General features: G+C 44.3%; 1 protein-coding gene across 3 annotated transcripts; it reads left to right on the forward strand.

The window, feature by feature from the left end:
• Positions 1 to 23,016: 23,016 nt before the first annotated feature.
• Positions 23,017 to 56,557, forward strand: LOC126529324 (putative sodium-dependent multivitamin transporter). 3 transcript variants are annotated; one of them, XM_055069772.1, is made up of 14 exons: positions 23,017 to 23,273; positions 26,552 to 26,617; positions 26,803 to 26,854; positions 28,244 to 28,311; positions 33,638 to 36,158; positions 36,249 to 36,378; positions 36,988 to 37,076; positions 38,155 to 38,264; positions 38,713 to 38,780; positions 38,881 to 38,967; positions 39,884 to 40,059; positions 43,800 to 43,900; positions 44,859 to 44,953; positions 50,318 to 56,557. In XM_055069772.1, the coding sequence occupies exons 5-14, from the start codon at positions 36,109 to 36,111 to the stop codon at positions 50,471 to 50,473; spliced, it is 1,062 nt and encodes a 353-aa protein (XP_054925747.1). In that variant the 5' UTR covers positions 23,017 to 23,273; positions 26,552 to 26,617; positions 26,803 to 26,854; positions 28,244 to 28,311; positions 33,638 to 36,108; the 3' UTR covers positions 50,474 to 56,557. The 3 variants fall into 3 exon arrangements, with proteins under 3 accessions (XP_054925747.1, XP_072145921.1, XP_054925748.1); XM_072289820.1 differs by lacking the exon at positions 26,803 to 26,854; XM_055069773.1 differs by lacking the exons at positions 23,017 to 23,273; positions 26,552 to 26,617; positions 26,803 to 26,854; positions 28,244 to 28,311 and having other exon boundaries at positions 36,079 to 36,158; positions 36,296 to 36,378.
• Positions 56,558 to 72,089: the final 15,532 nt, after the last annotated feature.

Genomic DNA, 72,089 nt, shown 5'->3' on the forward strand with positions numbered 1-72,089 from the left:
AATCATTTTAGTGTTTTTACACGTAATCTTTTTCGCCCTGTCTTTTGTGCGCAAATGTAAATGCTAGCTTCCTATCACAACCTCGTTAACTGGAAGTCGGCGCTTGCCCCACGTCATTTTCGTCCCCGTGTTGCCTCTCACGCTGTGCGAGCTGATCACGGTGGGAAGGAACACTTCATGCTAGAAGTACCACGTCGCGCTAAGGCGAAATCATCCGGAATTGCTACGTTCGCTGTTGTGCTACGCACGCCACTGTTTGTAAGTAAACCATGGTCACAATTCGTGTTTGCCGATGTCTAATGCTGGTGTTGATCTGCCATTGAGAGAGTCTGGTAATCTTATATGCGATGCGTAATCAGCTTCTCAGGAAATCGAAGTAATAAACGTTGCGCTACTGGGACTATTCCCGTGCGTTTTCGATTTAGTTTGCACGGACAAATTATTTAAGTAATAGAGCAGTCTGTATGATTTTTTAAAACAATACGGAAAGCTGCCTAATTGTGATATCTGACGCGTATCGTTTTGAGTTCGGGAGGAATTGGTGAAGAAAAGCAAAAAAAAAAAAATGTTTCATCTAACATCTTCAGACTTCCAGCCTTAAGAATAATGCTTTTATTAGCCGAGCTAAATTTTTCATATGAGTGAGAGATAGCGTGATAACATGTGGTCGTTTTGTCTTCTCTTCCGCTGTCTTCGTCTTTATTAGCGGGCAGTAGGATATGCAGTAGACTCCACCTCGGCCAAACTCAGGTTCTTATGAAGGGCAATGACTTTCGCACGTATAACACTCATATAGTTCGGGGGCCCCTTGCACGAACATTTAATAACGAAAATAATAACCAATTTAAGAACGCGTTCCCAAATATTCCATAGGCAACGCGTAGTCTGAACAAGAAGGCGTTCTTAAATTTGTTATTATTTTCGTTATTAAATGTTCGTGCAAGCCGCCCCAGGTCATTTTGAGAGAGGTTCGCGGACGGCATTCGATCATAGTCGTGGAAGTTCTACATTATGCATATCTTTTCATGAAACGTGGCGCCAGACAGGCTAGGACCGTACCGAAGATGACTGAAGGCAATTGAAAGGCCCTAAATTGACCGCAGAAGGATGCTCATTATTAACCTGTAATTCGAAATAGAAATCATGCATCTCCGATCTTGTGGCGAAAGTTATGCATGTCTTCTCTGTAAGCGGCTTACCGCACCAACTGCGGTAGAATTCCAAGTACATCATTCGTTATCTTCGCTCCTCTTCTGTGCGCATTACGCGTGCGTCAACTGTGCTTTATACCAAAAGCCATTCGAGCATTGGTAGTCTTTCTTGCCCCCCCCCCTCCCCCCCCCCCCCTTGACACCAGGAGCCTCTGCATGGTATTTGGAAGGGGCAAGCAGATTTTGGTGAAGGATACTGCGAGAAATAGGTTTCAGAGCGTGGGCTTCCGTCCGGAGAGCGCAGGTCGAGGTGGTAGGTCTAGACAGGATTTCAACAGTCTAATGTGGTGCGTGTCACGTTTTGAACCTTGGGAATGCCATAGACGCGCAATATTTTCCCGTCCACTGTCTTTTGTTGTGGTTGTACACATCAGAATTTCCCACAGCGTTTCGAATTTTCCAAGTCCGCTCCCAATTTGTTAACCGACGCCCGACAGTCGCCCCACCTCCCGCAGCGGTACAACCTGCTATTTAACAGGGTTAGCAACTCTGTAACCTTCTCTGCGTTGCATTGCTGTGCACTTGTTGACTAATATTTTTACCTCTCTTTCGCTTCTTTCCGTCGTAAAGAAAAGGGGCAGAAAGCACCCGCATCGGTTCTGCATAATATAGCGGAAAAGTTTACTGGGAAAGTAAAACTAACTCCCTGGCTAGTGGCGGAATGCGAAAATGCCGGCCTCCCGGGGCACCTGCATGAGTGAACCGATGAATGGGCTGAAGCAGAGAACTGCTGACAAAACAGCGTGCGTGGTGTAAGCCTTCAGGCTCTTGTATACGTGGCGTGAGTTGCTGTTCTTTATGTTATAGTTTTAAGAATACTTCGTTAGCTTATCATCAATGAAAAAAAAATTCGAGCGGCCGCAACATTCACATGGTAACGGATTACCAGCTAAGCTGTTTAGGCTGCATACATGAGCTGCATACATGGGCTGCGTACAATACGAAATCATGCATTTTTTTTATACGCCACCACACTGCGCTGTCGCTAGCGCCGCCTCTGTCACCTCACCTCCCATGCATCTGCCGCAACCGCTGCTGCAGCTGCACCGGCGCCTCGGACGCGCGTGACGTCACGATCACAGAAGCGCAGGCCACCGGCACAGGCGCCGGCTCAACACTCTTTCCCCATCTTGTTATTCGTCAAGCAAAATTTGATGCAGATAAAGCGCATGAAGGCCAACTGGCTACGCTTAGCTTACTTTCAAATATATATATATATATATAAGATGGTGCGTCGACGTTAATTCAAGAAAGTCGGCCCGCCGTCTGAAACTGTTGGGTAAATTAACCAACGATAACCGCGAAGTTGTGCTTCGCATCTTTCTACATACGTTTCGCCTATTAAAATTTTTCTTGCTACGATATATATATGTCCTGCGTTGTAAGAGAAACACCATATGTATAAACTATTTTTGGAAGTTGGTAGAGTGCTTGAAGCGTGCTTAACCACCGCTGCAGGTTATTGCACTACTCCGGGATTGGTCGTTTTTATCGCGTTTGTTTACTCGAAATATCTTTTCTCGCACGAGCGGGGAGACCATTGAGGGGAATCGCAAGCGGGGCAGCACCCGCTGCGTGTCTAAGGGTCGGGCCGGGTGACTACGCTGTCGCCCGCCTTTTGAACTGGCGACATAAGCCCGTCTTCTAATTTCGCAAACCTTTCGGTGAATGCTTCCCGACTCTGATCTATATTTTCGCTTTCTAGGCAACGGACACTTTTCCCCTCTATTTCGTCAACATCCCAACGACTGTCTCGCTGGTTTTGTGTCGGTTTCTGTAGGCCATCCTCATCCGCCCTTTTTCATTTTGTCTCTCAGTACTTATGCACAGACATTCCACTTACACTGGGCTCATCGGCGGTGGCTTGAAAGAGAAAGAGGTCAAAAAGATTTGAAAGCTAAGCTAAATCGAGGTCATCCTAATAAGGACTATCCGGGTAAGCAGTCAAGGCCGCATTGCATGCGCTGGTTACTTCTCAAAGAGGTCACAAAAAATTGCTTCCGAGTTCTTCCAAATATTTGTTCAGGATATCACTGAAGCTGTAACTTCTGGTACCCTGAAGTTTAGTATCAACTCCAACCAATCTGCTTTGTCGGTAGCCATTTCACACTTACATCTACTCTTGATTGCGGGAGGGCCAGCAATTCATTCGGCTCCAAGTTGATTCGGCGTCAAGGTCGCAGATCTCGTCGTGGCTGTCTTTTACCACTTAGGCCGATCGCGCCAGCGCGTCTCCAGACGTGTTGCTTCCGTTGCCCTCGTGGAAATGCCGCCTTTGTTGTGTCGCGATTCGGCTGCGAAATGGGTCAGCTGCCGCTGCCGCGCCACGCTGGCGCCTTCCAATTTAGCGCTGATGACGTTAGTGAGGAGCAGACAATGCGTTCGCAGGGCGCTGGGCGAAGAGGGAACATTTCAGTGACGCGCGCCCGAGAAACGCCTTAGAATTTTAAAGCGAGCTTTCTTTGCCTCTTCCTTCGACTTTTCCACTACTGCTGCTGTAACGCCGGCCACGTTAGGACGTAGTTGAGACCCACGCCACTAAGGGCGGTCGCGTCGGGACGGGGTCGAGACGTGGCCATGTCGCTAAAACATAAAAAGCATGCGCTGTCGGTGTTTTGTTTGATGACATTTGTTTATGAGCTGTCTCGAAATTCCAAGGAATAATTTGTGAGGAATCTAAGACAATGTTTGCGCCACGTGACTGCCCCACGTGGTTGTGGTTTAGAATGATTATTGCGACGCCCTCTGGGTGCCGTAACTAGGCGTGACCCTCACAAATGCTGTGCAGGAGCTGCCGCGCTTGTTTCCGTGCTCACCCGCAAGAGCAACGACAGTAGAGGGAGGAGGTGGGGAAAATATTAGCGAGGGAATAGAGAGAGAGAGAGAGAGGAGGCGGTGGTTTTGTGAGCTACAATGCTACAAGCCAGACTGGCGCTGAAGCATGCACTTAGGGCCAACGAGTCGAAGGCTCGCGTAAACCGTCGAGCGGAACAGGCAAGGTAACATTTCACATCCCGTCACGACTGTAGTATGCCGTCAATATAACACCGCCAATGAAGGTTAATGAACGCAAAAAGTAGACAAAGCTTCGCTTACATCGATTACCACAGCGCGTGGGATCTCCATTTTTTTGTTATTTTACGATGTTGGCGCTTATTGGCACGCTGCGTGAAGAAAATTTTATACGATATCAAATATAAAAGCTTTCGAGCATATGTCAGTATAATCACTCGCTAGTGCACCGAGTCATGCTTGCTGCACACTCATTTCACAGGGTAAAGAGGTAGTCACTAGAGAGGACATGAGTGGACGTTAGTATGGACGGTAGTGAGTGCCGCGACTTTGAGTGGGAGTGAGTAGGAAAAGCAGTGAGCGCCGGTTAACGTAAGTAAGAACGAATTTCAGTGACGGTGAGTGTGAGTGGACTATCACTTTAAATGGATGTCATCAAGTGCGAATGGAAACGAATATGGAGCGCGAGTGAACGTTGGTGAAAATGAGTAGGAGCACGAATGTGTGCCGAAGCGTGTCGGCACACATCAGTTTCCCAACTGAGTTTTCTATGATCCTATACAAATATTGTTCGGTGACTATCCGCTCATACTGCTCACCTACACTCTCGAGGTTCCCGCTTACGGTGCGTGCGTGGATCGCGCGCGTAGGGTGAGAAGGTCTCCAGAGACGCGGAGTACGTTTGGCCTTCAAAAAGGGACGAAAAGAAGTGCTACGCTAGCTCGGTTGCCTAAGTGGCGGAGCCAGGACACCTTTCTGGCTTCCTCTGCTGACATGAGCTCTTTGCGCCCGCCCGCTACATCGTAAGCTTTCTAGCATTGTGCGGAGCTGTTGTGTGTGTGCGTGTGCGTGTGTGTTCGCGCGCGCGTGCGTCTGTGTGTGTACTTGTCGGAGCGGAACGAACAGTAAACCTTGTGTCGCAGCCGCTTATAGTTACAACACTATCCGAGGAGTTGAACCTTGCTACTACTGTTATTGGGTATCGGCCTTGGGACGATACTGCCAAATTTTCTGGCGTAGCAATTGCCACCTGCTTTACAGTTTGTGCGCATTGATTCTGATTTGCACTGGTGTTTTGCTGCCTTACATGCGTGCCTTGCTGGTGTCCTGGTCGAACTAAGTGATGCACCAAGTTTAAAACTGGAAACAATCGCGGGAATCTTAGGTCTGGCGCGCGGACAAAGATTTAAAATTGGCACAATTACAAGCTAAACGAAAATGCCTAAACACTCGCTTTCTGTCTGCTTGGGGGCGCTGGATGGAATGTGGCGGAAGTTTTACAGGAATCCTGGCTAGGGAGGGCCGTGAGTAAGAAGCGGGTTTAAGACGGAGATCGCATCTCGGCTGATAGACTCTAAAGGCAAAGAGAGTTCCTGCAACTCTCTTGCAGAGAGGATCTGCTTGTCCCATATTTAAGTCAATTTTCCAGAGTAGGCGACCTGCTTTGGGAGAGAGCAGAATACCTACCCCCGACTGAATTTTATTACTTCACCGCAACGAAGTGCTAGTACTCGTCCGCGGAATGCTAATACTCTCTCCACACAAAGGTAATAGTACTCCCCCAAGGTATTCCTACTCTCCCAGACCGAGTGCTTTTACTGCTCCAAACCGAGTACTTCTACTTCTCCAAAGCGAGTGTTGCTACTCCCTCAAACAGAGTGATTGTACTAGTGTGAAAAGACTCACGATGTAGGGCCGTGGTCACATTAGTAAGAATTCGCAATACTTACGTGTGTGGAATATTTGATTCCTTCATAAGCAGCTCCAGCAATGAATACATTCCTGCCTCCACTAGCATACTTGGCTGGCAAGTAGATTGAGTCACCCTAATCAATATCTCAAATACCTGCCAGAAGCTCACATATGACTATTTCACAGAAGAAGAAACCACAATTTTACATGTGCCAAATTAATCTATTAATTGCAAGCGACTTTGTGGCTTCTAATTAAGACGTAAGGTGCGCACCACAGTGTACACATTTAAAGGCCTTGCTCCTTGCTTCCGCTTCGGGAGCCGCGAGCGGTTCTAATGAAGTGGTTCCGTGAGCATGTACGTAAGCGTTAATGGCTTCCTAAACTTGGGGTACTCTGCCGCCAATGCTTCCCTTTCGGGAACCTAGGAGGAAGCCATACTTCTAAAATTAGGTGTAAAAAATAGATAAAAGGTAAGACATGAAAATCTGTCTGCTTCAAGTCAGCGCCTAAAATGCAGAATGACAGCGGTTTGTAATCGCACCTTTGCACTTACATGTTGTTAAATGATGTCAGAATCTAACCAAGCATGAGCTGTCACTTTTATAGTCAACACAGACATTGTGCTCATTGCAAGTATGTATTATGTCACTAAGCAAGTCTGCAATTTTATTGTACCACTGTTTTTTCTGTCACATGAATATACATATTGAGAGGCAAGACAAAAAGCGGTCACTTGTCACAATACTAATCAGCTTTTCTTTAAAACTTATTTGTAACTTTTCAATGACACTTGCTGCTACGTGGTTGTCTTCAGAGTCATACTTAATCTTGACTTTCCTTTCACAGGCATTACAAAACATACTATGTCGAGATGACTGCCTCGAACATATCAGAATTTTCATCTTGGTGTGATATGCTGTCTTCTGAAAGTTTTGCATTCAGTCAAATGGTGCACACAATATACCTGCATTTTAGTTTTCTAAATTGAATTGCGTTCAAATTGCATGGCAATGTATTTTCATTCTGTGGAGTGCACTCCTCTGCACCATGTGAAGCCGTGCTGGGCTGGCTCTTTGACATCCTTGTGTCCTTGCAGCTGCCTTCTTGCGTTATATAAAGCGGGTGCGAGAAAAATATCGTGTGCAGAAGTCAACAGGGGCACGTCGTGTGTAAAACCACATCCAAAGAGTCAAGAAATAAGGTCATTGCACTAAAAGAAAGTCTTAGCTCTTAGTCTTCCTGCTGAAATGCGTGCGAAACGTCTAATTAATTGCAATATTCAACTGATAAACTAACCTCACTTTTTAGATTTAAAGAAAAAAGAAATAATCGACAATTCATCCTCGTTCAGCACCAATGTTACAATACTCCTACTAATAAATAGCATATTGGTCATTATCAGATGTCATACGTCTGTCATTAGTCTGGTGCGTCAGAAACACCATTTGTGAGACATACTACGCGCCTGCCCAGTGTGCCCCCTGCACCATGTCTGGTTGTGTCACTTCCCAGGCCATAATTTGAGGATCATATCTGGAAACATGAGCTCAGTAGGGATGAAAATATGGTCCTCCAGTTCAACGGATATTACTCGGTGTGCCAATAAGAATGGGCAACATGACTTGTTATGGCAAGCTTACCCACATTTCAAGACTAACAAGCAACAGTTCACTGCGGCCTGCATCTAAGCTTACTAAAAGGCAGGAACTTATTTTCATTGATGAGGTACGCAATGGAGTTCATTTTTGACGACTCTACTTTTGTTGCAGTTTGAAATCTAGCATTTCACATTCTTGAAGCAGTGTAAAAGTTGCTGTGTAAATATAGCTATTTTCCTCGAGTAATTAAGGAAGCAAACATGCTGCCCGATTCACTGGTATCCTCTTCTTCTTGAAGTACATTTCTAAACCAGCTGCAGATTCTTGTATGTTCAGGTCAAGATGTGTTCTGATCCGCTAGATCAATAACACCGCGCTATGGTCGCGATGACTGCAATTGTGCTCCGATTATTACTTCTGTGAGTGTATGTGAAAAAGCAGTGCCTGTCGTTCTGTTATTATCATTATCTTCATTGCCGCGCGTTAGATTCTTCATTGTATTGTAAATATTGACTGTATCGCTCCATTCCTGTAATGACCCTTCGGGGGTAAACTGCATCAATAAACAAACAAAGAAAGTTTCACCACAATTATTAGTTTATTACACCAACTGTCTGTTTTGTGTACGACAGAACATAATTAAGGCAACGTTTTATTTTGATATTTTATTTGTCCAATAAAAATACTAAAGCGATAAACACGTTTTGATCTGCCATGCAACAGCAAAATGAACAGATGACGCTTGTAACCCCCAGAGTAAGGGTAATTTAACCGTTCATATGGCATAGCTCTGGAGCGCCAACTCACATTAGCAAAAGCACAGACATGTCCAAAATAGTGAGCGTATCCGAAACGCTCCTGCAACTGTAATTCCACACGGCATCCGTTGTGTTCGATTCTGATGCACAACTCGCCATTTGACAACTCACCGAGTTTGTACACATGTGCTCGAAAACCTCAACTTTAGAAATACAATCAGACATATAATCGCACCATTTCTATACATGAACAAAAACAACTCAGTCTTATTCAGCCTAAAAAATGAATTCCTCATGCGTTTTCAGTACGTTCAAGATTACGTGCCCAATTGACCTCGTAGAGCATGCAACTGCATGCCTGCGGGAAGGTTCCTAACCAGCACTGGCGCTACACGTAACTTCAGTGCATGATCGCAGATTACCCATGGGCGAAAGACGCCGTCAAGCGCAAGGCTTATTATAACGAAAGCATGCTGCCAGCGAAATGGCGCCTTTTGTTTTGTGACTCCCTATTTCAACAGCGTTTCGTACACAGTTGACTGCCAAACAGAATAAATGGAAACACACAAAACGCACGCTCAGGACGCTCCGCGTAGGCTCGGAATCAGAGGCTGGTAAACCATTTTATGCGTCCCCTCCCCTCAGGTCTTGTTGAATATACCATGGTTCTGGCAGCGCTTGTGATTTTCAAAGCTCGTACGGATAGCGGCAAATGATAAAATCACATGCCGTTACCGCGACGAGTGGCTTTTTGGATTAGCATCGAGTGACGCAGCGCGCTTGCCTAGTCCGTTGTCAATCGCGTCGGCTAACCGTGGCGACGACTTCCTGGCAAAAGCATGCCATATACGCAAAACGTGCATGTAAGTTAGAATTCACTTACCGTGGAGCATTTGTTCTTGTATCCACCGAATGACGAACGACTGTCCTGTTTTCGCGGCGACGCGAGATAGCAGACACACTTGGTCTCTCTTGGATGGCTTTCGTTCCTGCTCGCTGGACGGATCACCTTTCTCCGGTGCTGTGCTGTTCCGCGATGTTGTGCGGGCGCGCGCGGTGGGGCAACTCCGAGTGAAAAAGTAGAGCGCTGGCTCCGCTTTCATTTGCACTGTGGCTGTCTGTTCTCTTAGAAGCAAAACGGTGTGCTCTTTGCTCAGCGTGCGTGAGTGATACATCGCCATGTTCAGGGCGAACCTCCTAGAGTTGAAGCAGGAGCTTACGCTACGTTTTTTTTTCACTGGCTCCTTGCTGGCGGAGTGAACAATGCATTTCACTCCAGTCGACATATTGCGAGAGTAAAGCAACGCTCTGGAGAGTACATAGCCCCCTTTACGCCTGCGATACTATCCCTAGTTTGTAGGGGTTATGCACGCAAAGTGCAAATTTAGGTTCTTGCAGTAAATTGATTGTACAGGGAGCCGAAAGCGTCAGGCAGGCGTTATATGCATATTCCCGTGTAATGGAAGGTCTGAATGTGGCTTCGATTTCACACTTTGACGAAATGCGGAGCATATTATAGCTACTGCACAGTGCAGTATAGTTATATAATATAACACAGTTACTGTATTCTCCTTTTTTATACTTCCTATAGTTTATACAAATTACCTACAATGTTTACTTGGTATGTTTACAATGTTTACTTAGTGGAAGTCGAGGACAGGCTGTGGATAGTGTGCTGGATAAGTTGAACATATGCAAGGTAATGGTGACACTCGCAGTAAGTTAATTATTGAAGCGATCGAAAACGTTTTCCAGCGATTATTCACAATATTTAGCAGTTTCTGTGAACAACAAAGTGGGATCCACGATTAAAAAATGCTAGCGAACGGAGGCTGTATTATGTGCGTCATGCACTGGTAAAGTGTAAAGTGCAGAGAGCTGCAGTTAATAACTTCAGCGAGCGCTGCAAATCATTACAGGCGTATTTTATGGGCAATCTGGGTCGTTTGTCTGCTGAACGAAGAATTGCACTAAATTAATATGCGGTTTGAAGTTATGAGCCAAGCAGCGATCGATGGAACGATAAAGGTTAGGTGTAACCATGGTGGTCAACTAGGGGAGGTAGCCGAACGAGCGTCACACGTGCCATTTCTGCACCTGTCGAATTTCTACAGAAGTCACCAGGTGGCGATGGGGTCTTTTGGGCGTTAAGAAGTGCGCTTCGCAGGCTTTCGCTCCACTGCAAAAGAAGCATGATAATTGCAATTGTTGTTGTGGTGCAACATTCGTTTGGAGTAATAGCATGCAGATATGTTTATGATGACGGTGATGACGATTAATACTACGTGGAAATGGGGACCACGTTATAGCATTGTGTTGATGCATTGTTCGAGTTGTACGAGCTAAAAAAAGTACTCATAGTTCGCACGATAGCGTTCTACAAGCGTTATATTGTTGCGTGTGCTTTGACGGTGTGCTGGGAAAACAAGATATCACACCGATTTTAAGTTTGGCGCAAATGGTTTCATGCTTTTGGTCAAATGGAGGCAAAGTTTGAAAGTGTGCGGTTTACATTAGAAGTTATGGAAATTAACAATATAATTGCACGAAAGAGACGACTTCGCGGGAAATTCTTTGACGTAGCACAAGTCTAGCGTACACTGCAATAATCGTCCGTTGTTGTTGCGGGAATTCAACCGTTACTTTTGGCTTCCAACTTGTTCCCGTAAAATTTACAGAGCTCGGTTATTCTTAGTCGCGGGCCTTGCTTTTGAAAGTCGCACCTTTCCCATGAGAATTCCACAGACCCGTTATTTTTTTTACGGGTACCGTCAGTAAAATGTGCAGTTCCTCGGGAAAATCACTCGACTGTTGTTTTATTTTGTTAATAAATAACACCGTTATTGCATTTTATGAATTTCGCCTGCGAAAATGAAGCTAAATATTGCACAACTGCATCTGTAATTTCAATATTACACATACTGTCCTTTAAGAACCATATATTTGCTGCTGTACATTTATTCGCTTGTTTCACGCGGTCTGAATGTTCCAGATCGCAATGTTCTAGTCAGGGTAATCTGCATGTGGAACACTTCCTTTCCTGCAACAAAATGTATCGCACATTGCTGATCGAAGCTGAAATAGGCCGTGACACACCTACACACCGATGCAGTGGAAATACCGAAACAGCGAAGATATGCAATATAATGAGGCAGCTGCAAGAAAAGCCAGTAACTTGCAAGTAATTAGTGGCACCATAATCCGGGCCGCTATTTTGTAGCGATGCCTTATGCCTTATTCTATGCTATTCTTATCATCCGCCACACACGGCTGCCTGATCCCGTTGATTATGTCGGCAGATTGTCACTCTTACGACTGGCCAAGCGCGAAAAGCACGATAAAGAATCGGAAAAGGCATCGCTACAACATACCGGCCCTGTCAACGAAGCAAATAGACAAAGTGAACGAGCAGCTTACCTTAGTGTAATGGCCTGCTCACTTTTTGACACACCACTCATATAGAATGAAAAGCTAACACTGGAAAAAAGCCAGTGATATGCTTTATAATGAACAACAAATATTTCAGAACACTTTAGTGCACTTTACGTAATTTTAAAATAATTTGTTGTATATATGACTTAACGAAAGGGAACCATTTCTGTACACATTGCAAGGTTCTGGACTGCTTGTCAGATGAAAAAGAACCCGTGTGTTTGATCGACTAGATGATGCTGTGGGAGAAAATATTAAGAATTACTCAGTGGGCTTCCAATTTCTATAAAAAGGTGTATTGAATGTGAATGCTCATGAAAAAAAGACTGGTTTGCATTTTATATAGGTATAATGACTTTTGACGTATTTTCAAAGTTAGCACATAAAACAGATGGGAAGGCATGTATATGCGGCAGATGGTGGTGGTGGTGGTGGTGGTGATGTTGAAGCAGGCGGGGTTAGCCTGGCATACATAGCCGGCAATTGTTCCGCCTGATCCTCCTTCGAGTTGAGATCAGGGGGTGTGTCACCAGGTGTCGATGAGGCAGACTTACGTAGATGTTCCATTCGCATTCAGTAATATGCTGCACCAAGGCAAGAACTTTCTTGCTGACCGCCACCTTCCTTTTTTCCCCTTCCTTCTATGGTCTGTGTTTATGGCACAACATGCCCTAAATGCCCCCCCCCCCCCCAAAAAAAAAAAAAAAAAAAAGAAAAGGCAGGCTTAATTTTGCTCTGTGACCGGCAATATAAAATATGGTGTTCCTCCGGGACCAATTCTTGGTCCTTTGCTATTTATTATCTAGATAAATGATATTCTAAATAGACATTTAACCCCAGATGTCATTATTTACGCAGACGATACAAAAATTTTTTTCCGGACCTGATCTTGCCAGGCTGGAATCACAAGCTAATACCTGGCTTAGCTAGTTATATATATGGCTGAATAATAATGAAATAGCACTTTATGTGAACAAAACAAAATATATGATTTTAGCTCTGAAAAATAAACCCATACACCATAATCTCAAATCACGCATCAATGATTCTTAAATCATCTTAACAAATGGCTGTCGATTCCTTGGGGTTTGCTTCAAATCATATTTAAGCTGGTCCGACCATGTCAACCAAGTACATTTGAAGGTATCTAGGTCCATAGGCTTGATGTACTGGCTGAACCATCTTATACCGATGCGTTTGAAGAAACAATTATATTTTTCACTCATTCATTCCCATCTTGGGTACTGTCATTTAGTTTGGCGATTAGGCAACAAGACCGACTCGGACCGGCTCTTCGCACTCCAAAAAGAGCTTTGCGTTTTGTATATTCTTCAATATCTGTACCAGACAACTGTATATTCCAGATTCTAAAAATATTACCTTACGCCGACTTTTACAGTTTCTCCCTAGGAATTTTTGTTTATTGTCATATCAAGTAACTACACACTTTTCTTCGAGATATATCTAAAGCGGGATGTAGCATATAATTTACGTACGAATATTTTAGTTGGACATAGACCCCGACCAACTATGGTACCCAAACAATACATAATCAAATAGTATCCCTTTGTAACAGACATCCTTCTGTAATTGATCATGCTCTCAACAGTTAAACTATTTGGCATTGCAAAATAAAAATAAAATACTATTATTAAAAATACCCGATCCTATCTTATTTTATTTGGCTCTTTACCTATGTGTATTAGGTAATGAAATTCCTCTTTGTATGTAGTGCGTATATGTAATGCATTCATCACTTTAGATTCCTATTTATATACTGACACAATCATATTGCAATACCTTGTAAGACTTGGTACTCTTTGTGTGTTATTCATTTTATTATAAACTATGTCAAGTGCACATTTGCTTGTGTTTCCTATGTATTATAATATCTCTGTTTTGTTCTACTTAATTGGTATTATATGACTGCACACTCTATTTTATTTAGTGCAAATGCTGTCTGATGTGTACTCCCGAGGCGAAGGCCTTGTCAGGAAGCATACGTGTTTCCTTTTGCCACGCCTCGTGGACATACCTACAACATTGTATTTATGTCTGAAATAAAGATTGATTGATTGAGTGATTGATTGACTGAGGATGATTATGAGCGAGGTTCACTGGTAAATACCTCAACAACCTTGGGTCAGCAGACGACATTGTCCTCTTAAGCAACGCTAAGGATGAATTGCAAGAATTCATTGCGAACTCCAACCGAGCAATTGTGAGAATAGGTTTTAAGGTTAATATGCAGAAGGCAAAGCTAATGTTGAATGCCCTGGCAAGGGAACAATGATTCATAGCCGGCACCCAGCCGCTAGGCTCTGTACAGAAGTACGTTTATCTATTTCAATCATTGCATTTGATCGGTACTAACACATGGGACAGTAACTTGCAGGTTAGCGAAGAACCTTCAGAACTAAGAACCGCGCAAAAAGTGATGGAACGGAAAATATTAGACGTAATGTTGAGAGAGAGGAAGAGAGCTGTGCAGATAAAAGAGCAAACGGGGGTAGTACGCGATGTTCTGGTTCACATTAGGAGGGAAAATAAGACTGGAGCTTAGCAGACCATATTAGGATAACACACCCTAAAGACACCTATTCTCAAATTTTCTGCAGGTAAAGTAAAAAAAAAAAGATCCAATGAGGGGCAACGCATTTTCTGGTCTCCAGACATCTTCAGATGATAGCGACATTATTTTAGCTTGTCCCTGTCAGCGCATTTAGCAGACCCGATAGTTCTCTGAGTGGCTCTGTGTAATCGTTCATAAGTGTCTCTTCTTGATACGGCGGAAATTCCAACTGCCCTTCGGAGCCATGAATAATGGCGGCTATGTTGTGTCCTGCCGAACGCTGGAGTTCGGGGAAAGAAAACACCCGCCTGCAAATGTCGGCCTTCCGGACAACGCCTGTGCGGCGATATCGTTTTAAACCTTTTATTAATAGGAGGCTCTTGTTCGATAAGAGCGCTGTTGACGTGTCCCTCTCAACGCAAGCTGAGTCACACGCCATACAGAAATACGTCCACGTTTTGTGGGAAACACTCTCTGGCATAGATTATCAGAGTAGGGCCTTTGCAGTGTTCCTGTCGACATTTGAAAACTCAAGGGAAATGATGAGTTGTCCGGAGTGGTAATAGAGTCCTTCACGGTGGCATAACGCTGAAGTAGTCTATTCGAGTGCGCAACATAAAACAGGCTGTGTACTGTGCTCGTGGGACCATCAATCATGTGAGTCTAAAAACAAGCACTTTAATCGAGAACGTAAATCTCCAGGCCTCCTTAGGGATTTACAGGCCAAAAGGTATATGCAATAATGTCTTCCTGAGAGATAAGTGGCGCCGATACTGGCGCACATCAAGATGCTTACGTATTAATATTGATTCAGTTGGGGCTATCGAGAAGATAAGGAATCAAATTCAATGGCAGTGGTTATTCACAACTGATATCAAAACCCTTTTCTTGCGGTTAACACGACAACGGCGTGTTTTTTGAGAAGCACTGGCTCAACTTTGGTGTTCTATTCGAGCTTCTCCCCACAAGCGCGGTGAGCTCTATAATTTTTCTTTAAGTTAAAGAAACAACACTGATCCTAGAATGTTAGAAAGAAAGAACGTTTCAGGCAAATAAGGATTGATTGGCCTCAATACCAATTAATGGCGGGGAAGCTACAGTCAGTGTTGAAAGAAAAATTGTACACTCATTGCGTTCTACCACATATAAGCTAAAGGCAGCGCAACAATTGATAGGAGCAACTAGAAAGGATAAGCATAACGTTAATATACAGGAAAACAGAGGTTCCTTATAGAGTTCCAATGGGTGCAACTGACAATTTACTTGAACTTAGGAGAGTAAATGAAAGTGAGGAGGTGGTGTAATGTGTATAGCAGATAACCGATGGTCTTGCAGAGTGACACGATGTATGCCAATGGAAAAAAAAAAAAAAAACCTTAGTCATGGGTGCCAGTAAATTAGGTATACTGTAATGACATTTGGAAATCGCTTAGTAGTGAATGGAGCTACATGAAGCAAAAATGCAGCAATTGCACGTCGCTTGGAGACGCCTTGGTTCTTCAGTAGACATAAGATAGCCTCATGGGGATCATGATGATGAATATCTGAAAAATGAGTATGCGAGTTTGAAACGTGACGTAACAAACACACAGTCGTGTCTTATTTAGTGACACGTAAACGCAAGTGTCATTTCGTATCACATGTTGTGCCCTTGAAACGTCACTTTGTTATTCTCCTGTGTAAATTACGCTTTAAATGCTTCATACAAAGTGCTTAACGTGGAAGTGTTCACAATAAACTAAATAGGGGGCTTGTAGCGCCGACAGCACCATCTGATTATGAGGGGCACGCCGAGATTGTGTCACCGCCTAGGGTTTTTATTTAAGCGTACCTAATGCACCATTCCCGAACGTTTTTTTTTTTCATTCCGCCCGTATCAGAATGTGGCCGCCATGACAGGGGTTGAACGCTGCCGCGTTGTTGAGCAGCGCAACGCCATGGCCACTAAGCCACCAACGAGGAAGAAAATGTTTGCTTTTTCGTTGTTGCACTAGTCGGTCTGATCTGTCAACGTCGAGAGCATGTTTTGAGCGCTTGAAATGAATATGCCTTGTATGCCTTCCATGCCGTGCTATCTATTTGCAATTGAAGTACATGCGGCTGTGCTCCTGATTTTTACAGGTCAATTATTTTAAGAGCCCCGTGGCGCATAATATGCGGCTTCGGCGTTCCGCGTCCCGCGTCCAGCGTCGACTGCCTTGTGAGCGCAAAATCATTCAGAACCTCACGTGCCCAACCACGCACGTCATTCGCGTAGCGGAGCGACGTTATCGAATTAATTGAATTTGTCAAAGTAAAATGCGTCAGAAAAAAAGAACGTAAATTACGACTTACACAGGCCCTACGGACATAATTGTGCCGGATTGCAATTTCAATATACGAGAAAACATAATTCTGTTTCGCGGAAACCCAAACGCAACCCGCTGTGCCAGCGTTTCTACCATACATAGAGCGGCGCGCCTGGCTCCTTGACACACAATCTAGATGGCTCTCGCGCGTGCGCATCCGCGCACCACGCAAGAGGCTGCGTTTCTCGGTAAACATTGCGTTTACCTAAGCTTCAGTTACCTTGAAGCGCGAGACACGGTCAAGGATCGTTGAATGCTCTCTAGTTCCACTCTTAAATGCTAAGCTTAAGCGCCCTTCAAATTTTCATCGAGGCGTCGTAATCGGACATCGCCTGAACTAATCTAAGTATTCCACATTAAAAGAACTAGCGCTACATGGGACCTCCTCGGGGGCAGCCAAGGCCCACGCCACGAATTTGTCGGGTTTTCAATAAAGTTGTTACCAACACCACATGAGTCAGCGTGGCATCGGTTTCATCAAGCGATAAAGACCTCGCTTTGTGAACCACGTGTCGTATTACCTGCATAGTTTGATAAATATTCTTAAGCATATGTGGAACTTTCTTCTTATTTCTCTTGTTATTGGGCCCTCTATGCCGGTTGTGTTTGTTGATTCGGTGAATAATAATAATAATAATAATAATAATAATAATAATAACAATAACAATAACAACAATAATAATAATAATAATAATAATAATAATAATAATAATAATAATAATAATAATAATAATAATAATAATAATAATAATAATAATAATAATAATAAACTATTTTTGAGTAAGCGCTTATGTTGCCGTCCTCTGTGTGTGTCCATTAGCGGTCTTTTTCCATATGACTTCCTAAATTTCTTGCACACTTTCTCTCTCTCTCTCTCTCACGAACAGCAGATCGATCCTACCGAACATCAAGAAAAACGTCACCACAACACCCAAGAAGCATGTCCTCGCAAAAAACTTTGGACACCGCGGACTGCGTCGTATTCGGCGTGCTGACGGCTGTGGGTTACATCGTAGGCATATACTTCTCGTTTTCCAGGCGGCGGCAGAAGGTAAGCCCTCCAGCTCTATCAAAACAAAGCTTAATAATGAATATTCAGCATGAAGTCTGTCAGCTGGGCAGGTTATCAATAACAAAATAAGTTAATAATAACACAATAATTACCAAAATAACGAAAAGACGAGCACGAAATAGTACGAGTGATCATCATCCTATTGTGTTCCGCATATTCTCCCTATTTTGAGCATATCTTTTTTAATACAAGGGACATGTGACTTCAGTCAACGAATGATTATTGAAATGATAACGTGATCAGAATGATTTATTTCATTATATAGAGTGTGCTTCAATTGTGTAACGTATCCATGCTAGCAAAGCAAGTTGGCTTATGCCTTCGTTTTTATATATTGCGTGCAGTTCTGTGCGTCACAGAGAAAGGCTCGTGGGGAGAGCTGGGCCATTCTTTACTAAGCGAAATCGAAGCGGCGTATTACACGGGATGTTTGGAAAGGCAGGCTGGACTGAGAGTTCTCGTAGCTTCGCCGAGAGAGCGAAGCTGCTGGCTACATAATCTGTTTGTTGGAGTAAAGACGTGAAAAGTATGCTGCAATTAGGCATACGCAAGTTAGGAAACTACCTTCAGTGCTCAGGACGGTGTCGAAGGCAAGTCTGCCCAGTGTTTTTACAAAACTCCACGCCGACGGATTACGCAGCTATGTAGCAACGACGTAATGCGAGATCTCCCAGACGCGAGAGAGGGGATAACGCATTTTCGGCATGGACTAACACGACACGACACTCGCTGGCATCGCGACTCGTTTAATGCGTAAAGAGAGAAACAGAGAGGTAGAGGGAGAGACAGGGAAAACTGTGGTAAGTGACGCGCTTTGCTGCCGATTACCAGGGATGCGTTTGCAGGCACCACATTGTTGAGCGAGCATCGTTGAGTGCACTAAATTAGGTATGGTCATCATACAAAAGCAGCAGGATTAAATTACGCTAAAGATTAATAGGCAGTGTCAAATACTTCGGCTCACGTTTCTTTTCTTGTTTCAGAGTCAGTGCTGTAGTTATGCTGAGGTAGGATAATTGAGATGCAAAGTGAGCGTCACGGAGAACCGCAAAAAAAAAAGAGGCCCGTAAAGTACGTTTATATTAAAGGTAAACCCATGCAGTATGGATTATTGCTGTTGTGGCAGGAACAGCGACTCTGGCGGCGCACGCAGGCCATAGAGCCCAGCTAACTTCTGGCATTCTTTTCATGAATTTTTTCCGCAGCTTACGCTACCGCTATTTCTGGAATAGATACCAAACTTCCCGGCTTTTAGCCCACCGTGGGTGCCCGAGACTTTTGTTTTAAACGCGCACTAAAGGCAAACACTAACTCCACATGGAGTGTTTAAGTGCCATTCTTGAAACCTCGCAACGCTTGTTTTGTGCCAAGAAAATACTTAGTTTACGAGAAAATTGCATCTGTAAGTCCTTTGCAAAAATTGCGAGAACACCTTTCTCGCAATTCAAGTCTGCCGCCACCCACCCGGGGGAGTGGTGACGTTGCATACGCCATCCGCGCCCGTCGCTGCCGTCGGTGAGTAACGGCGCCCGACAGAGGGCGGTACGGTGTTTTGCGCGAAACACCAAACGCCCGGACATGGAGAAACCGAGCCGCGACAGAGCGGCGGATTCGCCGCTAGCGCCGCTTTTGGTCCAGTGGCGTGGACCTTCTGGGCATCCCGCGACGTCACATGCCAGTCGAATTATCTGATACTTGCACTTTGTGTGAAGTGGAACGACAATGCTGAAACTCGAAAGCGCGGGCGGCGCAGAGTCGAGCGAAAACGAAACCTTTCGTCCGTCCGCGTCCTTTTGCAAGCGTAATGTCAATCAGTTTTTCTAAAAATGAAATGGAACTCGACAAGTAGGATCTCTTTTTCGTCGTACATTGCAATACAATGATGTTTTTACAACCAGTGGTTGAGTTCTAGCGACAGAATTTAAATGAGGAGTGTCTTCGTCACCTCTTCGTCACCAGGAAAGTACTTGAATGTCCCGGGGCAGGCTCTAATCGAGGCCTGTATTTAGCCCAATTTTCCTATTACGAAGGCTCTGTTCGCGATAATATTGACGCCTTAGGGATTCTCGAGCACTATTTTAGCACTATAGTTTCACCTAATATTTGTCTTTAGTTTCCCTTTAAGAGGACGCATTAGCTCTGGAGGTGCCAGATGTACTCGAACGAAGAAATAGCGTTTACCGTCATCTGCTGCAATAAATTTGATGAAGTCTGTCGCATTAATAATGTGAAACATTTATCCATGTTATGAACGACATTTTTAATGTAGGCCATGAACTTTAGGAAAGAAATTTTGAACATCACAATAAATTAAAAATAAAAATGCAACACTAGACTAATAAGTTTCGACTTCGTAACGCAATCAGAAGTTGTCAGAAACCGCAGCTGTCTAAAGCGCCCCGATTTACACATCTAAAGCAAACAAACTTGATGTTGTGCACACTATAATTGATATATTGTGTGCACATTACAGGTACACCGCAATATACTAGTGACTTTTGAGTAGCACATTTGAAAAACTCTTGTCGGAATAATAAATGCTTCACAGAAGCTCTAGGTCTATATATCACCTTCATTTGTCTGGTTTAGATGGTTTAAGAGGTGCTCCTTACAGAACTGCACTACCTGGTTCAGCACTGGGTTAGGGATTGGTAACCTTCGGGTTTCAGTTGTTCTAAGTGGCGGATTCTTGAGTCAGTGCCTGACTCAAGATTCCACTGACTGCTTTCTTCAGTCAGTGGAATTATACTGTTTCTATGAACTTCAACGCATTTCATTCAAATTGCTTCTGCGCGCTTGTCTTATGAGATCATTTGGCATGTATTTGAATAGCGAAACTGTTGCTGACGCTGAGGTAAACCTTTTCCTTAATGGGTCTTCCTTGCATAACTTCTATAAAGGACTTGTGCGATGCCGATAACCCTGTGCTGCACTCGGGCGACGTTGTTCTCGGCCGCCAATGTGAGGGGAAGATACGCGCATGCTCCAGTAGCTGTTTACCTGCCCCACCGCGTGCATTCATGGTTTGTGCTCTGTGTCATATATCTTATGTGACGCACTGGACATTCTTTACAAGAGGAACGCTAGTGTAGAAACACAGGCAGATTACATTTGATGGCTCTTGCCAGCCTGCTTCTCGCTTTTTCCCTTTTCTGTCAAATGTATATACGTTTTAACAACAAATAATAATAATGATACAACGTAATTTCACTGAAGTGCGACGTGCGGACCTGCAGCTGCGTGCCTTTATGCGAGTAGTTTGAATGCGAGCGCAGCTCCGGCCGTAAAGTGTACATAAGTGCGCAAAATGTAGTGCTGCGTTCGAGTTGAACTAATTGAAACAGTTATCTGCAGGAGCTTTAATTCAGCAGCCAACAGCCTATGTAAAGAAAGGCGTAGAGCGTTCGTTATTCACACTAATGAGCTACAGTGCACCGACGTAATGAGCTGCTCGCCTAAACTCGTCTAGGCGACACCAGTCACGGTGCTTAAGCTAAGTAAGGATTATACGCCCGCCCATGGTGTCGGTTACAAGCTGATCCGATCACGTGGCCGAATACTCTAGCTTTTGCGAGGCCACTTCGGCAGTGCTAGATCATAATCGCGTGGTAATGCGATATCGCGTAGTACGCAAGATATCGCAGCAGGCTGCGCTTCTTGATTTCCTTCCTCATTCTGCGTGCAGTTTCCTCTGATGGATTTAGGATGACGTGAGACTCAACAGAAGTTGTTACCTCTTGCAGTCAAGGCCCCTATCCCGCCGTCGTTTTCGCTTTGTAGCCGACAACGATGCCACCGTGGGTCACACGCGGGAGCACTCCAACATATATTCCACCTATGCCGCTGTGAGGAAGAATACTTCCCTTCGCAGGACCGTGCCGTCAGTCAGACACGTTATGTGCATGTCAGAACGCCTCAGCGAAGTAAACGGTACACCTGCATCAGAGCGCGCACGGCCTACAAACTTTCTAGGCACGTCCTGCGCCCGTCCGAATGTTTACCCTTAATGATGGTGGCGCAAAACCAATGTGCGCACATGGTTGTCAGCATTATGCGAAAAAACTCTATTACTAAAGCGCTAACTCAAGATGCGAAGCAGACAATTTCGAACCTTAAGCCTTCAACGTAGCTGTGCTAAAGGGAACTGCGCTGGGTGGTATGCACTCGGTAACAAAATTCACGTTCTTGCGAATGTTTGTCCCAATTATACCTTAAGGCTCAGGTCATTTATTTTGTTTGGCTCGCTTCTCGGGGAATTATCAGGAAAATGGCGGTCGTGCCGGTAGCTAATGGCGGCAATTGCAACTATATTCTACTCTGTGTCATATACCTTACGTGGCCCACTGCACTTTCTGCACAATAGGAACGCTAGTGCAAACAATACAGGCAGATAACATTTGGTTATGATGCGCTATTCATCCTGTGATCTCTTCGCATATTTCTCTTCCCTATTTATTACAACGAAAGTGCGAAAGGAGATAGAGTCACAGCATTGTGTTGACGGCAACATTGTTCACTTCAGTATATAGAAAATAGAAAAAAAAGTCACAGCGCTCAAGAGGAATGAACAGTAAGGAACTTGTATCTTCACCCGAATGCCCAAGCATTGACAGAGATGGCAAGGTTTAACGTTGTGCTGGAACTCAACAGGTGGTGTTCTAACTATAGGCTGGGGCAACTATTCGTCGGTGCAGCATACGCGGGTGCGCGCACCATAATTTCTGGGACCTTTAAGGTTTTAGACCGCCGTCCTGTAATGACATCGAGCCAACATCGCGGCGCCACCCGTAAAGAGCGGCAGCAGTTCAATTACATTTTTAATTCAGATGAAAGTTAATCACTTTCGGATTGTCAACACTAACCTTCTATTGCACATTTTGTTTGTTTGATGTGATTTATGATAAAGGGCATGCGCTGTGAATAGAACGTTTCATGACTGTTTCTGTCGTTCGGCACTGTGAAAAAATTCTTACGATTAATTCAGTCAAGGCCATAAATGTGGTCTGAGCAGCTATGTCTTTTCAGTAACGTAGCATCCACTTTGCATTTGCTGTAGAGATAAAAGCACAGCGTACATATACATAAATGTATACAGAACATAACGGCGACGGCACAAATTCCCCTCGTGTGTCCGTATAATTGCTATCGCAATAAAATACCCGCACACTCAATATGCCTTCTGTAGGCTCCCCTAAAGCTCGCAGCACGCATAAGTGAGGCCAGGAGAACATTTTAGACAAAAATGATTATTCGATTTTCAAAATGTTTAAGGGAAGAAAGAAGAGACTACTACAATCAACATTTTTCGCTTCAGCTGGTGTCCAGCGCTTGCAATGTGGCCGGCGCGGAACTTGAAGCGTTCCTGGGAGGCCATAGTCTCCCGGCCGCTGCCCTGGCCGTATCTGTTCTGGCGTCCGTGGCGAATGGCATGAACGTGGTCGGATTTGTGGGTCACTACTACGCTCACGGGTTCCACGCGCTGTGGATCTTGGTGGGGACTCCACTGGCGACAACCTTTGCGGTGGTTGTGATGGTTCCACTGCTTTATCGCCTCGGCGTGGCATCGATCTTTCAGGTGAGTACAACGTCAAAACTGGCGCCTATAACTTGTAAACTGGCTTAATCGCTCGCTTGCCGTAAAGCTGAATTCTCTCGATGGACTTGATCGCGGACGTATCAGTCACTTTACGCGTGTCGCCCGTCGGGTTAGTTCACAGCCAGCGTTAGCACTATACAGAAGATGAAAGTGCGGACGGAGCAACCGTCAAGCGCAAAGGCGGTGGAGGCAAAAATCACAAATGTGATTTGGCTTCCCGTCATATGGCGACGTGTTCTGCGCGGACCGTGGGAGCGCGGTGGGAGAGGGTGATATATCATAATGTGATGCGCAATCCGCAAACTCAAATCACGGTTTGCTCGGTCGCCTGAATGCTGTTTAGTTGTCACGGCTTTGCAGTACATTAGTAAATTGTGGCTATTAATGAATTGAAACTGAGTAGAGCATGTTGGGAGGGACGCTGTAGGGGAGGGCTTCGAAATCGCTTGAACCGCCTGGAGCAATTTAACGTGCACCCCAAGCGCGGTACACGACAATCTTTGCATTCCGCGCCCACCGGAATGCAAACGCCGCAGGGCCGGGAGCAGATCCGCGACCATGCATATCAGCGTAATGGCATAGCCACTGAGCCACTTCGCAGAGTTTGCACTACATTGCGCGGCAGTGAAATGTACACTGTCATGTAAGTGATGGTCGATGCTCTTTACTCGTCGCGTAATTTTTTGCTCGTATGTATTTCTCAGTAAAAGAATCAATTTAATTTCTTCTAATTGGAATGTGCTCAAGTATCAAGGAAGTTCACGTTGGCCAAGAGGATGGTGGAAACTTGCGAGGAAAATGGGAACCATCTCTCGGTTCGTAACTTATTGGAAGTGCGAAAGGACAGACAATCGTCGGCATGCGCAATCAGGGAGGCCCAGAGCCACTTTACGCGTGTATGCACGCATGGGACATTTTTATTGTCGTATTGCTGTTTCGAGCTGCGGTAACGTCGGTGTTGCTCACTCAGAGAAAGCCAATGCGAATAGTATACGGCAGACTATACATTACGTATCGATTGCAGCCTCATCTTTTGTAAATTTGTATCGGCTGCATTGTTACGGAGCGACAGTGTACGAGGACGAAGGAGACGCTTCATAGAACGACGAAAATGCCCAGAATGTAGGTGTCTTCAACCTTCTGCGATATTGCTTTACCCATCTTGCGTTTATCTGTAAGAACCGCGTAAATTTGCTTCTCTTCTGCCTCCTGCTTCGTTCGCAGTATAGTTCTCTATAAAAGTGGAACAGTCTAGCTTCTTGGACTTAGAATGGGCGGTCAAGCTCCCTTGTACAGGAGTTGTCTAATGACACTGAACGAATTGCGTGCGTGCGCGTTTGCGGTATTTTTTTTTTTGCCGGACTGACTTGATAACGCCTACATAAATACCGCCGAGTGAGGCGGCTGGTTTCCAAATTTTTCCCAGTTTTTAGCAGCCGGACCCATGTGTCGCATAGCCACAAGCATTTAGGCCTCTAGAAATGCGCCTGCACACATTCCGTAACGTAAAGCTACCTCAGCGTGCTTTGTCAAGTAAGCCTATCGACCGTAATCAAGACCAAGTGCGAAGGAAACGCAATAAACTGGCTCTCTCTATAAGTATGCTGGGTGAAACTCTACCGAATAATTTTGGTCGTTGAACATTGTATATTAAACGCTGCCCTGTAGTATATATAGCTCCCATATTGCAAGTGGGGACGTAAGCTTCTCACACGTGAGTACAGTATGAGGGCTACTGTTTTCATAATGCCATTGTATACGTGTATTTTAATTCATGCGGGCGAAAAATGACAAAACCACTGAATCACCACTGAACCCCAATCGCAAATTATAAACACTTCCACTATTGAGAAAAATAAAAATATGTAAATGGAGACATCGCAATATCCCTCGAGCTGGACATCTTACCACTCACGTAACTGATACTGAGAACAAAAAACTGTTAGTCGTTGCTTGACGCCTAAGTCATTTGGTGTTACAAGCAGATTAACTGTGGCTCTGTATGGGGGGCGGGGAGGGGAGGAGAGGTCAGATGTTTTTGTAAACTGTCTTGGGATCTGTGGTTCTATTATACTTCTTTTGGGGGGTATACTGCATGCCCGTCCCGGCCCGAGCAGGAGGGGGCACATAGATGGGTCAGTAGTAGAAGGTACATAAAATTAGTAATTTACCTTGTTGAAAATTCAATGCACTACATTAGGTTCATAAAATAGTCAGTGTTATCGGAAAACACAATATCGTTAGTCAAGTTGTTCGAGTGGAAGATAGTGAACGAAAAAAAGAAGTATTTGTGAGCGTTAACATGACCTAATGGCTGGCGGATTGTTTTGGAATGATTTAGTCTCTATGGGTGCTTGTAAGAGTCTCGCAAGTAAACAGAACGTGCTATGTTGAAATGGCCAAGGTATATTTGATTAATGAATTTCAGTGGTTAAATTATTATTCTCCGCGAAAGTGGGTTAAGGTTTGCAATTGCGAGCAAACCTGAATCATTAGAGTGCCTTGAGTAATCCGAGCATATAAATCTGACTGCTAGGTTTTGTATGCGGTGTATTTTATTAATTAGATGTTCTTGATGTGGACCCCAGATTAAATGGACGCACTCTAAGCATGGCCTTATTAGTGTCTTGTAACAATGTAGTTTGACCTGTGGCGATGCAGTACGTAATTTCCTTCTCAAGAACCACACCTTTCGCTCAGATTTCTGATGTAAGGCTAACATACGTGGCTCGCAGTTGTGGAGAAACTCGCGAAGTGAGTTACTGTGGTTTCTGCCTTTTCGCGTTATGTTCACACATATATTTAATAACACGGTGCGCCAAAGCTGGTGAAGCACCGCCAGCAACAGCAGAAACTGTGGAGCGAAAGAACGGGACGAGGCCGTCCAGTACCGCCTGACACTTGTCTTGCCTCGGCGTAGAAGCCCCTTTTCGTACTACGTAGCGAAGCGAAGGGGTGGATGTGCGGAGTGCATAAGCACTGGACGAGAGAACAGCTGCCGCTAAACCTGGTCGTAGTCGTTACCAGGAGGCGCTGCCACGCTCATTAGAACACTTGAGCCGATTGTTTTTATTGTTATTCTCTGAAAACGTACTGATTTCTGCGAAATCAACGTCGTTCTACGTTTCATCGCTGCACCATTTCTGCCGTCTTTGCTTCACCAGCTTTGACACACCGTGTAATACTGCATCAGCATGTAGGTGACGTGCAGTGTGTTTACTAACTTTTTTCGTCGTTTTCTTTTTCATGACTTGAAGTATCTTCGTATGCGTTTCGACAACAAGGTCGGAATCACGGCGAGCATCGTCTATTTCGTCCTAAGCGTAAGACCAATCAATTTAAAGTTGTAGTTTTTTTCTTTTTAGCAGCTAAGCTTGGGTTGAAGTTTTACATTCGTTGTAAGGCGGGAGGAGTAGCAAATGAGGTCGCCGATGCTTGTGAAAGCACTGCATGCAGACTCTGTCAAGATGCAGCAGTGCCGAAATCAGAAACCATGTCATATTTTCAGCAAACACTTGGCGCCGTGGGAATCTATAGTGCTGCGATTGGATTGGCTACAAGTACGTACTAGTTATTCATCACACCCTCTGATTTCTGCTTAAACAAAAGCTTAAACTTCACACCTTTTCTAGCAATTGATAAAGGTCTTTTGAATTAGCTAAATGCATATACACAGAGGCCTGCTTCAGGACACCTGCGGCACATAAATTGAATACACAGTCTTCATCAATGCTTGGCTGTTAGTGTGTAACTTCAAAAACACAATTATATGATTTAAAAATAAATAAAACATTTTTCTAAATTTGGCTATATCATGCTCAATGGAAAAAAGGACACAGTGCAAAAAATACAGCGACACGGGAGAGCAACACGCACAGAGAGCTGACTTACAACGTTTCGCTGTGTGCCTGTCGCTCTGTCCTGTCCTTGTATGTCTTGCGCTGTGTCCTTTTTCCAAAGAATCACGAACAAGCCCAAGCTTCCACGCCAAGTTGCAATATGCTCAAGCGGAGGATTTTTCTTCATTTACCTGGATACTGCCAGTCGGGGGGCCTCATCATACCATCTGAGGATTTCGTACGCCCTCGTATTCTTGAGGAACGTGAATAATGCGACAGCATGAAAGACGAGCCTAATGAAAGAAATTAGTGCTAGTGTTGTGTCTTTTTCTTTCTTTAATGGCCTGGCTTGCCAGGTTGCAAACTGTGGGAAGGAAAATGCATGTCGGGATATTGCCGTTTTACGCAGATCACACCAGTCATTTCTGAAATGTGTTGTTCGCAAGGCACTGTTGATAGCCTTTCTGGTTTGTCAGTCCTCATATCCTTTCAGTTGGTCGTTCGTACTATCTCCTAGACCGTATTCTTGCCTGAAGTCCGAAGAACGAGCTATCTCAACCTGGAACTCGCAGCATTAAATTCTCTCACGAAAAGCGACGGTAGAATATTGCATGTTCTTGTTTGAATCTTTGTTGATATGAGACCTTCATCTTATTTTGATTGTTTTTGTGAATGAATGGTTGAAAGCGAGATATTACTTCAGGATTCTGTTTCCACCAAGGAGGGCTGTGGTGAAAACTGTTATCGCGGCTGACGGGCATGGTGCGGTGAAAATAAAAAAAAGGGAATTTTCGTTTTCGCGTGTTTTGTTATCATTAGTTTGAGCAGAATAAATTGCATTGTGATGGGGAGATGTCGGGTATTTTGCCAACTAAAGATCTTACCATATCAATTGAAAACGTCTAAGTTGGTTTGCTAATTTAAGGCTAAATACAGATGTTTACGTGAGCGCCCAGAGCTCAATCGCGGCTGGTGCTGTATGGGCAAATCAAAATAAGAGCATGTGTAGAATACTTTATCCAATTACAATGTTCATCAAATAAAATGTCGAATCGGCGTACTGTACAAGTGGTGCATGGTCATAATTTACAATTTTTGTACCGTTTTCAGTGCTCTCGGTTCCGCTATTGTATTCCAACATCGTAATTGGCCTCGCGGGAACAATTTACACAGCCTTGGTAAGTATGTATGTGATTTGAAACTGAAAAGAGGCGTATCAGAGCTTAGTGTACAATCATTCCAGCGTCACAACGTGTACCGTTGCATTTTATCGTGCCATTTTAGAATACCTTTAGGTCAGGTGCTTCGCCATCCGTAGTCATCTTGCATTGATGATTTCACGTACTCTGGTAAGGTAAAAGCCGAGTCATTTAGCAATGTTTTGTGCGTCAGAACCATTAGAGCTGTGAGAGACACAGAAGTTTCTCAAATTAATAGTTTGTTTACACATATCGAGCTCTTTGCTAACCCCGGTGAGAACGTTTATTTTGTCCCGTAGTAGTGACGGTGAAGAAAGCAGCCAAAACTGGGAATGACGAAACTAGCGTCTTGTAGAAAGAACTTGTGCCCTCAAAAACAGGCTACACTCAAAGAACGGCGACAGCGGCGAGCACAGTAGGCGATCGTCAAAAATCTGATCAGCGGGTAAAGCATCAGTCGTCCGTCAGTTATACATTAGTCAGTTATACATGAGTCGTTGAATGTTCCAGAGTAATCACTCGAAGCGCGTGTCTTCCACAGAGTTATACACCATTCGCGTCACCCGATGAAATCAGATTTTACAAGGTGCAGTGACAACAGACAGTGGACAGAACGATCGATAACTTTCAAGAAACTTCCATGCATGCAGGGCCGTCCTGCTCTGTGCGATAACATTTGTTAGGCATTGAGAAGTGGTCACCCCATAAAGATAAACAGGTACACGTGTCAATAGAGACTTTTAGCTTGTACGCTATTCCGGTAAACGGGCGCGGTTTGGGCGGATTACCGGATGGTCGGGGCGTAAACGTGAGCGCTGAAGCCGCCTGGTGTTGTAGAGCTCAACCAGACAAACGCATGGCTAAAACTGCAGTAACTCACCATATCCTGCTTCGCCACTCGTGCAAATTTTTGGCAGCGGCGTAATAGTGAACACGATTACGCCACTGTCGAAAATTTACGCCAGCAGCTAAGCAGAATATAGTAATTAGCTCTGTGTTTGTGTGGTTGAGCTTTGCGCCACCAGCTGGCGCCACCAATCTGGCCGCTCACGTTGACGCCCCCGCTAAACCGGAAAACCGCCCGCGCTTGCCCGAATACCGGACACGCTAAAGGTCTCTAATATTAGAGTCTTACGTAGATACGTTACCTAAAATGTTATGCTGTGAAGCTCTGTTCACGTGCCGCCGCTAAGATATATTGACATGCCGGAATATAAGTGTTTGAGCATACTGTCATAGCGTCCGGGCTGGAGCGAAGAATCAAGTTAATGTTGGAGTGAAGAATTAGGCTCTTTGAGATTCCCGCATCGCCAAAGCATCACAAGCGCTAATACTGCGGCCCCATGTGCTAGATGTAAATGGAAACACTTTCGCTGCTGCATTGCCATCTATAGACTTAGCAGCGTTATAACAATATTGCTGACCCCACTAGCAAAGTCACAAGATTCCTAAGGCTTTCACTCAGCGTTATATGGGACTAAACGGTGGCTCGTCTACGATTTATTTCTTGCTGTCACGATGCAGAGGAAGAAGGAAATGCGAATTTTGTCTGGGCGCTACTATTCTGTTTTGAAATCGTAGTATACATGCCGTGGAAGTCAGCGGTACAAGGAGCCCCCTTCAAGGAGATCTCCTTCAGTCACGGCGTACACGTTTGTGGACGCGACTTATTTTTGCCATTACTGTGCCGTGGTTGCAAGGAATAGACAACGAACATTACATTTGCAAGGAATCGAACATTCTGCTTTCCTAACGAGCACCCATTTCTCTTCTGAGTGAAACGTATTGCTTCAGATCACAGCTTTGGCGAAGGCACAGCCGTCTTTGAGGGGACGTTTGTAGTGGGACATTTCGGTAGTTATTTCGAAATATCTTTTCCCCTTTTTGTAATGTTGGCACCCAATCATTAACCTGTGCATGTAATTCGAGTAGGTGATTTAATATATTTAATGAAGAAACGAAGCATGACTGACTGTACAATATGACGTTTTAATTACTATGTAATTATGATGGGTCTCTGTAAAATGCACCCAGTCATTCTCATCCCACCTTGCTAAGGTTTCTGTGGAGTCTCCAGCATCTTGGCATTAAAGTATGTAATTTTCACGAATTTATCGACCGTTCATCGTAATTCGTTGCTGAAGGGGATATGCGCAGTGGACCTAATGTATCACTTATCACTCAGAACTAAATCTTTATATAACGCGGTGGCAGGTTTCGCGTTTGGAGCAGTTCTCGCTTTACCACTAGGGCGGGAACATCCGAATTCTAATGAACACTAAATTGCTTTAAGGTAAAAGACCAGATATGCCTACTTCTATAAAGTGCTCTCGGCTCCGACATATGGACATTGTGTCCAGCGTCAATACCTTGAAAAGAAAGACATGGAAATCTGAGGCAACGTTGCAATCTCAGTGACGTCAAGTAAGCTTGAGTTAGCGAGGTACCAGCAGCAGCGCTTAGCTATCACCGGGATGAGGCCGAGTACGATGTAATATGCTTGTCGGAAGAATAATGCTTGTGAGAGCCGTATTGCACAAAGAAGTACGACACGCATCTAAATACGTTTAAAACTTCATATACCTTGTGTCAAATTGGCACATTCATTCTAGGGTACTGTCCAAGAATGGGCACGTAACCAGTGACCCAAGTTTTCTACTTGGCGAGACTGCGCCCAGGGCATACCCAGTGGCCGACGCTCTCTATATATTCAAAAATATATCCCTGAATATAACGATGACTAAAGAAAAACCGCGCTAAAGGTGGGAGGAGAAAAGCTTTGCTTTCAAATGTTCTGGTGCATTCTGATTCCTGTGACGGTTTGTCGCGTTTTCGTAACAGTCTGTTGCCGCCTATGTGCAGTCTGTGCGTCTGGCTCGCCATCGCCGAATATGAGCTCAACTTTGACAAGTGAGATTTAAGACACACCTACTCGGGCGTTGGTAGATGCAAACGATTCTTTCAACTTGGTTGATCTGAATTATTGGGTTTCGATTCCCAGAGAAATGTGCCTTTCGCATGAGGGTAGGAGATTGTACAATATTTCTTTTATGTTCTACACAACGAAGTCACATTTCATTCTACTTATGTGTAGAGGGGAGTTTGATTTCATTTCATTTTATTACCTTAAAGACCGTTTGCGGGGTATTTCATAAGGGGTGGATGTACAAATATACAGGAGGTTGGCCATTTTGTTATTTTACAGAAAGACCACTTGTTACTTCTTCCATGAAGGTAGATGACGTTGCAATGGCGGCGATGTGGTCGGGGAGGCCGTAAGGGGCAACAGTATGCTCAGTGAGCACAAAAACAGCTCCTCGAGCAACTAACGCCCGACATGCCGTCGAATTCTTATTTGCGCGTGTCGTTGCCGCCAGGGCTCTTGTTACACACATATGCTTGCTCGACGGCGTCAACTGTTTATCTATTTCCCACACCGCAACAGGATTGCCCCCCCCCCCCCCCCACACACCCTCAGCAGGCCCTACATTTGTGTTAGACGCCAGAGCGTGCCCATATGCTTGCGCGCGACCTACGCGCGGTGAGGCGGCTGCTTGGCCTCCCGTTCGATATATGTGTCTATAATCTAAAAAATTAAATTAAATTATGGGGTTTTACGTGCCAAAACCGCTTTCTCATTGTGAGGCACGCCGCAGTGGAGGACTCCGGAAATTTGAACCACCCGCGGTTCTTTAACGTGCATCTAAATCTAAGTACACGGGTGTTTTCGCATTTCGCCTCGATCGAAATGCGGCCGCCTTGGCAGGGATCCGATCCCGCGACCTCGTGCTTAGCAGCCCAACACCATAGCCACTGAGCAACCACGGCGGGTGTCTATAATCTGTCCAGATATCGTAAGCACGGCAACAGAATTTCGTCATCCCCGGCACTCTCTGCCTCAAAGATTACTTCGCGGGCGTGTAGGTGGTTACTGTAAGATTTTCGAGCGCGAAAATTCAGAAGAGAAAAATTAAGTGAAAGGAAAACCAGTGTAACGCTTGTCTTTCTGTTTTCCATTTTTTCTTTCTGTCTCTCTCTCCCTCTATTTTTGCCTCATTTCAACGTATGTCTTTCTGTTTGCTTGCTGTTGTCTTTCTGTTTATCATCATCATCCATCACAGTACTTTCACTCCCCTTCCCTCTTCCTCAGTGCAGAGTAGCAAACTAGAGCACTCTAGCTCAGGTCGATCTCTCTTTCTTTCCTTTCAATAAATTCTATTATATTCTATTTCTGTTTGCTCTTTCCTTTCATTAGTTCTTTTTTCCTTTCCTGAATTTTCGCGCTACGAAATCAGGTCCCTCTCTGGAAGAGCAGTACACTTGAAAGAAAAGGAATGGCTTGCCGTTGGCTGCGAAAGAAAAAAAAAAAGAACAACCTGCGCGTAGGTAATGCATGTGTCCCTTGGGTTTTAACGCAGGTGCATTAGGTGCGTGTAAAGTGGTTTATGTCAATGAACTTAACTAGGGGGTTTGCCTCATATTTAGGCGACACTGATAAGGAACTACGATGTTCTGTCAAAACATACGTTGAATGAAGATGTGGAGTCAGTTGTCTTTAAATACGTAGTATACACCACACAGGATGATCCTGTGAACTTGTGGAAAGAATTCGCTCCAATAAATGGAGACATAAGCACAAAAAGAACAAAACAAGCGCAAGTATTCAATTTGGTTATTAGCTGATGCTTGCGCATGCGCTAGAAATTATTGAATCGTAGTGTTTGAAGCAATATCAGCTCATTTAAGCAATATAGCGCGTGAAGACTGCCACAACGACGGCTGTCGTAAAGGTTTCAGTGATTAATTATGTTTTGTGTACTTCAGCACATGAGTATTCAGGACAATGGGTAATAAGAGCTGCCTGCAAATGAAATCGCAAGGATTTCGTAAAGCTCTCCGTTGCTCTTCTAACCCTGCATGCATCCGACATTTATTTAACGCAGAATATGTGTGCTGCGTAAGTAACCTGTCTAGTGCACCTTTAAACGTCTTACGAGTAATAATCATTTGAAACGCGTGTCTGTCATGACTTGAGCTTTTGGAGAAAGTTTCTTGTTGAAATATTTGCTGTCAGAATTGTCCTTGGTTAAGGGTATACTATTCTCGCATACTTTCGTTTACTGCCACATAACATATAATAATGACAATATCACGGCTGATTAACTGCATGCACTTTAGTAAAGAGGCGATTTTACCGTAAATGGCAGTGCTGTCAATGACATAAGTAAAAAAAGTCGAGAAACCTAGTAAAGTTAAATGGTAGTGCAATATTTATTACTTTCCGGTGCGTTTACTTTTCATTTAGGGTGGACTTCGCGGCGTTGTCTGGGCGGACTGCGTACAAGCACTAGTTATGTTCATAGCGCCGTTGACAATTATTGCGAAGGTCGTTTACGACTCTGGTCACGTGGATCCGCCGCTGAGACCCATGCGTGATCTCAATGTTACGGAGTACATGTTCAGGTGAGATATGTGTAGAACGCTAAGAGTGTTTGACACATCACTAGAATGTGAAAATAGTTGCACCTTTGGATCGGCAATAGGGAAGTTTTCTTTTTTGGTACACGTGACTGGTGTGCTTGCCCAAGGTGACTCTCAATATGCCACTTCGTTTCATTCAATGAAATGGCGAAATGTTTATTCTGAATGAGTGCTTGTTTCTTGCTTATTTATCTTTTAATAACTGAATATTCAGTATTTGATGTCGCATGGCGTCAGATCAATTGTGTTTACACTTAGAGAAATTTGTGTATAAGCAGAAATAATTTCAGTCTTATATGACCATTCAAGCATTGACCTAAAGCAATACTTGAGCGGTCATACGAGGGCGGACCAGAAAGTTCTTGCGCCTATATTTTATTAGCCATAATAAGGTATATACAGGTAATCTCAAATATACGTACTGTTCTACGTACATTGCATTATTTTTCCACATGGTCCTCTCACCGGTTCATACATTTGTCGCATCGCAGCAATAATCTCTAGACGCCCTGTCATGCAAGTCCTTTTACGAACTCACAACACCACCACCTCACATTTCTCAAAGCGAGACACCTTTACCCATACGTGGGCTGCATTTCCCTGTAGATTTCGTTGGGCGTTCGTTTCTTGCTCCATAGAAAGCGGATCACAATTTGTTGCTCGTACGCCGTGGACGTGTAAAGCACAACCGCCATCATCAACAACTGATAGCAGCGCAGTGCTACCAGCAGATAATGCCAGGCCGGTCCAAGAAAGGTCCGCCGCTGGGAATGGTTACGTTGACTTCGCGTTTACAGCCGTAATTTGGCTAAAAAAAACAGGTCCAAGGACATATGGAGTCGCCCTCGTATAAGACCGCTCAAGTAATGCATTCGCAAAATGGTAATGAAAAATTCAAGGTTTTTGCAATTTGTAACTAAAATCCTATAAGCGAATTTTTCAAACTATCTAACCATACATCGTCACAAGTGACAATCAGGATTTGTGTTACTGACGTAGCCCAATAATGGGAACTGTATTGTTGCGAACCATGAATAGTGAAGGAAGTATATATGTCGTCAAAAATTGAAGTAGATCATTTGCGCATAGCAGTTATGTATAGGTGAGTTTGCTACACGACTTCCTATAGTTTGGACATGTCACTTGCTGTGCAAATAACGATGCCATCAGTGCGTACGTACCTACACCGCGTAACACATGCAATGACAGGATGAAGTGTAGAGTTATTATACTTTATTTTTAGCGCATATAGTAGAAGTGCTGAAGAGTCGAAAAATTAGTCAGTTCAAAGTATTTTATCGTTCTATCCTAAAAAAAACGCTTCTGAAGAAAGGACTTCTCTCAGGAAAAGATCCCGTGCTGAAGTTGTAGTAGAAAGTGTTTAGGATTCAGTCTCTGGCCACCATAATAGTGATATTTATCGTATTAGGCTAATTTCTCTGTAATTAAGCAAACTGCGTAGCATTAGCGGCTGTCTCACACGGCTGCCTACAGTGTCTCATGAATAGTAGGGCTCTTTCTTCTTTTCATGCGAAGATGTTGCAAAATCAACGCTTTATCAGTAACAGCCAACAATGGTCTTACTGTTCGCTTAATCAGTGATTGAGCATGCCTATTGCAAATTTACATTAATAGAATGTTAGCCTATGCTAGTGTGACGGCGAGCAAGTTCAATATGTTGTTTAATCACATCTCATGGCTGGATAATATCGAAAATATGGAAACAGCACATAAAGCGTTGAAAGTAGCCTTTTCTGATCAATAAAGTTTTCGTAGTATTGAGGTAAATTGATCTGCGAATGCAACAAACACCAATATATCTCAGCCAACCATTGTCTCATGACATCGTTCGCGCATAAAGAAAGCTACTTGGCACGAGCTATTTGTTTTATATCTGTCCTTAGGAATGTGGCACCAATCTGGTAAAGTAGACGAAAACAGTATTTATAAGGCGGAAACATGAACGGGAGGAAGTTAACAGTTCTGACTGTTTATGACCTTAAAATATGCACTTTCTTCATGATGTACCTAGCTGGGATACCGTATCAAATCAAATGTCCGCGCCGGAAAGCGAGAAATGTGAGTGGCTCACAAATTTGACTATTTATTTTCTCACGTTACCACTTTAACATAGCCCGAAATAACATGACCTTAATGTGGCATTTTTATCTGCTTCATTGAAACTGTATTTTTAATTTCTCCAGAGCAAACTTGGATTTGACGCTCGACGAAAACATATGGAGTTGCTTCATCGGTGGCCTGCCGTACATTTTTGTGCGCGTGGGATTCGACCAAATGGTTGTGCAGAGATTTATGGCAGCGAGAACTGTACAAGATGCCAAGAGGTAGCTGCGTTTGTTTCCTTATTTATTTTACGAAAAGAGATTGTTCTCCAGAGCTTCGCGCAAAAAATAAAATATTTTGCATCTTTCCAGGATCGCGATAGCCAGTTCGGTGTTCGTGGTCTTTTTTTTCTTCCTAGTTGGAGTTGCTGGTGGGACAATAATTTATTGGTACAGAGACTGTGACCCACTCCTGTCTGGCGCTATCAAGAGCTATGATCAGGTAACTCTGGTTGATAACGGTGATAACTTTTAGAACGTGGACACTAAACAAGGAAAACTCTAGGATAGAAGAAAGCTGCTATAAATAATATTCTACCAAGAGTAAACACAAAACGCTGCGCTGAACATAACTTGTAGTATTGAATCATTATGGCTCTGCGCCTTACGTAATTCGGCTGCTTCATCAACAAAGATATGGATTCAGTAAATAGAATAAAGTAATAAATGTGCCCAAACTAAGATAACGCAAGTAGAAGAAACCTTCTCCCATATCTCTAAATATAACGACAGATAAATATTTTGCAAAGATGTCAGTGTAAGCGAGCCATGAGCAATTTTACATCTTTGTAAGCGCCTATCATAAGCAAACAATGCGAAACAAAGAGCTTAGATGTATAACATTAGTGGGGACTGCGTTTCAATATACTCCAAGTTCATGACATTTGGATATTCACGACTGCAAACTATAGAGAGTGCGGCGTTTTCTTTATTAACAATGCTGTGACGTGAGGTGTGTTATAGCTTTATGAGTGGTCGCTGCCGTTTTTCAATATCACCATATGGCTCTGTGTATTGACATAACATAAATTGCCAGTCCTCTGCCTTTCAGGTTGTGCCTTACTACTTAAAAGAAAGCCTTTCGGAGGTCACAGCACTTCGGGGTCTATTTCTCGCAGGACTCTTAGGCGCTACAACAAGGTGAGCGGGTCGACTGAAATTCCGTAGTTTTGAAATCAGGAGCGTTTTAAGAATAATAAACTGTGCATGTATTGCCAGCAACATGTTATTATTTACGCAATCTTCTCTAAACACTATATTCGCTTTTTGCTATTTAAACTGCAGCCTAATGCAGACTTGACGTGAGAATAACAAGCATTACTGAATGGGGTGACAGGGCTCGAATGTTTTCGAGCACCTAGTCCACCTGGAAGGACAACGCTATGATTTCATGCTCCAAGTAAGAGGAAATGTGTTGCCTTACCAGTGTGAATGCACGAGTTTTAGAGAAAGGTGGATACAAGAGCACACGAGGGACAAAAGGATTAACCAAAGAACATCTCCTGTTGGCTGCCTTGTACTGGTTAAAGGGACACCACATTGTGCGACAAACTGTGACTTTGCACTGTGTGGGGTTCTCTCTATCAATGTGGACATTGACATTGTCCATGACTATGTTGCGCCTTCACAGACTGTGTGCCAGCCCTATACAGGCGGTTACATTTTCTTTGTTCTTCGCGAGTATGAAATATTATCATAGGAGCTGGTGGGCTAAATACGTAGCAAGCTTGTAGCAATTATGCTCTATTTTGCGTGCTATCGGTGCACGGGAAATTAATGAACGCGATGTGGTCAAAATTGAACAAAAGCGCCAACTTCCAGGCCCCGCACGAAACCATCTCCCTTAGTATTGGTGTTGTTTCACGATGTTAGCGGCCATGAATAAGTGAATAAATGTTAATCTTTTGTTTTAAGCATCTCGAAGAGCTGCTGTAGAATTTTTGTAATTGCTGAGAGAAAAATGTGAAACACTTTCAGTGTTGTCCCATTCAGAAAACCTCTGAATGGTGGCACTCAGGTCCTCCTACGTCACGGTATGCGTCCTCTCTAAAAAAAGAAAGAACGCGTCAAAGAAATACTGAAGCGTCATAGGTTTAACAGAAATAATGGCGGGCTCCATTAGTGAGAACGGGAGCAATAAAAAACAAGGGACGCGGTTTGAATAAATCATGCCCCAAATCCCTGGTTACCAACACATAAGTATTGATCTCTGTTGCAGCACGGTTTCATCAGTTGTCAATTCTCATGCGGCCACATTTTACATCGACGTTATTGCACCGTACTACAGAGTATCGGAGGAGAAGGCCTTGATTGTAATGCGGCTGCTTGGTACGTGGAACTTTTCTTCACTTCATTCGAATGGTCCCTCTCAACGTTGTTTCCATGAAAGGCTATGAATATATTGACCTTTATATGCATAACGAAAGAAAGCCAAGGATGGAGAGAAGACTGGGATGATCGTGTCTCAGAATATTGGCATTTCTGGGTCAATAATAGAATGTAGGCATTCATCGAAAAAAAGAATAAGACAGTGATAAGCATGATGCTATGAAGGAGACACACGCCTGCTTCCGCAGTTATAGTGGTAGCGCTCATTTTCTTTTTGGATTCAGCTGCATCTTTAAAGTTGCACTGCGGAAACGCTGCATCGGACAGATGATTTTAGCTTCTGTTCTAAAACACTACTGTTGGTTTATCGGTGAAATTCAGCGCCCTGAAACTACAGTTCTCTAGCCTCTTTCAAAGCTACTCACTAATGTAAGTTCTTTCATTTCAGCCTTTGCCAGCGGTACGATCATGACACTTTTTGCAATCGCAGTGCCCTCTATTGGTACCGCGACTCGGGTGCGCCATTTTTACTTTCTCTTTTTCTTTAGCCTCGTGTATTTTGACGCTTAAGGGCGCTTCGTCCAGTCTTATGTCTTTGTTTTTTTTTTGCCCACAGCTGTTCTTAAACTTCTATGCCTCCGCTTCGGGACCATTCGCAGCGCTTGTCATTCTGGCCGTCTCGAGTCCATGGGTCAATGCGAAGGTTCGTGGCTTTTCTATACGTAAATGAATTTTATTTCTGTACATAATTTGTCTACTACTAATCCAGCAATTTACCTGCGCACAGAAATGTGTAACGGAAGTGTTAACCACAAAGGAAGGACTTCTAGCGAGCACGCACTTCCAGGCACATTTGGAGGCTTCTTAGCGCTGCAGTGCTTTTGAATTGTATCATGAATTTTCCGTTTTCTTTGGCCGACGATTCCAATGTGTATTGATAAAGCTTTTCAGCATTTGTCACGAATGTTTTGCGAGACTGAACAGAACAAAGTACGTTCAATATTTACTGAGAATTGCAATGTCGAGTACAGTAAAATTAGAAGGCAATGCCGAAACAGTTGTGACGCCTGAAAATATAAAGGGGAGAATTACTGCTCTTGTGACGTTTCAATTTGCTGTTTCTGTGTTTCTGGTGTAAAGTACCGTAATTTTTTTTTTCAGTCTATATAGGGAGCCTAAAACCGGCTTTTGAGGTATATGGGCAGTTCCAGAGAAATCTGGTCATTCTTTTAATATTGAAACATCACGTATTACCTGCCATTCGTGCACTAGTCTGTGATGAGGTCGGTAGTATTTCAATGTAAATATGTATGCGGATGAGCTTTACGGGGTCGTCCACTTTAAACGGACGCTCCTGCTTACAAGCGCACAAGCAATCATAACAGCATCCAGATGACCTGAAATCTAGCAGAGTAGTACTAATTTATTACCACATATCTGCATTCATCTTGGTAAAAACACATTTATTCCATGAAGTATAATGTATATTGATGTTAGACTGGCTCGAACACTAACGAGGAGGTTCCTGCTGAAAAGACACTATCGTGCACATTACAGTGCGCTGCATGGAAATGGTGCCTCGTGCCGTTCACCGCACAATGGGTCCTCTCTCATCGCAGGGGGCGGCTTGGGCGAGCGTGGTCGTTTGCGCGCTCCAGCTGTGGCACGCGGTGGGCAGGAGCTTGTCCAGTGCGGTGAAGCCGCCCGTGTTTCCTGGAACGCTCGACAGGTGCCCGGGGCCAGAAAACATGACCGCCGAAATAGCGAGGAACCTGTACAGTGTGGACGCACAGAGGTACGAGGCTTTTGGCTCGATGGCGTAATTGAAAGGCTAGATATATTTCTGACAGAGGGCGTTTTCTTTTTTCGCCTATATAGCGGTACAAAGAACACAGGACATAAAGATGTACAGTCTTGGTAAAGAACCTTCAAACCGCCGTGAACGGCCGGAAAGCAGCTGAGCTACGCTATCGCGGAGCTGCCACCGTCGGCGCGCGCCGCTGCTTGCTTGCGCCGAGGATAAAGAGGGCGAGGGAAGCATGTCTCTTACTATCAAGCGTCGTTTGATAACAGTGCTCGTGAAAAACTTGCGGGGCGAGTGCGCCGCGAACGCGACGGTGGCGAAGCGGAAGCCACCCGACGGGCTAGCATGCCGTTTGCAGCTTGTGCTGGATGAGCGGGCGGGGGTCTCTGGCGAACCGTGTCAAACGCGATACGCTCAAATTTCGCAATTGCGAGTATCGTCTTCACCAGTTAATGTTTTTGCGGAAGAATTTAAAGACGCAACGCTATGAATAGTCCTATGCATGCTGAAACGCGGGCACTCTGCGATGGTGGTAGCTAAGATTTGACTTATTAGCTGAATGCTATATTAAATAATGTGCCAGAATGGCATCTCGCATTTGTCATCATTAATTTCACAAGCAACAAATTAATCAAGAAAGGGTAAGCTTCAGGGTGGCACCTGCATCTCTCGACGAAAGTAAAGGGGGGGGGGGGGGGTAGCATGCCGTCAAGGCATTTAGTGTGGTTTGGACCGCGTTCGCCGCGAATACTTGCAGTTTGCCCATGTGTTAAACTGTAAGCTAGCCAAGGTCTCTTGTTGAAAGGACGCTACGTATAACCTATTTTTTTTTAAAGTACCTTTGAAGCACTTTCTCGTAGAGATGCACGATACCTCAGTAATCCATCTCCAAAGTACTTCTTCCAGTGAACCTGTGACAGCGACAGCTTTGCCGTTATGACGCCTTCACCGCGCGAGATTCATATAATCTCGTGGCCGTGGTCTACTTTACGCTATTCAAACGTGTGATGCACACTACACACGGGGTAAACTTACTCTGGCGTCATGTGTGCTTGAAAGTGCGCCCTAATGACAATGAGGCAGTGTGCACGAAGCTATCAAAAGAGGCGAGCTAGTGGACACTTTCCCAAATGCCAAGCGAATGAGTCTAACTCGATCGGCACCTCAGGCAGGGCAAACGTCTTCTAGTCCCGAAAAGTTTGCATAATCTGACTGTGGGTTTAATTAAAGAACTTCTACGCCAGACGCAATCGCGTGGTCGTTCCTTAGTGGAGAAGTGCGGTCAACATGTTTGAAATATTGTTACGGTGATTACAAGTTCTTTCCGAAGAGAGCTTTTGTAGTCGAAATTACTGCTGGTCTTTTCTAAACGAGCGATGAATGAATTGCCTTCATATTACAATAAAACCTGGAACAACGCTAGACAGCACCGAGAAATGCCTGTTTACATTTTATCTTTTGTTTTCGTCGCACTCAGAAACACATTCAAAATGTGTATCTAAAAGCATAATGCGCAGGCTCGCGCCTTTGAATGTGTAAGATAAAATTGTAATAGCAAATTTCGATGATTAGGACAATTTTTATAGTGTAATGCGCTTCATGCAAGCCGGGCAGCTTTGCCCAGTGCCCAGGCGAGCGCATTTACTCGTACGAAGCGCCGTACCACGGCGCTTCGTACGAACGCCGCACTAGTTTTTCAAAAGCGCTGTTATCAAAGCATGCTTGATAGTAAGAGACATGGAGGAAGGAAACTGAGGAGAGGCCCTACCACCTCCACGCGCTAGGACAAAAGTGTGGAGAAAATGACGTAGTAGGTTCTCCTTTTTCTTGCTGCATTTTTTATTTACTTGCCGTAGCGGCCACGCTTTTCGGGCCACAATGGCGGCTTTGTTATTGTTTTGTGCGCTCACACGTGTTGCTCCGTAGGTTTCGTACCGTGGCAAAGGCGCCCTGCGGGCAGGTTTGCGTTGGTCTGCGTGTTTTGTTCGCTGCGTTAACTGGACCGTGCTCTACCGGATGTTTCTGTGGCCAGGTGGGACAGGAAGAACTAAAGTTCGGGAAATGAACGCGCATGCAACGCTGTACGGAATGTACCGCGCCACGGCAATAGCAACGGAGGAAGGAATACCCGCGGGAAATTTGGCCCTCTTTGCCGGAATCAGGCTAAAGTGGTAACGATTGTTTAGTAATGCTGCAGAGCGCGCGCGTCCATGCAGTGACATTTCTCGCCTGGTCTTGCGAGAAATGTCAACAAGAGAGGAGAGCTGGCCCGATAGGCGGAGCAACGCCATGAGCAACGCCAACTTCCGGCTTCACTTTAGCTTCACAAAGAGTGACGTCAGGGCCTCCCCTGAGTTTGCTTCCTCCATGGTAAGAGAAATGCTTCCTTTTCCCTCTTTGTCCTCGGCGCAAGCGAACAGCGGCGCGCGCCGGCAGCGGCAGCGCCGCGATAGGGGAACGCAGCCGCTCCCCGGCCGTTCAGAGCGGGTTAAATTTTTTTAACCAAGACCATACCTGGCTTTTCCTTCCTACCAACTGCTAACCATGTAAATACGTGCGTATGTTATAGGGCTGCGTACAGGAAAACTACGTAGCTTTATTACAGGTATATATATATATATATATATATATATAATGATACATAAATATTGCGTGTCCCTTGTGGACGCTGCACGCGGGCGCCCCGACGCAGACGACGAGCGCTCGCTAGCTCTCGAGCTGTCGGATGAACTTGCCAGCGCTGCAGTTACCCTTTGTAGCTATACCTTGTAAATAGTCTCCAGCAGTTTAATCCTTTCTGCGTCGTCCTCGAGAAACGTTTCTATATATATATATATATATATATATATATATATATATATATATATATATATATATATATATATATATATATATATATATATATATAGAAACGTTCGTCGTCACTCGGACGAGTACGACGAAAGACGGATTAAACTCACAACAGACCTTGGCGGCGGACGTGGAACGTTCTCTTTTGCTGCGGGCGTCACGAGACCGTGATCTTTTTGGGTGAAGGCAACTGGTCAATAAACCCACACATGCTACCTGAAGGCATCAATGGTGCCGGATTCGAGACCCTCGTTATGAAATAAACAATAAGGAACCCTCGGTTAACCCCCTTTCCTCTCGTTTATATATATATATATATAATATATATAATATATGTAAACGAGAGGAAAGGGGGTTAACCGAGGGTATATATATATATATATATATATATATATATATATATATATATATATATATATATATATATATATATATATATATACATATATATATATATACAAGACGCTTGTGTAAAAACGCTCGTGTACTTACATATATATTAAATATACCGGGTGGGCAAAATTAATGTGCAGCACTCTATTACACCGTCGCTTTATACCGCACCATTACATTCGGTCGAGTGAGTGAGTGTGTCGGTGAGAGTCTATCTTTCTGCCTGTCTGTCTGTCTGTCTGTTGGTCAGGTCAGTCGGTCGGTCTGTCGATCGGTCGGTCGGTTGGTCGATCGATCGGTCGTGGAAAAAGTACTGCTCGTAAAGGAATGCGACATTGGGTGCGACTTCATGTACGTGTCTGAAATGACACGCAGAAATTTTCTTTTTGGAATGGAATGTGTTATTTTGCGGTTACGTACGTTTTCAGTAATTTTAATATCGCTTTTGAAGGACGATAATGTACTCTTAATTTTTCTGCTATTTACAGCTCCTACGTCTTCCCGCTGTATCGCCTGTCCTTCTTTTGGAGTTCCTTTTTTGGTGCCCTGCTGACGATGCTGCTTGCCGTGGCGTTGAGCTTCGCAACAGGTTCGCATTTAAGACATTTTGGCGACCAAACTGTCTAGACTACAGAATAGAACGAATTGCGATAGCTGTGCTGCGTTTATTGTGCAATAGTCCTTAGTCAAATAAGCTATAAACTGCAGACAAATTAGAAGTACACCGGCAGCGCCCTCTACTATACGTCGTATGCCGTGATTTCGTACTAGTAGAAGTGTCAGGGTAAGTGCCTGTCAGGGTAAGTATTTCTGACCGTGCGGCGAAATATGTCGCTCAGGACAATATGTTTTATTGGCAGATGTCGCAGGGACAATAACGACTATAGCGCATCTGTTCGTTTTCAAGTGTCAAGTCGCGTTTATAATGCTTCAGCCGCTCTCCTTTCTTGGAGAAAAAATTATAGATTCAGGATTGACAAGGAGACTGAAATTCTTAAGAACAAGTTCTTGCGGCGTGATATCTTCGGCCATGATATCCCTCACATTATTTTTTTGAAAATTTGGAGTTTCATATTTGTTGGTACAATACATGAAAAAAAATTGCGCTTCCGTATTTTATAAAAATGTTCGACCTTGCTCACTGTAAAGTCTCCGCAGTGCTTTGAAGTGTTTTGTCTCTTTATCATAAATGCGCCATTAAGGTATATGAAGCCGGTCAAAATAGTTTTATGCAATTCCTGGTCACCGGGTACATCTCTCCGTACTAACCCTAATAACTTTATGCTGTGTACAGTGTGTTGCTTTGTTTTGTGTAACTTATGCAATTGCGTTGCCACTCACAATCTTGAACGTCTTTGTTTTTATTAATCATATGCTTCGCTGCTTCAGTATTTGTTCTAAGAAATAACCAGAGGTCGCGGTTCCGTCTTTGAACTTGGGAACTTCGTTAACATGTCGTTTGTATCTAACGAATGGTATATGAATGAATATTAATAAACAGAAAGCTGCGAAATTTTCCTATTTCATCTTTCTTTTCATATTTCAAGGTGGAAGGCAGAAGGCGAGAAACAAGCTACGTTTCACCAGTCCTGTATTTATTGACACCTGGAAAAGACTCAAGTTCATTAGTCAGAAATTTGACGTAAGTGGCGACTTTGCGAATCTTCTTTTCTTAACGAATTAGCCCAAACCAGTAGCATTATTTTCATGTAGCTTTGGTTAAATGAGTGATATAAAATGACGATATACCGTCATTTTGTATCTTGTGTCTATTGATAGAAGTATTCTCATTAGATATCTGCAGCGAAAGTATAGTGAGGACGCAGAAAAAGAATGCATTGGTTGCTCTCTTTCATCAATATGCAAGACAGTATTTTCACGTACTAAAGAATGGTAAAGAACGCAGTAGCAAAACCGTGAATGCCGAAAGTAAGTTTTATTAATGAAAATGCGCTCTCTAGAAGAGACTACACCCAAACACAACGATAGCGGCGAACACAGTCGGCGATCGTGGAAATCTGATCTGCGGCTCAAGTGCATCGGTTTTTACACATGAGTGGTCGAAGGTTCTAGAATAATCGCGGGGCTCGCGCGTCTTCCAGAAAGTACTACCGATTTCGCGTCGCACATACAATCACATTACACAAGATGCGATGGCAGCAGACAACGGTTAGAAACATCGATAACATTCGAGGAACTTCCGATACATGCGGGCGCTTTCTGCGCTGAGTGATAACGTTTAACCTTTATTAGCCGGTGAAAAGCGGTTTCCCAAGAAAGATAAACGAGAACAAACATCGGTATGCTAGATTGTGCTACATTTGGCTCTGCATAAGTCTAGAGTTCTCGTTCTGGTAATAATCAACGTTTTCCGTTGGTAAAACTATACACATCGTTCATCACCATTAGCTGATATAACTCGGCTGCTGGATAAGTATTCTTCCACTGCTCTTCTTGTCTACATGCAATACACCAAGCTGACACTTTTTTAAGTATAGTTAAGGAATCAAATCTTACCTCCCTTCGCTGATGTTCACCTCTATTGGTATTCCCTCTGTTACGTTCGCCGAAGGCTGGTTATTTGTGCTAGGCATCGCATATTTGTGGCATCTGTTACTTTTTTTTTTAATTGAGCTTGCAGAATGCTCTCAAACTCATTATTATTATTGTGAAGTCCTCTACTAATCCTAACATTACGTTCCTGTGTTCTTGTACTCATTAGGGGCAAGATTACAATTTATACTTGCATACTTACACAAAAGAGAGGCAAAATTGGGAGGTGTTACGCTTGCCTCAATGTACGGTTACCCACCAGACCAGGATGTATTTTCCTGAACAAGTACCAGTCTTGCTAATGGACAGAATTTGCTTTATGCCTCGCCCGGATCGCAAACGACAGACCAACACCAAAGGCATTATAGAAGGCGTTTGGGTCTAAGTGCCATTGAATATCATTGACACACGCAGAAAGACGATGAAGTGTCTTCTTGGCAGAACAGTTGTTTCTGTGCTCTGTGAAGTTTTAGTGAAATATTCGCCGTTCGAGGTGCCTCGCAGCCGTGTACGCGGAGCATGCCAGAGGCCCGCCTGGCCAGAAGTCATCACGGCCGTCAATCGCAAGGAAGCGAGTTGCCTCCCCCCATTAACACCGAAGAGACCGAGCTGCAGTCTATGTCGGAAGGCGACTCATGCGGCGACAGCTTCATACCCGTCCGGAGTAAGAGGGCGAAGAGAAAGATCGTCAACACAGCGCCGTCAACTCCTGCGAGTACAACGACTATTAAGTCAAGGCCTGCGCACTGGCCACACGTCATCATCCTTATGCCGGAAGAACCCTCAAGCAACCTACGATTGCTGAACATGCAAGCCCTATTCATTTTTCTGGAATCTGCGGTGCCGGATGAAATTAAAGACATCTGAAAAGTCCACGCAAGCACACACTCGCCATAGACGTGTACAACGCGAGTGCACTTGGAAAACTTCAAGAAGTCACAGAGTTAGGCGGAATCAAAATGCGCCCCTTTATCCATATCGACGATAGATCCATAGCCGGTGTAATTTACGACATTGACATTGCCATTGCCAATGATAGCTTACCTAGCCTCATCAACCGGCAAACGAGGGCACGATCATTACGCAAGCGCGCCGCCTTGGAAATACACGCTGCGCAAAAGTAATTTTCAAGGGGGATTTTATACCATCCCACATTAAAGACGGACATTTTCGACATCGGGTTCGACCATTCATCCTGAAGCCGCTTCAATGCCATCAGTGTTTCAAGCTAGGACCTATCTAAACATCAAATGCTTGTCGTCTAGATCTGGTCCACGGAATACCATTCTGATGATTGAATGAGTCAACTTCAAATCTGATATGGAAGATGCCTGCCGCGAGGGCCTACCCTCTGGGTTAGAGCACACAATTAAAAATACGATGCAAAATGCCACTGGCAGGATGACAATCTCTTTCACGCGAAATGACTTCGACATGGAATTAGAGCGACCTCGATCACTTCGTCGCCGGGCGGAACGTCGATATCGTCGTAGAAAATCAATCTATGACCTTAGGGCAGCCAGGAGGATGCAAAAGAAGATTCAGTGTCGTATGGATAGATTAGCGTCGGAGCATTCGACAACGTTTTTCCAGATACTAGACCTCCGCAAGCCACTGTCTCACATTTGGAAAACGGCGCAAGGTCTGCGTTGCCTTCCAGAACAGCTTTTTCCATTCAAGGCGCTCGCGCCTTTAATGAAGGTGAATGAAGGGCAGCAAGACATCGATGTCGCAGAAGAGTTTTGTGCGCGGATCGCAGGCCAGTGACTCGTCCAGATCCTCCAGCCCGAGGTGACGTCCCCCATTCCCCTGATTGCCGCATGGACCTTCTTTCTACAATGGAGGAGCTCGAGGTGGCACTAGCTCTCTGTAGGCGCTCTTCATGTCCGGGTCCAGATGGTATATCATACCGAGCCTTCTGCTATCTCGGAGAATCCGCACGGAGAGGATTGTTGAGTCTTTACAACTCCTCATGGCAGAAGGGAAATGTTCCTGACGAATGGAATGTAAGCCGCCTGGTGCTACTCTTGAAGCAGGCCAAATCCCCACTAGAGCTCACCTCTTACTGCGCATTAGCGCTGGCCAGCTGTGTAGGAAAGATAATGGAACGGATAATCCTTGCCGCCCAGAATGGTACCTTGAACGCTACAAGATATATCCGAATTCCATGGCTGGTTTTCGAAGTGACCGCTTTTCCATCGACAATGTAGTGGATCTCGTTTCATATGAAAGGTCCCGTAAGCGTTTATCTGCAGCTTTATTCTTAGATGTGAAAGGCGCATACGATAACGTATTACATGAGGCTATTCTCGACGCTCTTGCGACGGTTGGCCTAGGTGGTCGGGTCTTTTTGTGGATTGCAAGTTACCTATCTGGCAAGATCATTCTTTGTGTTAACTGACGATGGCCCAACTACGCGACGCTATGCCAGCAGGGGCGTTCCTCAAGGCGTTGCTCTCAGCCCGACGCTATTCAACCTCGCTCTTATTGGACTTGCGGAATACTTGCGAACTGCCATAAAGATTTCAATATACGCAGACGGCATCTGGGTCTGGACTTCGGCAGTCACACGCCGTATGATACGTGCGCGGTTTCAAAGAGCGGGAACTTTGACAGCGAGCGACTTGTGTAAACATGGTCTCCGCATATCACCAGAAAAATTCGCACTAGTGGCATTTACTCGCAAGCCAATGACGCCTTGTGTCGTCTGAATCAATGAGCGGACCATCTTCTGTCAGAACCCGCAGAGTACCCACGTGGCCTACATGAAACGGCGCCTTACAGCAACTTTCCAGTTGTTTCAATACTACACAGGAAAGACGTGGAGGATGTCAGTAAACGCAATGCTGAAACTCTACAGCGCTCTCTTTCTCGGATTTCAAGATATAGTCTACCTGTACTGAACAACACCTGGAAGACGAATATTCGTGTTCTCCAGGCAGCACAAGCCCAAGCACTCAGAGTTTGCCTTGGTTTGCCCAGATGCACGTCAACAGAGGCAACTACTGCGGTTACTCGGGGCCATCCAATGCAAACTCACACAGGCATTTTGCACGTGCCCCCTATCACCACCTTGCAACTCTACCTCCAGACAGGCGCCAATCATCATTCTCTAAAACTATCGTCAAGTACAACAACAAACTTCCCTCGGGCTTCACCATTGCATCTAAACCGTCGATACCCCTCTGGTGTCTTATAAGCCCCACAGTACATCTCAGTGTACCAGGAATCGGGAAAAAGTCTGAGCTGTCCTCGCCTGTACTGAAACAACTGTCTCTGCGTGTTTTGCACGAAGCGTATGCGGACAGTGTACATATTTATACTGATGGTTCCACAAACATCCAGTGTTCGTCCGGTGCTGTGGTTGTCCCAGCAAGAGCTATTACCATGAGCTTTAGGACTGACCACACAACATCAACATCTTCGGAACTAGCTGCTCCTCGCGCTGCACTTTGTTCCCGGTTGCACTTTGCAACCGGGAACCACCTCGACAATGGTTAATGTTCAGTGGCTCAAAGGCAGCCCTACAATCTGTGCTATCAGCTCTGCCTCGCGGGCCATAGGAACCGCTCGTATTCGATATTACATGCCTACTCCATACATCACATGAGAAAGGACACCACGTGACGTTTCAGTGGCTGCCAAGTCACTGCGGCGTCATAGGAAACGAAGACGCCGATGATGCCGCTCGGGTAGCTCTTGAAGACACAGAGGAAGAGGCCATACCACTTTCCCGGTCCGACGCAGCCAGCAGACTTCGAGTGCTTGCACAGGAGATCACGCTCTCTCTATGGTGCACATCAATCAGCCAGACCAACCGGAGCAATCATCAATACCACCTGCCCTTTTTGATGCATCTCTGTGTGCCACCTGGACTCCTCCGAAGAGAGGGCACTCTGCCTTATCGCTTTTGGCCAGGGGTGGCATTCACGATATCTTACTCATTTCGCATTGGAATGGCCGAAAACGCTCTCTGCAATGCGTTTCTTTGCGAGCAGACGCTAGAACAAAGTCCGTGCGACTGTCCTGAATATAATGTTCAGAGAGTCCCTGGTGTCCGTTCTAGCGGCCCTTGACAATAGACCATTGTCAGTTGAAACGGTTTCCCCATGTCGCCGACAGAAGATATCGCAGCTGAAGGCGACGAAGGTACTACTTCGGTTTTTGAAACAGACGGGCTTGGACAAGCGGCTGTGACAGTGATGTCACGTACCACGCAAGAGTGACGGACTGTAAATGACGATGTGTGTGCTGTGCTATGTGCTCTGTCTCTCTCTTTCTCCTCCCCATTGTTCATCCCCCCCATCCCGCTCCCAAGTGTACGGTAGCAAACCGGTTGAGCTAAACTGGTTAACCTCCCTGCCTTTCCTTCTCCACATTTTCCTTCCTTCCTTGACACACGCAGTGAGAATTAAAAATGCCTTTGTTTGCGTCATTCTTTTTCCATTCGCAGGTGCAAACGTCGAAGGCATTCAACGGCGTCAGAATTTCAGGCGACAAGTCCGAGGATGACGAGCGCACGACGCTAGGCGCGGAGCTGTCCCCGGTCTTCAAAGAGCGTGCAAGCACCGACGTGTCCGCTGGAAACGTGGCAGAGTGCTCGACATAATAACGGAACTAACAGTTGCAGTACACTGTTATTCAGGTTCCCACTGTGATTGCGTGAGACCAAGTCATTTCTGCATTCGCAACGGCGATGTCAACTGAGAAAACTACGTTGAAACGAGTAACTGCCGTCATTGGAAAGATTTAACGCACGTGCGGACTGTGAAGACGAACATGTCTAACCGAGGTCACCTAAACAGCGTAACGTCTGCTATTTCAGGCTGTGGGGGTAATGATTTAGACTGCGATTGCACAATCACACAGGTGGGACACGGAAAAGGCGCGACAGGGTTTTTTTTTACGCACTCATGGCCTCCTGACTTTATATGCCTCGTCATGGAAATGCAGTTTACTTCTGTGGCGTCACTGATCCGCACACGCATCCATATAATTACGTTGTGCCATGACCATGCTGTAAGTGGATTCTTCCTGGTATCGAGGTCTCCAGAGGTAACCATGATGACGTAGTTGCTCCATTCCAATCCCGTTTAGGTTTGGCGTCGCTGGTCGGAGTAGCGCTCCGTCCATATTTCAGTCTTATCGGCTGGCAGCGAGCGGAAGATAAAAATTGAATCGGTCGAAATAGATTGCTAGATTTTACCGGCCCAGCAGTTTTGAGGCACGCCTGTAAGGTGAAGTACTTACGCTTCCACAAAACAAAGCCATCAAGATGAGCACTTAACGGTTGTTTCTTATAATGGAGGCGAGATTTATTTTCAAGTCAAGTTGTCGCGCTCTGCTTTCACAGCTTTCACACCTACTCACTTGTTATAGCTGTGTTTTCTATAGCGACGCAAGTATAGCTTCTAAAGCAGTTCTGTTTTTACTCGCCGTGGTTGCTCAGTGGCTATGGTGTTGGGCTGCTGAGCACGAGGTCGCGGGATCGAATCCCGGCCACGGCGGCCGCATTTCGATGGGGGCGAAATGCGAAAACACCCGTGTGCTTAGATTTAGGTGCACGTTAAAGAACCCCAGGTGGTCAACATTTCCAGAGTCCTCCACTACGGCGTGCCTCATAATCAGAAAGTGGTTTTGGCACGTAAAACCCCAAATATTATTATTATTAGTTCTGTTTTTCCCATAAATAACAGTTGTGTGGAGAGCTAATGTGCTTTATTCAGTGGAAGTTCCAGCGCAGCCCGTTTTTTTTTCTTCAAGCTTTACGCGAATAATAGGCTACAGCTTGCCTCCCCTTTTCTTCATATTATCCTGCTTGATGTGCAGCGTGATAGGGCTCGCTTCTTGCTTATCGTGGGGGCGTTTCTTTATTTGAGCAAGTGCACTACTGAATGCTGTTCCTTACATGTATGTTTGGTAAGGAAAATACAGATTCTGAGTGCAAATATTGTTCGCTTGCCTCGTTCTCACAAGCTTTTGCGGTAAAAAATAGGAGAGTTACGCTGTCCAGAGGTCAGTAAATCACTGTCCTAGCCTGTTTATTAATATGTTGTTAAACATAGAAAAAAATATTGAAAATACAGATTCCAGTGCAAGCTTGAGAGTGCAGTGTTGCAGTTCGATCATTGTAACTGAAAAATACGTATTTGCCAATGTAATGGAGTTTCTCGGAAAATATTACGAGCTACAACATACTGAGAAGTGTAAATTTTTTCGTCACTAACCGAGAAACACACACAAGAAAATAGAACTGATAGAACTCATGGGTTCATGCTAACATAAAGTGAGCTACTGTAGGTTTAGAAACCTGGCAAAGTATCTGTTTTGCATCCAAATTTATTTCTGTCAAATTTAAGCATTCCTCGAGTCTAATAAACCAACTTGTGTGCTCACTTCTAACATTAAGTGATAAACAGCATTGAAGGGGGTGTTGCAACGATATACGGGAGTGTACGCATCTCCATTCCGTCTGCCTGCGTGAGAAATAGTATATTTCTAGATAGTTGTATGCTAATTTGCTTATTTCTGTTCTTGCACTAATTGTTATACTGTGGTTTGCGCTAGTAACACAATGGGATTGAAGGAAAAAAACATTGCGACCCGATTGGTCGTGTGGTGCAGTTCTCGTACATGTGCTATTTGTGCAATCCGCAGTATGAATCGATATCAACTCCACCAGCTTTAAGTTCTTCTAATTAAAAGGTTCCTGAAATTTACGTAGCAGAAACGAAACTTTAGACAATGCTATGACTAATTCAGTTTCGTATGCGCAAGCAAAAATGAGTATGAGATTCAATTGGAGGGATAATCAAAGACGCTTTAACTTCACAAGTGTAACTCCGGCGCTACTAATATAACCGCTTGTCAGGGAAATCTTAAAATTTTTGCGCTATCGGCCTAATTACGAAGCTCCAAAGAGTGAAATATGAACAAAACTTTGATTTTGCGATTAGCGACACGGTGGCTCGATTCGCGATCGAATCCTAATGTGGTATACTTCGGTTTCCACACAGCGTAGACTCTAAATCCATCTGTCTGCTGGGCCTTTAAAAGTCACGAAACGGGGAACGGCTGGGGTTTTCTGACAGCTAGACAAATGCAACTAGACGTATGCTGCATTAAAAATACTCACGTTTATAAAGTAACTACACGAAAAGATAAAGACAAAACTTTCAGAGCAATACGCCACACGTGCTGGCTTTAATAGCGACAGTAGACGAGAGGTAATGCAGCAATTTCATCGGAAGTGTAACAGACGACAACGGCGGAATCCCTTGCTGACGTCATCGAAGCGCTGCTCGAGCACCGCCATCGGCCGCGCGCGTGGCATATAGTTCAACATCTGCAGCATATGTGGCGACAGACTGAGCTGGCTACGGGTACCTAGAAAGTAGTTATTTTTAAAAGTGTGTAAAAATGTGCTCCCAGCCAGCGGATATAGGGTACTGAACCTCGGTGCTTCTAAGGATCGCCTACCGTGGGCTGGTAGCATCCGGCCGCTACGAATATGTAAATATGCCAATGGGAAATTGCCGCAGGGAACAAATAGAACAACTAGTTTGAACTAGAGGTTCAAACTAGAATGAATGGTAGAAGAAAGTGTAACACCGTGTCTCAATGTTTTCGCTGCAGTTTTAAATACTTGTGTGAAGCTTGCAGGTAGGCGTGGAAACCGGTGCCTTGTGTTCGAATCATTTGTAGTGTTGGAGATGGCTTTTTTTTTCTTCTTGACGTTACGTTATCTTAAGAGCAAAGTTTAGCCTCAGGAACTGAAACACATGGAATATGTGGAAACACATAAATTATTTCTCTTAGCATCCGCTACACAGTGCTTAACGAAATGTGTGGCAAAAAAAAAAAAAGAAAAAACATTGTAAAAATTGGATAGAGTTGAATTTGGACTTAAGCCATAGTTCTTCGCACAGGTATCAATGAAAGCACCGAAATTTATAAGTAAATTAGTAAGCGAAAAACTTTGAAATTGAGCGAATACCAAATAAAAGAAGGGTGAGTGCAATTCTGTGAGCTAAACCTGTGAAGGCACAAAAAGCGGACGAAGCCGATTTTCATTAATTACGGCTTTGGCGAAACACTCGTAAGCACACTCGTCTTAACGTAACTTGTAGGTAACGCTTTTTTCCTGGTGCCCGGATTAGAGAATGGCCCCCAATCAATCTGTTGAAATACAACACACTCATGTTCACACACAAGCAATGGACATCCTCAAATCAATAGCCATTTTCTTGACGGTGAACGCGTGACTAAGGTATCAGATAATAAATATATGGGAGTTATGTTTGCCAATAATCTTTCATGGAACACAAACGTTCGCTACTTATCGAAAGCCAGGCCTGCGCTCAACGTTATCGGAAGGAATTTTTAGCAAGGTCTTCTTGAACTCAAACAACTATTGAACCTAACTATTTCCGTCCAATATTAGAATATGGCCGTTCTCCATGGGATCCTTACCCAAAGCAGAACTAAATAAGCTTGAGCGTGTGCAGAAACGTTCTGCCTGCTTCGTTTCTGGAAACTGTGATTCTGGAAAAGCACTACCACAATTCTGAATGATCTGCGGTATCCATCACTAGAAATAGGAGGAAATATCTCAGATTGCGCCTTTTCTATAGCATATTCCGGAGCAGAACCGGTATTGACAAGGACATGTTTGTCAAGCCACCAACTTATGTGTCTCATTGAACCGATCACCTGTATTCCCGGATCAATCCGGGAATACAGGTGCAGGGTGAATATTTCTGAGTATACTTTCTTTACGAAAACAATTCATGACTGGAATGATTTACCCGACCATATTGTTACAGCTCCTCCCTCATCTCTACTCACCTGCAGCGTGTGTGGTTCAACTTCTGATGCGCTGTTTTTTCACGAAGCTGTTTGGTGCATCTCGTTCTTTTTCTTCGCTTTGGTTTTTTATGTCTGTTCTTATCTCCTCAAGAATTTGCATATTAATATGTATAATAGTATGCTATTCTTGTATTTTTCTCTATATGTGTAACAAAGTGTGTTGTGGAACTTTCAGTGTCCGCGCTGTCGGGAAACATTTTTATATGTATGTATGTACGGATTAATCTGATTCCCGCTTTTCTGTACCCCCCCCCCCCCCTCCCTTATGCAGTGCCCATTGAGGTGCTGTAGGTATTGTGAATAAATGAATAAAATAACATAAATAAATAAATAAATACTTAAATTCACACGCGATATTAATCGCTTTCAGATGTTCCAACAGGTGTAGTTTAGAGAACTGCAAAGTCTAGTTACATACTTGCAAACTTGGTGCATTATTGTTCTAATCTTACTGATATTCCGTAACATTTAAGGGATTGACTATTTTACGGAAACGTTTAGATGCCGCCATCTTGGACTGTTAACGCTGCTGTCTTGTGTCTAACGACGAAGTGTGCGTTACTACAGTCGATTCCCAAGCATGAAAATAGTTGTATAAATGCGTTCAGCGTTTCATGACCATGTTACGTCAGTTCTAATAAAACATAGAAATTCTTTGTGTAACAGTCGAAGATGGCGGCGCCTATAAAGGGAATAGGAAATCGTCTATACGTTACATGCGTGAAATCAATATACGTCTTCGCACAAGCGGTGAAATTAAATAATGCATCCTTTTCTGTTAAATGCCACGCATTTAATCCAAATCTGCTGAGTATATGTTTAAGGAACGCACTTTCTGCTTTCATATGTATCTGAATGTCAAAATTTGAATTCACCGAAAGTAAGGATCCCACTTGACAGTGTGAATTAAAAACGGGCCAGAGCCTTTTCTACGTACTTCGCAATGTGAACGAGCTGTTATGTGCCGTGGGATGTTAGCAATGTCAAGACGCATCTGCCCTCTATTCGAGGCGAGATCGAGCTACAGGTGGCAGCACCATCTCCGCGTCAGTGTTTATAGGTGATCGGTAGCATGCATTGAAATGTACACGGCGACGCGTCGCTGTGAGCGATCTGGCTCAATTTTATGGTAATAAAGCGCACCGAATTCAGTAAATGGATCACAGAGTGCTCTCAAATGTAACATACCTGCTTAAAATCTGCAGCACGTCTCTTTTTACTTGAGAGAAGCGCGCGCTATCATTCAAAAGGGGACTGGCCCTCTGCGATAGAATCTGTGTTTCTGCACTTCCTTGAGGCGTTCTGTGTATGTTTCGCTGGCGATCCGCCTACACCGATAAAATTGTTACGCAATTTAATGAATAACACCTTCGCTGTGCATCTTCCACCATGGCTTTAAAGAGCGTCTGCGTGTGTGTACGATGAAGGTAAAACAGCAAGTTAACGCGCTTGACGTCGCAAATGGCAGGCATACACATGCGCTTCTTATTTTTGTGTTTATATCGCTGCGAAATGCAAATAGTTGATGAGTTCAATTAACAATCTAGGCCCTTGTGGGTAACAACACGTTAGTAGATCGGCTGGTTGCTCCAGCCGAGATTAATTTTAGCGCAGTAACACTAAAAACACCTCATATAAGCACAAAGCTGTCCTTGCATTGTTAGAGGTGAAGTTGATATTATTTGAGAGGCTAAAACCATTAGGTTGTTTAATTTAAGCTAATAATCGCCGTTGTTTGCCGTCCAACTAGAATCTCCACACTGGACAAAGAAAGTAAATTCTAGTAACTGCCTTTCAAATCAGTGTCACGATGTCCTGTGTCGATGATGATGATGATGATGTGTGGTGTTTTATGGCGCAAGGGCCAGGTTTGGCCAAAGAGCGCCATGACAGGTGGTAATGTTGACGATGTATTGTGGATGACATGCACAATGAACTCATCATGGTAGATGTGATATGGCTGTAAAAGGGCCTAAAATCTGTAGCAATAAGTGGCGTAGTTGCTAAAATAATGACGGTGACTGGGCAGTGATGTGGGCTATGGCAGTGATGTGGGCTATGGCAATGGGCTGTCGTTAAAACACTGTGCAATAAAACAACACTGAGTCCAGAGTTTTAAGAGAGCCCTTGAATGCAGGGCTGTTAGTCACGTGCTAAAAATTGCCTGGCCAAATGATTTTCAGGATGTCGGTTTCTTCTAAAAAATCTAAGACTGTTTGCAGTTTGAAAAATGGTTCGTCACTAAGAAAAAATGCAGGATGGAGAGGTATATTTTCGCGATATGCAGAAGGGAAATACTTTTTCCTCTCCGTTTCTATTGCAGGGCACTGGATAAGAGCATGGATGACTGTGAGGCCATCGCCGCACCTACTACAAGTAGGAGGATCCCCGCCAGTCAATAGGTAGGAGTGAGTACTGTAAGTGTGTCCTATTCTTAATCGGCAAAGAAGTACTTCTTTGTACCGTGCTGTTTTCTCACTTATCCAATTCCGCAGCTTTGGTTTTATAATGTGTAATTTATTCAAAGTTTCTGTATCCCACTCTGCTTGCCAGTGATTTCTTAATTTACGGCGCAGGAAGGGCTTTAGGTCTATGGCAGGAATGGGGATATTTCCATCTGTGTCGCTAAAACTCACTGACGTAGCGTTTTCGTCAGCAGCTACGTTCCCTTTTATACCTTTATGGCCGGGTACCCAGCATAGTATAATCACTTGGTTGCACATATATGCAGAGCACAGCAAGCTATACAGCTCATTCAGAACGGGATTCTTATGTTTTCGTAAGCTAATTAGCGCTCTCACGACACTTAACGAGTCTGTAAAGACAACAGCCTTAGCGACATTTCTGCGCCTTATGTGTTTAACAGCCGAAAGTATACCGTACGCTTCTGCCGTAAAGATACTGGTGTGTGGGTTTAGTGGCCCTGATGTTGAAAATGAGGGTCCGAGAGCTGCGTAAGCAACACCAGCTGGAGACTTCGAAGCATCTGTGTAATATTCGTCACAGGAATACTTCTCTTTAAGTTCAAGAAAATGAGATTGTATGTGAGCCTCAGGTGCTTGTTTGGATATTTCTAAGAAAGAGATGTCACATCTTATAGTCTGCCACTCCCATGGCGGTGGAAGCCGTGTAGGAGTCATTAGGACATTGTGTAAAAGAGGGATCCCTGTATTTTCTGAGAGTGCTTCCAACCGAAGGGACAGAGGAGGCCTAGTGGCCGGGCGGTTACGAAACAGCGTAGCAGTGGACCAGTCGCATATAGTGGAATGACAAGGATGTTTAACATCTGATCTAGCTTTCAAGGCGTAGGAGAAAGTTAAATATGTCCTTTGGTAGTGTAATGACCATTCGTTTGACTCGACGTAGAGGCTTTGCACAGGGCTAGTCCTAAAGGCGCCTGTAGCAAGGCGGATACCTAGGTGGTGAATAGGATCTAGCATTTCCAAAGCGCTTGGTGCAGCAGAATTATAGACTATTGATCCGTAGTCAAGCCGTGTTAATATTAGACTGTTGTAAAGTTTTAGAAGGCACCGTCTGTCGCTTCCCCAAGATGTACGTGATAAGAGTTTCAGAAGATTCATAGTCTTGAGGCACTTTGATTTCAGATACTTGAGGTGGGGTACAAAATTAAGCTTACTGTCTAAAATGATTCCTAGAAATTTGTGTTCATGGCTCACAGATAGCCGTTCTCCGTTTAGATCTATTGCGGGGTCCGCCATTATGCCTCTCTTGTTAGAAAATAGGACACATGTACTTTTTTGTGGGTTTAGTTTGAAACCATTTTGGTCCGCCCACTTAGATAATTTATTTATGCAAAGCTGTACTTGCCGCTCGCAGATACTTAGGTTACATGATTTGAAACCTATCTGGATGTCATCCACATATACAGAATAAAACATGCTACGTGGTATGGCAGTCTGGATCGAGTTCATTTTGACAATGAAAAGAGTGCAGCTCAGCACACCACCCTGTGGAACACCAGCCTCTTGCGTAAATGGACGAGACAGAGCGTTACCAACTCTAACACGGAACGTGCGATTGGAGAGGTAACTCTGAATCACGTTCAGCAAGTTGCCTCGAACTCCCATTTCAGACAGGTCACGGAGGATTCCATAGCGCCAGGTTGTGTCGTATGCCTTTTCCATATCTAAAAATACTGATAGAAAAAACTGCTTGTGGACAAAGGCATCTCGGATATTTGTCTCGATGCGGACAAGGTGATCTGTTGTGGATCTACCCTCCCTAAAACCGCATTGAAAGGGATCGAGTATCTTGTTGCTTTCAAGAAAATGGATGAGGCGACGGTTAATCATTTTCTCAAATAATTTGCATAGGCAACTTGTCAGAGCTATGGGCCTATAACTGTTGGGTGAGGAGGGGTCCTTGCCCTGTTTGAGAATGGGGATTACGATAGCTTCTTTCCAGGCAGAAGGAATGTAGCCGGCAGAGAACATGGAATTGAAGAGTGACAGTAGTGTTTTTTGGGTTTCAGGGTGTAAGTGTCTAATCATCTCATACATTATTCTGTCACTTCCTGGAGCAGACTTGTTGCAACAGTTCAGTGAGGCCTGGAACTCAGCCATTCCAAATGGACGGTTGTATGCTTCGTTAGATGTGCTTTTCCGACCCAAATGCAGCTCTTCTGCTAGTCGCTGGTATTTTAGAAATGTATCTGTGTAATGAGATGTACTGGAAATGTGCTCAAAATGTGATCCTAGACAGTCTGCCTGATCCTCAAGAGTGTCTCCTTGTGTATTTAATAAAGGTAAGGGATGAGTTTCGCGGCCTTTTATTTTATTCACCCTGTTCCAGGCTTTTCGTTCGTCTGTGTATGAATTGATGCTGCTTATGTAGTTTTTCCAACTTTCGCGTTTAGCGCGGCGGCGCGTTCTTCTACCTTGCGACTTGATCGCCTTGAAATTAATCAGATTCTCTGTGGTTGGGGAGTTACGAAGGAGGTTCCAGGCCTTGTTTTGCTTTTTCCTGGCTTCCCTACACTCCTCATTCCACCATGGAATACGTCGCTTCGATGGCGACCCATTTGTTTGGGGAATGCATACTGATGCAGCCTCAATAATGAACGCGGTTATGTATGCTACTGCGTCGTCTAAGCTAAGATCAGAGATATCATTCCATGGCAGCTGTGTTAGTTCGCGAAACTTTGTCCAGTCAGCTGAGTCAACTTTCCATCGAGGAAGATGTGCATGACACTCACTTTGTTTTTTAAGGTTTAGAACGACGGGGAAGTGATCACTTCCATAAGGGTTATTAATGACATCCCACTCCAGATATGGCACAATTGTACTAGACGCTATGCTTAGATCTATCGAAGAAAATGTTTTGTGTGTAGAGCTGTAAAATGTTGGCTTTTTCTTGTTCAGCAAGCAGGAACTTGAAGAGAATAGAATGTTTTCTACAAGCCGTCCTCTCGCATCACAGCGAGAGTCGCCCCACAGTGGGCTATGCGCGTTTAGATCACCGACGACTATGTAAGGGCGATGCAGCTCATCAATAAAGGTTTGAAATATTGTGCTAGAGAGTTGATAACTTGGGGGGATGTATACGGACGCGATAGTAACTAGTTTATTGAATAGCACTGCTTGGATAGCAACTGCCTCAAGAGGAGTTCGGAGTTGCAGTTGCCGACAGGCAACGCCTCTGCCTACTATTATTGCTACCCCGCCGGACGATGCAACACCATCATCTCGGTCCTTCCGGAAAATAGCGTATTGCCTAAGAAAGTTTGTTTGTGTAGATTTAAGATGTGTCTCCTGAACACACAGCACCTTTGGATTGTATTTGTGTAAGAGTTCTTTGACATCATCGAGGTTGTGGATCAGACCTCTCACGTTCCAGTGTAATATTTGTGTATCCATATTGTTTGTGTTTATGTGCTGTGTGTCAAGAGGAGTCAAGTTTGAGAAATGACTCACGGAGCCGTTTCAGGCCCCGTGATTATGGTACGGGTTTTGTCTTTTTTGGAGCGGTCGCGAGACTCGCGCCGCTCCCGAGGCGCTGGATGCGCCTTCTGGCTCGGGGTTGTGTCCATCGACTCTTGGGAGCCGCTGGACTTCCGCTCACACAAGCGGGGTGTTTTCACCTTAGGCCTTGCCTCGAAAAGCAGGGCCTTGGAGGCCACCAACCCAGAGGTCGATGGACCCTCCTTCAGAGATGGCGCAGCAGAGCCGGCTGCTGTCGCCTGGGGGGCTGGTGGCTCTGCCACGGCCACATTCTTTGTGGTCCGGGCCGAAGCCGGAGTCTGTTGCGGCGTTGCCCCCTTACGCGCCGCAGCAGCATACCCTGCGGTATGAAGAAAGGAAATGCGCTTTCGCGCTTCCTGGAAGGAAATGTTCTCTTTTACTTTGAGGCTAATTATTTCTTTTTCTTTCTGCCATGTAGGGCAAGCCCTAGAGAAAGCTGCATGTCCGCCGCCACAGTTGGGACAGTGGAGTGCGCCATTACAATTTTCTGAAAGGTGATCCTGGACACCGCACTTTGCGCAGGTTTGTCGACCCCGGCAACTTTGTGAGCCGTGGCCATACCTCTGGCACTTGAAACATCTCCGAGGGTTCGGGATGTATGGTCGGACTCGAACTTTAGTATACCCTGTTTCTAATGTTTCTGGCAGCACACTGGACGCAAAGGTAACGATCAGATGTTTAGTTGGAATTTCTTTGTTTTCCCGTTTGATTATGATTCTCTTTACTGTGGTGACGTTCTGTTCCTTCCAACCTTCTAGAAGTTCTTCCTCGCTGAGATACAACAGGTCGTCGTCGGAAATTACTCCTTTGCTTGTATTCATGGATCGATGTGGAGTCACTGTTACGTTTACATTACCGAAGGAGACCAGATTTGGGAGCTTGTCATGCTGTTGTTTGTCACGGACCTCAAGCAGGAGATCACCGCTAGCCATTTTTGTGACTTTGTAGCCTGGGCCAATTGAGTCAGTGAGACATTTCGCAACCGTGAACGGCGATATCATTCTAACTGTCTTTTCAGGATTTTCACTATGAATAACGTGAAATCGTGCGAACGTTTGCTTAGGTTGACAAGAAAATAGCAGCTTTTCTTCGGTGCGTCCTCTTTTGTTAAGAGGCCGATCAGACAGACGGGGGAAGGATGATAAATCCATACATGTTTATTTGATTTCGGCAGCCATGCCAGCCACCCACCATCGAGCCCAACAAGGGGACGCTACAAGACCCGAAGGAAACGCAGACGCCAGCTGTACATAGCCGCTATAACCTAATATAATAGACCCAAGGTTGGATAAACTACACCAGGTTAACCCTTGCCGCCAGGAAATAAGGAAGTAATAAGAAGTGAAGAGAAGACAGGAAAGATAAAAAAGGTGAGAGAGAAAGACGAAGATGGAGAGAAGGACAGGAAAAGGCGACTGCCGATTTCCCCCGGGTGGGTCAGTCCGGGGGTGCCGTCTATGTGAAGCCGAGGCCGAAGAGGTGTGTTGCCTCCGCCGGGGGGCCTTAAAGGTCCAAACACCCAGCATCGGCTCAACCCCCAGGATCCCCTTTTCCCCAGACACGGCTAAGCCGCGCACGGCTACACGCGGGAGGGTCCAACCCTCGTGTGCTCGGGTACGTGGTGTCGCAACACACCAAACGCCTGCTGACGCAGACGCCCCTGCGGGGACGATGTCCTGTGTCACCCATGATCGTCATGTGAGACCATATTTTTTTTTTTTTTTTTTTTTTTTTTTTTTTTTTTTTTTTAGCTTTCTTTTTTAGCAGCGAGTCAAAACATAAAAGTGCGCGATTGTTGTGCAAGGCTGAGCCAATTCACCCTGTTCGAATTAAAACCACAAGCTAAAAAACACTTGAAGCCGTCGCGCAACCACCAAGCGGCACTTGCGCAATCATTCCGATTCTCGTAATGTAGTGATCGAAATATAACTTATGTGACGCTATATCAACTGAGTGCATTCCAACTGTTACTTTTTCTGTCGATGAGAGACACTCGTGCCATCTTGTTCATGTTGCATGGTATCACAGAAATTGGGGAGTGATAAACACATCAACAGAAGCTGCTAAAGCGTGGCATTCACGAATCGCAGCGACCAATTGATTTGTTTAAAACGAGGCAAAATGGTTTCTGTTGTGTGCTTGAAACACAAAGCGACAATAAACTTCTTGCGATCGTGGTGAACAGAGGTTGCCACGGTCACACATCACGCGTTTCATGTGAGCATTCGGGAATCCTACTACAGAGAAATGGTCTTTAGAGGTACGCCTGCCGTACACGTGCATGTAAAAGCGGGAGGCCTAGCAGACGACGCGCAGCGCAATCCACACTACCCGTGATTCAGCAAGTGAACGCCAGGTGGTGACTGTGCTTGATTTGGCGGCCTCAAATACAAAGCACTGAACCCACATCAAGTGACGTACGTACAGCGATGAAGCTGTCCAATATATTCATTTTATAGACAGCATTTCGGAAAAAAGCTATAATTTTAGAGATTCTTAAGACAGGTTAAAGAAAAAAGCTCATTATACGCAGAGAAATCTGCCGCCTTGTGTGCAGTAGGCTATGTTCTATTCTACATAATGGAAACAATGAGGGAGAGAATATCCCTAGGAATAGTAGGTTGGCAAAAGGAAGATAAATTGCTAGAAATTATGTGATCGAGGTTATGTACAGATGAGACCAAATTGATGGCCTTGATGTAAATACCATAAGACTTGCCAATTACGTCAATGTTCTGCAGCAAATAAAGTGGCGCCTTCGGCTCACCGTGAACACTTACTACGATAACCAGCGCATCGGGAACTCTGGACCACAACTTCTTGGAATGTGCAGCTTACAGACGCAAAAGGGCTGGTGATCTGAACTGCCGGCGCACTTTCAGATTTTTTTCAGATGTCAGATTTATTGGTTAAAAAAAAAGAAGTAATTACAACATGACAAATATAAAGACGAGGGTCCCAAAGTGAAATAACTGTAGTGGGACCCTCGGCTAATAACAACATCAATAGTCAGCAAATTAGCGTTATTATAATCGAGATCTACAGATCAAATACATCATTAGACATGTGCATTTACAATCAAACACGGAAAAGCACGTTATAAAAAAAAGTCGAAAAAAAGCATGGATGAAATAAGAGAAATGACATGTGAGAGAAAAGTCAAAGGTATACCGCCAGATCGTAGTTAAGTTATCGCAGGAAATGATGCTTAAGGTGATTTTAAAAGATTTCAAGAGAAGTACAGGATTTTATAGTTTATCGTAATTCATTCCAAAGAGAAATTGCAGTGAAGGAAGATGTTTTTTGCCGTGATTGGTATAAACCATGGGTAACAAGAAATAACAAGGTAACAAGGTAATAACAGGTAACAAGGTAACAAGCCGCAAATCTGGTTATATTTTTATTCTGCAAAAGGTCAACTGCAATGAACGGAAACGTAAGGTTATGAAGCAACTTGTGGAGTAAGACGAGTATGTTAAAATGGAACAAATTATTAATAGGCAAGACATTATACGCGCGAAATAACAGACACATTGGATTGCATGGAGCTAGAAATGATAATGCGTATTGACTGATTTTGGATATGTTGAATTGATGATAAGCGACAAGCGTACGTGTTGCCCCATGAAACAATGCCGTAATTAATGTGACTATGAATGAACGCATAATACAACGCTAGCAGAGCCTCACGAGAAAAAAAAAGGGCGAGCTGTAATTAAGGCATGTATACCAAACGCAGTCTTGTGCTTGAGATGTTGGAAGTGAGAGCGAAATGTAAGGTTAGGGTAAAGATGTATGCCATGAAAAGTGACATCGGTGCTAACGGGAATTGAATGAATTCGAAGCTTTACTTCAGGAATAGAAATTACAGCCCTTTGAGCCACTTTTGAATAAAATAAATTTAGTTTTTAAAGGACTAAGAACTAATTGTTGCTTTACCATTTTATAATGTTACTTAATGCAATATTTAACTTAGAAGTAAGAGGAGCAACATATTTGTCAGATGAAGATATGGTTGTGTAATCTGTGTATAAAACGAAATGAACGTAGTTGGTGGAGTCAAGTGAATCGGGAAGATCATTAATGTATAGAAGGAAAAGCAAAGGGCCCAGAACTGATCCCTGTGGTAGACCTTGGTTAATACATTTTGTTACTGAGAAAGTATTTGCTGCATGGACTGTGTATGGCCGGTCAAGTAAGTACTTTTTAAGAACGTTAGCGCAGGGCCGGTTATACCATAAGAGCCAAGTTTACTAAACAGGACTTTATGGTTAACGGTGTCATAAGCTTTACTGAAGTCTAAAAATACAGATCCGACTAAGCTTCCCGAATCAATACATTTTTTCATGTAGTCAGAGATAGAACAGCTAGATTCTTGGAATTTCCAAGGCTGAAACCAAATTGATTGTTCTTTAGCAATTGAAACATTGTTAAGTAATTATTAAGACGTTTAACAAATAATTTATTAGTTAGTTTACTAAGGTAGGAAAGAATTGCAATCGGTCGGTAATTATTAGCTGTGTTTGTCGCCTTTTTTAAAAACAGGAATAATCTTGGCATTTTTTAAAAATGAAGGGAATGCACCTTCTTTAAGCATAAGGTTGATAATATTACAGAGCGCGTCACAAACTAAATGCGCAACCAGTTTTAAATGCCTGACACAAATATTGTCTAAGCCAGGCCCTGTATTTTTAAGGTTAGCAATGGTGGAGCACACTTCATTTGGTGTAGCTGGTAACAAGAAAAATGATGTCGTACGGCTCAAGGTATTATGCAACTGCGCATGTAGGTTGTTATTAGTGTAAACTGAAGAAAAGTAGTCCGAAAAAGCATTAGCAATTTCGTTGGGCTCAGAAAGATTGAGACCATGGTAATTTTTTATTTGTTTATAGAGGCATCAACATATGACTTGTTAAGAAAAGAGTTCAATAACTGCCATTGCTTTTTGGGGTTGTCTTTATTCTGATCAAATTTATTTTCGCAGTACCTTTTTTTCGCCTGTTTAAGTAAAACGTTCAGTAATTTACAGCACCTATTATAGCGTCTAGCTAGTCCAGTATTAGAGAACTGACGTTTAGTTTTCCTGGTACATGTTTTCCTTTTTCTTAAGCTTTCTAGAAGACCATCCGTCATCCATGGGTTGCGCGGATATTTATACTTTTTCCCACATATTACAGTGCGTGTGTTAGTCGAAACGGCCAATAAAAATAAAGTGCAGAATTTGTTTAGTGCTGCTTCGGGATCAGACATAGAATTAATTGGCGACCAATCAATCAGTTTCACTGATGGCTTCAATAAAGGTATCTGCATTAAATACGGAAGTAAAGTAGCTATTATCGCTCTCATGTATTTCATTGTTAAATGTAAGAAAAAAAAGGAACATGATCGGTTATGTCCGTATCAATAACCCCGGAGCAAGGCGATGGTGCTATGTTAGATAACACGTGATCAATGAGGGTACTGTTCTCACGGGAGGCTACTCTAGTTGGACAGTCAATGAGTTATTCAAACAAAATCCAGCAAAACAATCAGTGTAAGTTGTGTACGAGGTAGCTTCAGTGTCAAGTAATTTAATATTAACATCACCTAGAATCAATACATCCTTATTTTCAAAAGCTAGCTTGGACAATACTGCATCAAGAGAAAGCAAGAAATCGCTAAGGGAAGAAGACGGTGAGCGATAAATGCAACCAAGGATCAAGTTCTTATTATGATTAAGGAATGACCGGTCGATTTCTATCCACACTCACAATGATTCACGTTAACTGCCAGATCAAATCTGCGAGTGTAGGTGACATCTTGTGAAACAAAAATGGCGGCACCACCATGACTATTAGTTGGACGATGACAATACTCTGATTGATAAGATGGAAAGCGCTCATGTTGTTGTCGGAATCAGAAAGCCATGTCTCCGATATGCAGATAAAAGTGAAGACATGGTGAAGTGATGCAACGAAATTATTAATTACATCTATGTTCTTACGAAGGCTACGAGCATTGAAGTGAATGAGTGATCGTTTATTTGCGGTAAGACGAGATTTTACGTCAGCGGGGTAGAGCAAGGCCATGAAAAAAGGAACCAAGGACGAGCAGCAACACAGGCCACTGATCAAGCTGTTGGCAAGAAGAATTTTCTTAGAAGGAGGACATGCCGCCGCAACTGCTGCCGCCAAATTGAGTCAGTGCCGTTGTGTGCGTCCTTATATGGTCCTCGTTGAAGTCACGTGCAGTCCGCGCAGACGCAGCGGGCAGTACAGGGCTCAGACGCTTGAAAGCACTCGCAGTGAGTGCAAGCGTACGTGAAAATTAAACCACGGTGGCCACAGACGACGCAGGAAGCAAGGACGAGCAGGAACACGGGCCACTGATCAACCTGTTGGCAAGAAGAATTTTCTTAGAAGGAGGACAAGCCGCCGCAACTGCGGCCGCCCTATGATATGATTGTAATAATCTGCGTGATTTTTGTGCCGTAGACGTTTGCTTGCTGCCTTGGGATAGTTCCTAAGCTCTTAAAGCGCAGCTCTTGGCGCCCGTTCCTGCGTTGAGCGTAGGTGTCCCTGGTAACCGAGTGAACAAGCAGAGCGAACGATAAAAGAGCGAACGCGCTCGGAGCGCAGCGAGTGATGAAAGACGGCGATAGCTAAGAGAGCGCAAGGAGAAACGCGAAGGAGGAGGGTGCCGCAAAACCATGACGGGGAAAGTGAAGGTGGAGGGCATGGCGAAAGCGTAAAAAGAAAAGCGTAGCGCCGCGCACGACGGGCTCTATGGCGATGATGGCTACGAGATTGCGCCAGAGTAGTGCGCGTCAGACGTATGGAAACAAAGCGCTGCATGAGCGGTCGTCTGTCTGCGGCAGCTTCCGTGAATCACTCCGACGCGTTGCCGTTCGAGATCACTGAATTAGCTACGCAGTCACGTCACACTACACTGTAAACGGAAATGAGCCGAAAAAGGCATTTTAAGGGATGTGACCTCCCTTGAGACTACGTGCCTGAAAACCGTGCTCCCTTACAGTGGTGTAGAAATGCTCAGCGTCCTCCATTTCTCTCCCTCGCAAAATGCGGATGAAAGAAGGAGACAGAACCTCAATTCTACATCCTTTTTAAGAGGGAGTTTAGAAGATACAGGCTTCCCTTTAGCGTAAACGGAGTTCTGTTTCTTATTTTATGCGTTATTTTCTTTTCTTTTACACATCTGTGAGAAGGAAACGAGAAAGGAGAGATATATTGTCCAAGTGGTTCTTTTTCTTTTTATTTTTCTTTCTGCAAACTTATACATTTCCGGAGTGCAAGCCAACTTATTTAGGGCGATATAATAGACGCTTTGTTCGTCTCGTCGACCACAATGTCCTGTCGCGCTGCCAGAACCCCCGGTCGGCATCTGACGAGCTGTCTTCGGAAGCGAGACCATGCAAAACTTCGACGGCTTAGGCCGCAGAATGTCCTCGCTTCTGTTCGTCTTCCCATCAACTAAAACTGAAACTGAAGGCAAAGCCCGCAAAGCGCCACTGTCGTCGGCGCCGGCGCCGGCACCTGTTTTGCTCATCGTAGTTCTGCGTGTGTGTCTATATGCGTGCTTACGAGGTAATTTTGGCGGCCGTCGGAGAGTGTTTCGTGTAGTGTGGAACCTCACAAGAAAGCTACCTGCCCCACTGCGCAGCACGGCGGTGATCGGCCACCGCGTAGTCGTCGCTTTGACGTGATCTGTGTACTACAATACACTTTTGTGGTTTGCGCGGCCGTGCTCGGGTATTCCCTCCTGCGCCACAATATGACAGCGGCTAGTGAAACCTCACCCACAGTCCTCACAAAATCGGACTGCGTACGGTGTCGACTGCTTTGGAAACGGCGCGTTTCGGATTACCGCTTGCCCAGTTGCCTCATGATTGACGCGGCCTTTTCAAGCTGCGGTGGTGAGTACGGCGCGGAAGCATTGCGCTATGCGCATAATGCTCACACCTTTTATGTCGTGGTGTTGAGACTTACCGGTCCTCTCAATAAAACTCAAGAAGCCAGTGCCGCACAAAAAAGAGACGTTTCAACTTTTTTCTTTCTCTTTTTCAATTGTCGTGTTTTACGTGTCAGAACCATGATCTGTTCCTGTGACCTCGTGCTTAATACTAAGCACAACTCCAAGGACGCTTATAGCAACCACGGCGGGTCAAAGAGTATTGGAGTTTCGTCATCAGGTGTGTTTGAGAACCACTTTGCCTTAAGTGTCAATATAGGTTGTGACAGCCCACTTGAAAAACACAACAGGAAATTTTAGTCTGTCGTTCTGTTGTCCGCAGTGTGACGTCCTGTAGTTCTTGATCAATATTCAACTAAAAATTGACAGAGACCTCTTTAAGGCTATGTAAATTTGTTTGTAGAAAAAAGAAAAAATAGAGGAAAAAAAAATCTCCCCGCAGAGGATTCGAACTTCGGACAGAGGCATCCCGAGCCCAGCACCTTACCACTACGCCACGCCACATATGCATCTTGGCGCATATTTCAGCTATACAAACACTTAGCGTTTATGTTTATATTTGTATTTTAAGAGTCAACATGCGCTTCCATTCCACCGCGTCAACTGCCGCATCTCTAGAAAAGTAAAAGTGTTCTTACCATCGACATGTACATTGTGTAGTGCTAGAACATCGATTTTGCTGTAAGATATACATATTAAATAAGAAATACAGAAATAGACAACCGTGACCGGGGACACTGTTAGGTTGTTACTGCTAATTTCGACAGTTGTCTCTCGCTCTGCACTTTTGAGCGCGCATATAATTCTGTGTTCAATGCAAGATAGCTACATAAACATTCGTGGATGATTGTTCATTCTGACAGCATACTGGCATCTCTCGGCAGCGCTGTACCAGAATAATGAGACCCGAGCGAGACAGCTTTTCACGCAACTTTGTGGAACAACCCAAAACTTCTTTTTCGCTTTGTAAAAGCTTATGCAATATTTCTGGGAAGTTAACTGTGTCAGTGTAACGGCACATGCAAGTCCACAGGCCTGTGTGCCACATCTTACCAAATAACACAAAACGGATACGCAGCCATTCCCGCAGATGATACGATTTTCATCAGCGGCCGATATTGAGGAGGCCGGTAGGGCATTTATGGTGCTTCGTCGTCACGGCACAATTATAACAATTGGCCACGTCGACTTTAATACCGGTGTCTGTGCTATCAGCATTGCCGGCTTCAGAGAAACACGATTGAATACCGCGCAAGAGAAAAGTACAGGGTACATCACCGATGCGAAATTGACATACAATTTTAAAGCGTCGCGACTGAAAGCGCTTCTGTCGCGGCGTCAGAAATTATGTCGCTGCGACAGAAAGTGGCACATTTCTGACGCCACGACCCAAAATGTGTAGTCCCGACAGAGAGTTCCTGTTGCGACGTCAGAATCGCTGTTGCGATAGAAAGTTGTTGTTGCGACTTCAGAACTCTTGGTCTTCACGACAGGATGATTCTGTTGGGACATCAGAATTTCTGTCCTAATGTCAGAAATATCTGTCGCAACTACAGAAACATCAGGAACTTCTGTCGTACAACAGAAATTTCCGTAGTTGCGACAGGAATTCCTGTTGTCTTTTTCAACTGGGAGCGATTTGCGTCACAGCAACATTATTTTTAAGGCGGCAAATTATTGTTATGCAGCATGAACAATGCGAACAGCCAGCCTGTTTCTGTGTTAAATGGAGGCACGCAGTGTGTGCACACAATTATGCTCATTTTGTCAGTTTTGTGAAATAAGCTTCAAACTGCATGCATTTTCACTGGGAAATCTGTACCAGCACTTCCTTGTATCAAATTCTCTATATGCACAAAGGTTTGTGCATTAGAAATCACAGTTTCAGGCAGTTACAGCCTACAATTTTTTTTTCTGTATACAGACACTAACTGTGTTTTCATAGTCATGTATTGCACGTTTGACCAGTGCTGAAAAGGACAAATGGAATAAATTCAAATAGGCCTGCGAATTTGTTTGCTTGGTCAGGCTTTGATGTATTTTAGTAACGTGTTCATGTGCAGATGTCGTGTGAATGCATACTTGGACTTTAGTTAGGTTTCACTGCATCAAAAGAAACCACCCAGCCAATCTCAATTTCCTTCCTTGTTTCTTGCCCTTGGTGTCCACATACCTGAATGTTTTCTGAGTTTTTGTACCAAGACAACAACAGGGCATCACACATGCTAGAAACATTAAGACAAAGAACAAGGAATGTGGCACAAATGATCCACACAGTCACAAAACAAAAAAGAGGCTTCAAAGAAGCGGAGGCAGTCAGACTTGTGCGAGCATTAATTATTAGCAGGGTGACCTATAGCCTCCCCTTTCAAAAACTAAATAAGGCTGAAATGTCTAAAGTGAGCTCCATCATCAGGGCAGCTAGGGCTCCCAAAAACACATGTGCCAAAAAGCTGGAGGCTCTTGGTATTCACAACACATATGAAGAACATGACACGGCATGTGGTCATGCCTCAGAGAGAACATCTGAATTCTGCAAAACAAGGAAAGGCTCTGTTACAAAAGGCAGGATATCCCCTGATAGCGCAGTATGGCTGAGAAAAAACAGTTTTGCTACCCAGACAAACAAGAGAGGAAATTCTAGTTTCACGAATCCCAAAGAATATGAGCACGGAACACCACCAAAGCAGAAGAAAAGCGCAATCAAAGGCTTTACAAAAGAAATGTGAAAGAAATCCAGACGTATACTACACAGATGCATGTAGAGTGGCAACAGACAAATTCAAAATAGTGGCCTTCAATTGCTCCACAGGGATAACGACTTCCATTCGGAACCGTTTAACCTGCACTGTGGAGGCAGCAGTCATAGCCCTGGCCTTTCGAGATGCAGAAGCAAAAGAAACAATGTCCATTGGCCATGATGGACTCTAAGGCAGCATGCTGTTCGTGCATGACGGGTACCGTCCCAAACAAAATTCACGGAATTGCACCAAGTGGTAATTTGGTGCCCGGCGCACTCTGGACTCGAGGAATATGAGAGGGTGGACCGAACTGCTCGAGCAATAAGCATCCGAGCACTAGTCAGTCCTTTCAAGGAACTCCGATTGACCCACACGACACCTTCAAAAACCAGGAAAAAGAGAGACAAAAATACAGCCGCCCGCACTCCAACCTTATGGAAGAACAGGCCAGGGACTCGCGCTGTGTACAGACTAACACATATCTACACCTACAAATACTCACTAAGGTACACCCTGCATTCTATGAAAGTATGTGTTCTTGGTGCGAGGAGCTGACAACTCTTGCCCACGTAACATGAACGTATAAACTACAGCCTCCAAATTCCAATTCGCCCCTTACGGCGTAAGTGCCAAGTAACAGGCACTGGGATGTTTGGCTTGCTAGTGA

This window comes from Dermacentor andersoni, chromosome 8, assembly GCF_023375885.2.
Source record: "Dermacentor andersoni chromosome 8, qqDerAnde1_hic_scaffold, whole genome shotgun sequence".
NCBI classification, from domain to species: domain Eukaryota; kingdom Metazoa; phylum Arthropoda; class Arachnida; order Ixodida; family Ixodidae; genus Dermacentor; species Dermacentor andersoni.

What these genes read in the sequence shown, in the direction of transcription:
- LOC126529324 (XM_055069772.1), top strand. Translation starts at nt 36,109, where the DNA reads ATGGTTGTGCAGAGATTTATGGCAGCGAGAACTGTACAAGATGCCAAG. An exon ending in CTATCAAGAGCTATGATCAG is followed by an intron (nt 36,379 to 36,987) that starts GTAACTCTGGTT and finishes TCTGCCTTTCAG; the next exon opens with GTTGTGCCTTACTACTTAAA. An exon ending in CTATTGGTACCGCGACTCGG is followed by an intron (nt 38,781 to 38,880) that starts GTGCGCCATTTT and finishes TTTTGCCCACAG; the next exon opens with CTGTTCTTAAACTTCTATGC.